We start from the raw sequence: 72,089 nt of genomic DNA on the forward strand, positions 1-72,089 counted from the left end.
TATATCTTACTTTATCAATTTACCTACTTTCAAATTTTAAAGGAACTGAATTTATCTTAGAATTAAAATGTTATTTAAATTACTTACTTTTAATTATAAATATAATTAATTCGATTATACTTTATAAAATAATTGTAAATATATCTTATTTTATCAGTTTATCCACTTGCAAATTTTAAAAGAGCTAGATTTATCTTAGGATTAAAATGTTATTTGATTTACTTACTTTTAATTATAAATATAATTAATTAAATTATAATTTATAAATTAATAAGATGATAGTTTAGTTTCTATATGTCTATTTTTCTTTAAGTAAGATTCTAAAAAAAACACTCCACTTAAAAAAGCAAGTTTTGTGATATTATTTTCAACTCAAAGAATATTATTTCTTGTAACCGATATATAAGATCTAAAAAAGGTATAATTTATGATTAAAAAATTATACTTTATATGTTTCACTTTTTCAATTTTTAATTCAGTTTTATAACATGACAGTAAGGATTAAGTTGGATTTCTTAAAATACTTAGGCATTAAGTTATATTTTAAAAGAACATCAATTTAATCTAATGTGTATTGAGACATTGATTGAATAATTAATGTTTAAGCAATTTTAAAATTATTAAAAGTAACATATTAATCCTTCATCAATTTTTTTATGATTGATATGAGCGTTTACCTATTTACTGGTCACAGTTTTTTTTAAGCGTCTCTTTTTTAGTAGTGGTCATAGCGCATAGGTTAAAGAATTAAAAAAGAATTTTTTTTAAAATTATGTTAAAAATGCATAAAAAAATAGGAAAAGATATATTTATGATATTTTTTTTGACAAAAAGTACCTTTAGCATTTGCCTTTTTTAAAATGTGTAGTATAAATAAACTGAGTTTATAACATTAAGCTGTTTGATTGGACCGTGTATTAGTTGCCTTGGCCAATTATGTTTGGAGAGTTCTTAATCTGATTAAGATTTTGAGTCATGGAAAATTTGATTTACTCTTATTTGAGTGTGAAACAATAGTTCAAAGTCTGATTATTTTTTCCATCTACTTATCAAATCAGATAATGAAAACTAGTACCCAAGGCATAGCCACAGCAAATACCTTGACCAAAAATGGAAATGATGCTTATGTAAAAAGGTGAAAAACCCAGTCTCTCAATTCTTATCTTAATTAAGAAGCTTGATGGTCCTTACAAGACTTCGTGTTGGATTATGAATATGAATGGGAATTATGAGTACTTCGTTCCACAAACACAATCACAAAGATCATAAACCAACATTCCTTGCATCCATACTACTTACTTTTAAGTACTTCCACATGTTGTACATAAACGAGATCAGAGAAGCTCATTGACAAACTCAAAAGGCTTGTTTGATTGAGTAACGAAGCTAGAATTATTTTACATTGCTTCGGACTCGGTTAAAAGTAAACATGAACAGAAAAAATTACCATTACATAACTTTGAGGACCCTTTCTTCCAACTCCTGTTTCTTATACTCAAACTCATCAGTTTCAGCCAATTGGTTTCTGTCAAGCCATTCTATGGTCTCCTCCACTGCCTTTGCAAGATTTGTCACTCTGTCTCTCATTTCATAAGTATAATTTTCAAGCAAGTTCTTGGCCCTCACTTTCTTCTTCACCTCTTCATCCTCTTCCTTATACCTCTCAGCATCTCTCACCATTCTTCTCATCTCTTGCGGGCTCAACCTTCCCTGCTTGTTGCTGATGGTGATCTTCTTTTTCAACCTCGTGCTTCTGTCTTCCGCGGTGACCTCCACAATGCCATCAACATCTACATCAAAACAAACATTGACATTTGGGACTCCTCTTGGCGCAGGACTGAACCCAGATAGCTCAAACTTCCCAAGAAGAGAATTTTCCTCTGTCTTAGCCCGCTCTCCCTCGTACACTTTGATCAACACACTTTTTTGATTATCAGAAGAGGTAGAGAAAGCGCTCTCCTTCTTGGTGGGGATCATGGTGTTCCTCGGAATCAACACTGACATGTCACCACCATCAGTCTCAATGCCAAGACTAAGTGGCATCACATCCAGTAACAACAGCTCCTCCACTTTCTTGTCTCCTTCCCCACTCAAAATCGCTGCTTGAACCGCAGCACCATATGCCACAGCCTCGTCGGGGTTGATGCTTTTGCAAAGCTCTTTCACTCTTCCATTCACACGGAACATGTCCTTTAGAAGTTGTTGAACCTTTGGAATCCTAGTAGACCCTCCTACGAGAACAAACTCATGCACTTGCCTTTTCTCAACCTTTGCCTCAACGAGACACTTCTCTACTGTCTCCATGCACTTCATGAACAAGTCCTTGTTCAATTCCTCGAACAACGCCCTCGTAACAGTTGCATTTAGATCAATCCCTCCACATAAAGAGTCAAGCTCAATAGTGGTTTGGGAACTCGAAGACAGTATCCTCTTAGCTTTCTCACATGCTGACCTTAACCTCCCCAAAGCTTTGGCATTTTCACTAATGTCCTTGTTATACTTCCTCTTAAACACACCCACCAGATGGTTCACCAATTTGTTATCAAAATCCACGCCACCCAGATGGGTATCTCCCACCGTGGCCTTCACCTTAAACATCCCTGCATCAATCGTCACCAATGAAACATCAAAAGTGCCACCACCAAGATCAAACACAAGCACGTTCTGTTCATCCTCTCTCCACACCCTCTTATCCAACCCGTAAGCAATAGCAGCTGCGGTTGGCTCGTTGATGATCCTCATCACGTTCAAACCAGCGATTTTCCCTGCATCCTTGGTGGCTTGTCTCTGTGAGTTGCTGAAGTAAGCAGGGACAGTGATAACAGCGTCCTTAACTTCATGACCCAAATAGGCTTCAGCGATCTCCTTCATTTTGGACAACACCATGGAGGATATCTCTTCGGCTGCAAGGTGTTTCTCTTCGCCTTTGTAAGTGACCGCAATCATGGGCTTGTCTCGTATTCCAGGGACAACCTTAAAAGGCCAAAACTTCATGTCTTGCTGAACGGATTTGTCAGAGAATCTCCGACCGATCAGACGTTTGGCGTCGAAAACGGTGTTGTGAGGATTGATGGTTCGGTTGATGGCAGCATCACCCAACAACCTTTGGGTGTCGGTGAAGGCAACATAAGAAGGGGTTGTGCGGTTGCCTTGGTCGTTTGGAATGATTTCAACGTGGTTGTGTTGCCATACTGCCACGCAGCTGTAGGTTGTGCCTAGGTCAATGCCTATGGCTTTGTGTCTGATGGTTGCCATGGCAGAGGCAGAGCTTAATGATTTAGGAGGGTTGAGAGTGGAAGGGAGAGACGAAGAAGAAGTAAGACAGTGCGAGTATTTGTAGCGATTGAAAAGAAACAGAGGGGTGAGAGATAATATTGAGGAAGGTGTGTGGAAAGAAGCGTGAAGAATATTGATTGGGGATGTTAAAGCATTGGAAAATGGAAGATCTGTGTTTTTCGAAGAAGGAAGTGGGAATGAAGCTCTGCTGTGTTGACTGACTTCTTATTGTTGGTTAATTGAAAAAGCAATACAGGGAAATGTAAATATTTAGCCATGAAAAAAAAAGAAAATTATCCACTTAATTCTCTTTATGTGTTTTATATTGTTATTTTTTAAAACTTTAATCATCAAATTTAATTTTTAATTAGTTAATAAAACCTAGTGATAATTTCATGAATAATAATATTTCGTTTATATTATTCATGAATAAAAATATTAAAGGGATGTAAGAAAATCGAAACGCTTATCAAATAGATCGTTAGAAACGAAAGGAAGATAACTATACAATCCGTACATTTGTACTTGCTTAAGTGTCATAATTAAAATAACTAAACCTTAATAAATTTAATTATAATTAATTAATACAAATTATATAAATATTTTAATAATGATTAAACAGTAAAAAAATTTAAAAATGTAAGATAATATATGTGTACTTGAGAGTTGACACGTATCACACATATATCAGATGATGTGATAAAGATTCTCCGGCCCCATCCAACTCCTTCTTTGCTAAGGAGTTCAATTATTGGGTACCTGATTTTAATATATGGTAAAAAAAACATTTTAAAAATAAAAAGTTAAAGATATATTTTAATTAAATTTAAAATATATCATAATTATTATATATTAAAGTCAAAGATAAGTATTAGGCTTAAAAATTAAAGGTTTCCCCAATGCATGTTATTGTTTTATGTTTATCTAATGTGCAGATGTAAGTAAGGTGCTTCTATTCACCACATATTTCTACGGCAATAGAAAGTATTAACCAGGTTGGGTATTTATATAGTTAGGTATCCTCCTAAAGAAAATTATGATTTTTTATTAAAATTATAATTTTGTCCTTGTGTAAAGTTTGCATAGTTATGTAATTAGAAGATAAAAAGAAACTCAGTATATTTTTTTAAACAAATTTACTAAATAATTTTATTACTTATATGTATATATATTATTCTGACATAATTATTAAATTGTATCAATTTATTTATTAAATAAAAATTTATTCTTAAATATATTAAGTTTATAAAGTAAAATTTAATTGACTGTTGACTGGATAATTTTATTTTAATAAATAATATATATTTTTAAGATATTGATAAAGATTTGTCAAAAAAATTTATACCTATTAAATTTATCTAAAATTTAATATACACATCAATTTATTGATATTGGATTATTTAATAATTAAATTAATAAAATTTAATATTTATAAATAAAGTATTAAAGTAAAATAATTTTAACTAAAATTACTTTTAAAATTGTAAGCGTGCAAAGAGTAAATTTTTTTTAAAGTTAATTAATGATTTTTATATTATTTACAACCTTAATTTTATTGCTCTTTATGAATCTAGGATTAATAAAGAGAAAGTTGACATGATAATTAAAAAATAATAATTTAGATGAGTTTGAGAAATTAGATGTCATTATTTTTCATGTAGAATTTGATGTCTTTAAAATTCTAATAGGATTAAAGTTTATATTCTTTTGAAAATCAAATTTATCATTCATTTAAAAGTATGTAAGTTTAGTTAAAAAGAGTGACCTTTGTTTATGATTAATGATAGTCCTCAAATTATTTTAGAAAAGTGGAGAAGGTATTGTTAACTTGACTTCTATTAAGAATTTACTGATTGTTGAAATCAACGTGGCATAAGAGAAATCTTAAGAAAAGAGTTAGTAGGATTGTACCTAAAGAGTTTTAAGGGCTCTCATTCTACAATAGTTATATAATTCATAATCTTTATTCTAAAACATGATCATGATATTTTGTGACTTAAAATTAGAAGTATAGTTTATTCTTATAGGTATGATAAACGTTTTAAAATCCTTGTTACTTAGTCAAGTGAGGAATTCTTGGTTGAATTCTAGCTTTTTGACAAAGAACATAGGCAAGTTTAGATCTAATATATTTTATTCAAATAGACATGCATTTAGTAATATTTTTAATAGAAAAATAAATTTTTAATAGAACTGAAGGTATTTCTTAAAAACTTACCTATGGTGACAATCCTTACTCGGATCTTGTGAGATCTATGTATAAATTATCAATAAATTATGGATAAGGAGGAAACTTTTTGATATAATGACTTTAGGTCTAAATAGAAAACCCTCTAATGGGAATACTAATGTTTTATATAAAGCTGCTATTTATCTTAGGTAGAATAATACAATTGAAGCCTTGAAGGATAAAAATGGTAAATGAGAATATGATCTTGCTAAAATTAAAGTAAGGAAAAAGTGCACTTTATCCCTAGATATATTTGGTCATGTGCAATTTACAACCTGATTTTTAAAAATTATGTAATGTGACACCATATACTTTTGAAACTATGCAAAGAAATCTTTTTATCATTCAGATGTTCAATTTATATGTTTCTTAGACAAAATATCCCCAAATTCCTAATCTCCCTTCTCTTTGTGGTGAAAAACATTTTTGGAGATATTTTTGTTCAAAAAATAGAGAAAATAGATGTCTGAATAATGAAAGAGTTTTTTTTGCACACTTTTGAAAGTATAGGGTGTCGCATTGCCACATTCAAAAGTTAATGTCTAAATTGCACGTTACTAAACATATAAAGGATAAAATAGATTTTTTTCTTTAAAGTAATTGCCTTGAATTATTTTAACAATTTGTATCATGTCGTAGTCCATACTTTCTGTCTAGATAACCATCATTTGTTTCTTCCTCTTAGGGATAGGGATATGTTATATTAGGATATGACCACATATAAAGTTAAAGTTGTATTATTCTGCATTAGTAACTTCAAATCTCTTAGGCTAATGGCCTTTATACCATTTTTTTCCCTAAAAATCAATGAATTTTTATCTTTTTTAAAAAAATTTGTTTAGGATATAATCATAAATTTTTTGTGTGTGAATGAAATAGTGATTATTCTTATTTTGAAGTCTAAAAATCTTGAAAAATTAACAATTTCATATCTAATTCCTTATGTAATATTAGCTACAAAATAATTACTAAAATTTTGGTCAATAGATTATTTAACATACTTAATTTTTAAAAATCATTGTAATTGTATCCCTAGTAGGAAGGTGATTGACAATACTATAATTTTTCAAGAATTGTTACATTCCTTTAATAAACAGAAGAGTAAAACTGATTAATGATTATATAATGTTGAAATTTGATCTGGAAAGGGCCTATAATAGGCTTAGATGAAAATTTATTAGTGATACTTTTCATAGAGTGTGTCTTACTACAAATTTTATTAATCTTATCCATCATTGTATTTCATCCTCCTCTATAAGTTTAAATTGACACAATAATATTACTAGCTCTTTTAGGCCTTCTAGAAGGATTAAGCATGAGGATTCCCTTTCTTTCTATATTTTTGTCATGTATATTAAGAGATTAAGTTATTTAATCAAGGATGAGATTCTAGTTAGGATTAGTGTTTTTTTTCTTGGTTCCAAGACCAAAAATCTCTCACTTATTTTTTTGCTTTGGATATTATATTAGTAGTTAAATTTTATTAATCTTATCCATCATTGTATTTCATCCTCCTCTATAAGTTTAAATTGACACAATAGTATTACTAGCTCTTTTAGGCCTTCTAGAAGGATTAAGCATGAGGATTCCCTTTCTTTCTATATTTTTGTCATGTATATTAAGAGATTAAGTTATTTAATCAAGGATGAGATTCTAGTTAGGATTAGTGTTTTTTTTCTTGGTTCCAAGACCAAAAATCTCTCACTTATTTTTTTGCTTTGGATATTATATTAGTAGTTAAATTTTATTAATCTTATCCATCATTGTATTTCATCCTCCTCTATAAGTTTAAATTGACACAATAGTATTACTAGCTCTTTTAGGCCTTCTAGAAGGATTAAGCATGAGGATTCCCTTTCTTTCTATATTTTTGTCATGTATATTAAGAGATTAAGTTATTTAATCAAGGATGAGATTCTAGTTAGGATTAGTGTTTTTTTTCTTGGTTCCAAGACCAAAAATCTCTCACTTATTTTTTTGCTTTGGATATTATATTAGTAGTTAAATTTTATTAATCTTATCCATCATTGTATTTCATCCTCCTCTATAAGTTTAAATTGACACAATAGTATTACTAGCTCTTTTAGGCCTTCTAGAAGGATTAAGCATGAGGATTCCCTTTCTTTCTATATTTTTGTCATGTGTATTAAGAGATTAAGTTATTTAATCAAGGATGAGATTCTAGTTAGGATTAGTGCTTTTTTCCTTGGTTCCAAGACCAAAAATCTCTCACTTATTTTTTTGCTTTGGATATTATATTAGTAGTTAAATTTGATCTATAACAAGTTGATCTAATTAAAATAATTTTTACATGAATTATGTTTGGCCTTTGAACAAATGGTTAATAAAGACAAATATTCTTTTTTTTTTAAGAGTACAAATTGTTGCCTTGTTAATTCTACTTGTGATTCCTTAAGTATATAATCTTCTCAGTATTTTGGTAATTATCTAGAGATCCTAATTAAGCATCATAAGCCTTCTAGGTAAAAATTTTCTTTTCTCATTGATGAGACTATAAAAAAAATTGATCTCTTTGGGAAATAAATTCATTATCTTTAGTTAGTAGGGTTAATCTTACTCAATTTTGTATTATGAATATTTGCAATTATCTGATGCAAACCTATTTGATCCTTTTTTTAGTTTGTAATATAATTAATAATATTTGTAAGCAGTTTATTTGGAGTCTCTTAGAGCTAAGAAATATCATCTTATAGCATAATAGAAAAATTATAAACCTAAGTCAAATGGGGGATTGAGGTTCAGAGATCTTCATAATCTTAATATGACTAACATATATGATGAAACTAGGTTAAATACTAATTACCTTTCAAATGACTTGTAAACTCAAGTTCTTAGAACAAAATATAAGTTCAAAATTAGCTAGAGTCGTATGGCTAGAAAGGTCTAGTTTCAATTTGTTTTGTTTTGTTTTTCTCTAGGGTTGAGTTGATTCATAGGGAATGGATTAACTATAAAATTTTTAGTTGATACTTGAATTTGAAATATTGAAAATCTTTATAATTTGTTTGTACAGTCTGTTTTGATAGTATAAGAGTATGCATTTGGCTCTTTTTACAACCAACAATGGCAAGAACTAGAAAAAAAATTAAAGGACATGCTTTCTAGGAAGATTTGTAATATTATTGTTAAAATTAATCCTCCTTTTAGTTCTTGTAGTCATGAATTTATTTTATGAAATTTATCTAAAAATTATATATATTTTTTTATTGAATTGGCTTATTATTTAATTGTTAACCCTATAGTTATTTAATCCCCCTTACTGATATTTTTAATATAGTTTGGAAATGAAAAGACCTTCCAAAAATTAACTTGTTTCTTTGAAATTTTTTTGTTGTAGTAAATTGTTAACTAATTATAAGAGATATAAGGGAAGAATAATTAATTATGATATATGTCCCAAGTATGGTGATGCTCTTGAAACTGTTACTCATGTTTTGAGAGATTATTTTTACACTAGTAATATTTGGGATCACTTTATTTTGCTTAATTGATGAGTTTTTTTTTTTCAATTCTAGTCTTTCATATTAGTTGTCCTATAATTTACATAACTAATATCAAAATAATTTTCTTAGTTGTAATAGACTATTTGCTTATTTAATAAATTTTATTTGATGTTAAGTATTTTGGAGTCCTAATTCATGGGTGATTTTAGATTTCCATCTAAGATTGCTAAAAATTCAATGCAAGTCAAATTGTTTCCTCTTAAGTTTTAGTCAACTCAAGCTAAATGTGGATTATTTCTATTCCTATACTAGTAGAGTTGTAACTTGTGGAGGGCTGTTGTTTGTGAGCAAGTGTACATGTTAAAAAATAATAAAGGTTTCTAAAATTAAGTTTTCAAGATTATTGTTTTATAAGAATTGTTTTCAATTACTATAATTTTTTAATTTAGTTATTTGAGCTTAAAGGATGCAAAGTTAAATAAAAGCAAGAATTCAACTGTAAAATCAATTATAAAATATAAAATAAGTAACACAATGCATGTCTTGATTGAATTTATAGGAGAGAAACTTAGAGCATATGGATTTTTTCATTCAATCTTTTATGTTATTTTTCTGTTTAACTTTAAATCTAATTTTCTTGTGATTACTAATCATTCATATAAATACTATCAATATCCAATGGTCATGTAATATTAATATTCTTTTTTCTAAAGTAACATCTATAATGGTCATGCAATATATTAATTCAAAAAAGAATAAAGCTCCTATGAACTTGTTAATTTAATAACGATTAAAAAAGAATGATTGATTTGATCCACCTAATCGTTTGTCTCATTTTATCCTATAGATCTATTAATTAATCAAGGTACAATTGTCTGACGATATAATTAATTAAGATTATATTACGAGTGGTTAATTCACAACATACAATTATGCGCAATAAAATAAATACTAATCACAAACAGAAATCAAACTTAGATTCAAACGTCAAAATTCTATAAACTCATGAATAAGAATTTTCATAGCCTTAGCTATAGACTTAATTATTCATACTAAAGGAAAGAATTAAAACAATTATAAACAAAGTCATAAAGAAAAACAAACTAGATTATCCGTAAAGATTGAGGATGATAAGAGTTCTTAATCTTCAAGTATGATCGCTTGAAACTTCAAATTCCACTAAGAATATACCAAAGACCCAATGAGAAAAGATGTGCGAAGGATAAGATAAAAATGTGTATTCAAAAGTATCAAAGACGGGATGCAAAAATTTGATCCTCCTGCTGCCCACTAGGTCTTTTTTTAATAGGGTTTGAAAATCCTAGAAATGGTTGATAATTGGACTTGCCCCAGGTAAGTATAGTCGCGCCAGATGGTATACACGACCGTGCATAAGTAAAAATGCTGGTCATTATGCACAACTACGCTTAGTGTCCTAGCACGAGTGTAATTTATCCATATTGGTATGATTTTCTTGAGTTTGTGCATAAAACTTCCATGAGTTTGTTATATCATCAATCATTTTCAACTATAGCAAATAACAAGGTAGTTAATGTAAAAATCCATTCAAATGAAAATAAATACATATAAATATGCTGGAAAAATGTGTTAAAATTTGCTCTCTAACGATCAAGGCTAATTTATTCCTAATTTTATAAGTAGGCTTGCTCCTTGCTTTTCTTTGAGGGCCAAAGTATAAAGGATTTATTTGAGAGTCAAATTGGTTTTACAAAATAGTATTTGTAATATTTAGATTGAAATTAATTATAAGAATGCTTTTTCTTTAGTTCTAAATATGCATGATTGTTTTATCCTCTTTTTCTTTTGATTAACTCTATTAATGATATTCTAATATTAATTTAGTTTGAGAAATTTGCTCACATATGTGGAAAGTAAATCAATATGCTAATAAGTTAATTAGAGTACACGTCAATAATTTTATGCCATATATTATTTTAGATTAAACTTTTATTTTCTTGTAGTCTTATTTGAGTTTAAATTTTTTTGACATTTGAATTCTTAGAACTTTGAATTAGTTTTGTTATTTTTTTTTCTTTTAAGTCTTGCTGATTAAAAAAAAAATTCAACATTTTATTAAATTAATAATAAAAATATTTAAATAAAAAGTGATAGTAGATTAATAAATTTAGCAAAAGACACTCTCTAAACTTATACTTAAATGTAAGTTAGAATTATATTTTGTTTAATTTTTTTTATCTGTCCCATTTTAAGCTATTTTTTATTTATTTTTATCATTTTAATATTTTAACACCATTAATTATGATTTTTCAGTTATAATCTAATAAAAATAGAGAAAAATAATAGTATATGAGATATCAAATTAATAAATGACATTAGAAAATTACAAATAATTTTAGTATAAACTAATAGATTAATCATTTTTTACTTCGTGAAATATAACTTTAAAAAAAGTTAAAAAATTTAAAGAATTATATTTTTTGAAAATTATTTAATACATGTAATTTATCTTTTATGATTAATTTAATAATTATCTATTTTAATCAATCAATTCTTACAATAGTATTAATTGGGATAACAGGTATTTACGGTTTGGTTCAATTTGATTTTAACTTAAAAAGTCATTTAAGCTGAACATAAAAAATAACAAATGACTCGGCATTTTGAATATAATATAAATATCAAATAAAATTAAATTAATATTTTGTTGTTTAGTTTAAAATTTTTTATTTTTATTTTAATATTATTTATTATTATATGACTTTTAATTTAATTTTAATTTTAAATTAAATAATAATTCAAAATTTGAAATGAGAGTGTTGAATTTTTTTTTAAAAAGTAAAAACATTATTTTTAGAAGGATAAAACTATAAAAAATGATAAATTATTGATAGAAAGAAAAGAAAAGAAATTCCATTAAAAAAAGGAGAGTTTAAATTAAATTAAACCGATGCATCAAATATTTTTATAGTGTAACGATAATATTGAGTAAATAAATAATTTTTATATAAAAATATAGTAAAAATATATAAATATATTATAAAGTATGTTCATTTAGTTCAGTTTTAATAATAAAAAGCAAAAGCAAAAGTCAAATCAAATTAATTTTTTTAATTTTTAATTTAATTAACTCTTAACTTTTTTGAAAAAAATTAATGGTTTAAAAATAATTTAGTTGAGTTTCATCGTCCCTATTGTTTAGGTTTTCTTTTGAAAATAAATTGTTTTGAAATAGGTTTTGCTTGGTTACTTCAATGGTATTTTTTATATAACAATATATTCTAAAAAAGAATGGACAATGTTTTAATTTAAGATAAAAAAAGTATAAAAGAGTATTCATAGAATATTTATATTTTCCTCATTTTTAAGAAAATGGTAAGAACTCGAGTTTTTAATTTGTCAATGGTGAATGGTTATTTTAAATTTTTGTTAATTTGGTTGAATGAAATCTACACTTTGACTTTTTTTTTTGTTAACATCTGGTACTAAATAGTTTAAAAGACTATTCTATATATACTTTTCTCACGTAAGATAATATTATCGTTAATATTATATTAAATATATATAATATATAATTAAAGTTAATGATTTGTCTTAGAACTTTTAGTTCTTTTAATCAAATATACGGACATCGTTATATATATATATATATATATATATTTTTTTTTCATAGATATATAATAACAAAATATATTTTAATATATTATATATAATAAATGATGTTTAGGTTATTCTAATACCAAAATAATTACAAACAAATAATTTTAAAAATAAAATTAACACAACATAGCATAAACACAAAAAAAAAAGTAACCCTCTATTTGATCATCCAATATTTTACATTTTATATTATTTTTAAAATATTTTAGTCATTAAATTAATCTTATAAAATTCTTTCTACTATTAATTTAATTCTAAAAGACTAATTAATAATAAAATTTTGAAAGGCTTGAGTAATGATGAAATTTTTTTTATAAGATTCATTTGATAGTAAAAAATAAAATAAGGAAGATAATAAATACATATAATTTGAAAGAACTAAATTCAGAGTTTATTTAGTTGAGAATCTTGGGAAAAGAAATGGAAATAAAAAGAGAAAGGTTGCTCCTGGTCTGAGGCTGAGGCATGTGGATGGAGAATGGTCCCTACAGATTGCTAAAAAACGCGCTTTCATTGAGACAATACATTATTATTGTTGTTGTTACAGTCAAACTGGAATAGCTTACCTTTTAGAACAAGAGAAAGAGAAAGAGAACAGCGTGGAAACTCTTCCATTCTCCAACCTTCCCTTCTTCCCTCTGTTACTTGTATTCTCTCTCAAATAACTGCACCTTCTAATATTCCCTCTAATCTGTTACATCTAACTAATGCTATCATTCATCCTTCACTGAACATGGCCATGGATAACCCAACTTCAACTACAACGTCTGATTCTCTATCTGCCACTCTTCGCAACTCTATCCAAGCTCTGGGTCGTGGCTTCGATGTCACATCAGATATTAGGCTTCTCTACTGCAAGGGTGCTCCTGGTTCAAGCCTTGTTCACCTCGATCACCACCATACCAAGGATCTTCTTCTCTCTCATGACCTTGTTATTCCCAATGTCTCTGTGGACATTGATTGGTCACCTGGAAAGAGTGAAATAGAGAAGACCCCTGTCTGTAGTTTCCACGAGGTGATTCTTTTCAATTTCATTCACCTCTTTTCTTTCTCGATTCTAATTTTTTGTTATGTGAGAATAAAGGTAAGGAATGAAAAGGCAACTAGGGTAGGATGGTTTTCCAATTTTATTTATTTAATTTTTTTTCAGTGTGTTTTTGTTGCTTTTATTTGTTTATATTTTTTTGGAACTGCATTGCCTAACTCGAGATAAGCATAGTTTTAGGTGATTGATTCTTTTGGGTCCCTAGTTTCCTGGAATAGGAATCGGGTAAGTCCAATGAATTCTTTTATGCGGCATTTTATGATGGGCTGGTGGCAATATAAAGTGCATTTATAAAGATACAAGTTAGTTTTGGTCAAGAAGAAAACTGTTAGGGAGTTGCTAAAAGAGCCCTTTGCATTAACTAGACCTTTCATTGGTACTTAAAAATTATGAACCATTTAGCTCAAGCTCTGAATGCATTTTTGAGAGTTGTATGTTTTCTGTGTCCAATAAGGCTTTTTATTTGATTTTGCGACTTCATAAAAAATCCAGTAAATCTTCTACTTCCTACGCTTCTGTTATTGTTACTATTTCTCTTTTTGCTTTTTTTTTTTCCAAATCAGTATATCTGCCCTAAAGGATGTAGAGATGCATTTAAAGATTATTGAGGGGTAGAATTAAATTATTTTTGAAGCATAAAAAACTTGAATTTAAATAGCTAATAAGCTAACACTGAGCACATGGATCAAATGACATCGATTATTCTAGCTTAACTTGTGGTTTTGAGTTTGAATCCCAATGAATTCATTTATATTAAATACAAAAAGAGAGATTTTCTATCTATAGTGGTCCAGCCTGGCTTGAACAAGATTGTCTCCTATGGAGGATATTTGTGGTCTAGAAAAAAAAAAACAGTTAATAAGCTGAATAAATGCTGCAAATTTTTTTAAAACATGGGGTGTCTGTATAATAAAGTAGTTGAGAAGTTGGAGATTGGATTGTTGTTATATAGTTGACAGATGCATTATTTTTTTTGGCTTGGGTTTTTCTTATACATGACAGAGACATATTCATCCCCTTGATCACCATACACGGTCGATTATGTAGTTTTGGTGACTGAATTTTTCAGATGGCAAAATATTTCAACGAGAGGTCAGGCATAACTGGACAAATTCCACTTGGAAGCTTCAATTCCATGTTCAATTTTACTGGCTGCTGGATGGTTGATGCAGCAGCCACCAAATCCCTTGCCATGATTGGATATTTCATTCCGCTTGTTGAAGTTAAATTAACCAAACTAAATTTGGTCTTGAATGATGAAGTAAAGCGTGCTGTTCCTTACTCTTGGGATCCAGCATCCTTGGCTAGGTAAACTATGTTTTTTGCTATGTTCTGTGAATAATATTTAATTGGTTCTTTCGGTAGAAAATGGTTTTGGCTTGATATGTATAAACATGTCTTAGATTTTATGCTATACACAAACTCACTCTACTTTTAAATTGATACATATCTAAGATTCCTATGCTTCAATTATGGTATTAAAATGAAGAAAAAAAAATTGTTGCCTGGAGTAAAGTTAGCAGTTTATGTTTTGGGAGTAATAGATACCCATTTACAAGTTTCTGGAAGACAAGAGGTTAAAAACCTGCATTGAAAATTTTGTTACTAAAATATTCTTGCATCTCTAGTTGGGGTGGATAACATTTATCTGTTAGCAAAATGTGCTGGGCTGGCCATCTCTCATGTTTTTTAAATAAAGTATGGGCTGTGTTTGAAAAATTTCAACCCAATTTAACTTTGATCCAGCCCAGCCAACACAAATTTTAGTTAGATGGATGCAGTCTAGCCCACCTTGAGCCAAGCTAGTCCCCTGGCCTGGTTTTTATTTATTCAATTTTTATAACAATTTATTTGAGTTGGACCTTAAGGATATGTTTGAGAGTTGAGTTTTGGATGGAAAGGGAAATGACAAATAATTTATTTTAAAATTTTAAAAGTTATACAATGTTTATAAAAAAGTATATAAAAGGTTAACAAATTAAGATTATGCTAATCTATTGTTTGACTTTTATTTCAAAAAATTCTGAAATTAGAGAATGTTAATTAGAAATAAAAATGTTGCCCTTCACTCCTTACTCCTCCAAAATCGAACTCTCAAATATATCTTAAGGTTTAGGTTTGGAGAGAAACTAACAAAACAAGGGTTAGAAGCTTGAATTTGGATTTAAAAAAATTGAAAATACAATTTTAATTTTATTTTATTTTTGATCCATAAAGATGTAAAAAATTATGTTGAATTTGGGCCTAAAAGTTAGTTCATAAGGCAATGATTGCTTTAGTCTTTATAAGCTTTTATTTAGCCATATTTATAGTCAATACACGACTTCAACAGGTTAAAATATTCATTTTTTTTAAGAAGTGAGCCCATGGGCTAGCCCATTTAGTCCACAACTTGCAAAGGGTTGGGTGTCATGACCTAAAGTTGGGCCTATGACTAGTGCACAAACTAAGTTCAAAAGAGAATACCAATTAGCTTGATTATCCTAAACACTCTCTTAGACCTTTAATTAGAAAAGTATATATTCGGAAAAATAAAAGTGGGGCCCAGGTCGGTAACAAATAACAACTGACTCTGATGTAATTGTTACAATTGATCTTACTAATTGAGAATAAACATGAGAAAGGGAGGAAAGTGGGGGCATTCAGTTAGACACTTGGGATTTGGTTAGGAGAGATCGGTCTCTCGAATTTCTGAAAGGTAATATTGTTGTAACCATTCTTTTCCTTCACGTTGTGAACCAAATTCCTAACTCATAGGTTCAACAGCAATAATACCTGATTCTTTTTTTATTTTGTTTTCTATTCTTCTTTCTTTTGTCTAGTTCTATCACACTCACAAAAGAATAATTAACTTCTCCAAACAAATTGCAAATTTAAGTCTATCAAAATTTTGATAGTGTCTTCTCTATAATTTCAACATTCCAAAATATGACAATTTGTCAAAACAGTTCTATAATTCACCAATAGCCAAAGATGCCAATTCTCCAAACAAACTCGTTGCATCCCATGCCTTTAGCTGGAATAATGCTAGCTCCACAACTTTAATCTTTGAAAAACACAATGCTTTCCAACGTGTTTTTAGTTTGTCAAGAAATTTTTGTCAATCTTCATTTGCATTGGATTTTGAAAAAGAAAGGAGAGGGAAAGGGGTTGAGCTTAAAAATTCTGCTAAAGTCACCTCAATACCTTCAACAGTAACACCTGTTTACTGCTCACTCTTTCAAACATCTTGCAAAGGTACATTGACATCCTACTGTGGTTGTTGTGCTGTAACAACTTGTTGGAGTTGTTGTTGTTGCATAGCTTGTTGTAATCCATGTATCTTAGTCTTAAGGTTAACAATTGTTGGGTCACCACATCACACTCTACCACCTCTGCATGAGTTGTTTTAGCCGCCAATCCATATCTACCATGGTTACAAGTTGCAACTACGACCCCCTCCACAACCCTTACAAGCAGGATTTTGAGCATGAGCATAAGACTCATTGGGGACAATAGGTACTCTAATCCAAGGTAATTTACCAAAGCATAACGAGGGAAATAGAGGAAGTAATGAAGCAGATGACAATTTTTGGTTAGATACTTTAAGACAAGCATAAGGTATTATTAATAGATTATTGCAAGTACCTTGTGCTTGGATACACAATTTACTAACAAGATTTTATCATCACTTTATTTTTGCAGCTATTAAGACGTACAAAATCTAAAAGAAAACAAAACACCAAAAATATAATTAACTTATCCAATCAAATGATAAATTTAAATCTACTGAAATTTTGGCAAAGTCTTTTCTATAATTCTAACATACCAAAATACACGTTATTAGAATCATTCTGTAATTCATCAACAGCCAAAGGAACACAAAATTTACATAAAATCAATACAAAAGTATCTATATTCTATCCAGAATAATAAATCCAACTCCCTAAAAGCTGCAGAACGTCTAAAGTGTAATAATAATAATAATAATAAACAAAAAAAGTCATAGCAACAATAATGACCTAGTAATAGAGAATTTTACTGGAATGATCCACAATTTCTGGTAACCTACAACTTTGTTATTGTATGATTTGAAAAAGGTAAATAAAAAGGTGATATGCACAAATTTAATGAGAACATAATAACTACAATGGATGAGAAAGAAAAACAATTTATGCATGAATGATATGTAATCATAGAATATGATTGTAATGCTCTAAAATAATAAAATGAGTTTAATTATAATTTCAAAATTTTGAACATTGAAAAGTTAAGGAACTTATTTAGCAAAGTAATAATTAATCCTTAAATCCATAGCTAGAATAATAAAATGTGTATAGATGAAAATGAAATAATAGGTTTTCAAAATATCATAAACAAAAGGCTTCTAAATTTGTATACAGGTTGCATATAGTAGAATTAAGGTCTGAGAAGCTCTATCTTGTTGGTAACCCTTTCCTCCTTAGATGACCTATCTCATAAAAGTAGTTCTGTCTAATGAGTAATCCTCTTCTCTCTTAGATCGTGAGATATAATAATATCTCATTTCAGACGGCTATATCTCGATGATAGCCCTCTTCATGTGTAACGAACAACTTTCTACTCCTTGGAATATAACAAAGTGTACCTAAATTGTTACCTTCAATAATATTCATGAGATTCTATTCTAATATAGATTTTTCAAAATATATACTTCATCAAAAATCATTCTCAAACATAAATAAATTTTATTTTCAATATTAGAAGCTTCAATGCATATGTTTTATAAATAAATTAATGCCATAAAAAAAATCAAAATAATTGTTCCTTTTTCACTTATCAAATAAACTTATGTGATTGAACAAAATTCATATCACAATAAGTTCTCATATAATCAAAAAATATATTCAAAGAATGTTTTCTCAAATAAATAATTATAGGTAAAAACAACAACAACCAAGTCTTACTGAGTGAGGTCGGCTATATAAATTACATGTCATTATTGAGTTTGGTTAAAACTAAATTTTTTGAAATACTTTTTATCAATAGATCTCTTTATATAACTTTCTCTAAATTTTTTCACAGTCTCCCGCTACTCCTTATTATCAAATTAAAAGTCATGTCATTCATTCTTTTCAATAGTGCCTTTAGTGATTTTCTTTGCATATGATCAAATCACATTAAACAATTTTCTATCATTTTTTCAACCAGAAATGTTACTCTAATATTGTCATGTATGCAATCATTTCTTATTATATTTTTTCTTGTGTGATTATTGATCTACTTTAACATTCTTATTTCTCCTACTCTTTTCTTATGTTGTTTCTTTAACATTAAATACTATATAAAATAGTTGGCTATATTATAGTACGATAAAATTTTCCTATCAGTGATAATTATAAAAATGAAATAATAATTTAAAAAAATATGTCATTACGGTACTTATTCATTCACAACAATGAATCTAGTGATCTTTGACCAATGAATCTGAACATCATCAAAATTTAAGAAAGCTTTGGAAAATTATTTGGATTTAGATTTATACTCAATTTTAAATATACGTTTCTCAAAAATAAAATATGCTAGGAACTAATTTTTATATACTCTTTAGTAGTGGACATTGCTTGGGAACCCAATTAAATTTTTTTTTTTTACACTGGGTGACACCCCCTATTCATAGCTCTAAAAATTTATCCAAAGCTATCTATATAGAAGAGAAAAATAAATGAGTTACAAAGATTTCTTCGGAATCTCAATGTGTGGCTTCAAGCAAAGGAATGAGAGCTCAAATGGAGAAATGAGAGAAAGAGGGAGAGACCAAGAATGAAGGAGAGATGGAAATGAAAGATAGACTCAGGGGAGGGGGTGGCTGTTGGTGAAAATGGAAGATGTGAAAGAGGGGGAGTGTGGTGCTCCCCTTTTTATTTTGTTGCCCTTGGTCTTTTTTTTTAAAGTTAACTATAACGGTGAGTTTCACTGGGGTAGTAAATTTGTAGGCTGTAATCAAATTGGCCAAATCCAGCCTAGCTCAAAAACATGTTGGTCCACAATGGACCAGCCCAAATGGGTCCAGCCAGCCTGAATTGACAGTATAGTTTTTATTGATTTACGCTTTGAGGCATTTATGGAAGTCTTGTGAAGCTAAAATTGATGTGTGATGTTAGAATCTAACATATCGTCTGATGATTTGTCCTAGACTGTATTTAAGTTACTAGTTGCAATTCCAAACACCAGATGGAGTTGCAATGGTATGACAACTGCATACTTCTACATAGGACATCTTATCATTCCATGTGTGAAATGTGATGCCTTCACCCGCATTATTTTATGCAGAAGATGATGAAATTTATTTTTGTTGTTGTATTATGACGGTAAAGATTGCACTAAGCATGGTAGTTACAGTCTAACTTAAGTTGATTTTTCCGAAAACTTATTCCCTTTCCCCTCAAAACTCCTAAAAGAAAGAAATTTATATTTTATTAGCTAGATGCGATGAACAAGGTCAAGTTCTAATTGGAAACTTTCGCCCTTTCTTTTTCTTCTTCTCAGTTTTATTGAGAATTATGGTACCCATATTGTTACATCTGCAACAGTTGGTGGAAGAGACGTAGTGTATATCAGGCAGCATCAATCATCTTCTTTGTCTGCCTCAGACATTGAGAACTATGTAAAGGACATTGGAGATGATAGATTTCTTGATGGAAAAAATGTGTTGGGTTCTGGTCCTTTAAAGTACAAGGAGAAGGTCAGTATTCAGAAATGTCTTTTCCCAATATTACTCAGTAAACAGATAACTTCTTGTGCTTCTGATTATTTATGCAACTTCCTTTATTTTATGCAAATAATTTTTGGCTTAGCCTTGTTCATTTGTTTTTTGCTACACTCTAACCCATTGAAAATGATTCAGTCACTTATTCAATACATAGAGACTAGAAATCTCAGTGGAATACCTTTTGTTTTGATGCTGCAGGATGTTACGGTAATTTTTAGAAGGAGAGGAGGGGATGATCTTGAGCAAAGTCATGCTAGATGGGTGGAAACTGTAAAATTGGCACCAGATATCATTAACATGAACTTTACTCCCATTGTTTCTCTTCTTGAAGGAGTGCCTGGTGTAAAGCATTTGGCACGTGCTATTGATCTATATCTGGAGTGTAAGTTCTAATCCAATTATTAATGCTGTGGAGTTAATTTTTATTATTTGTCACAATAATTATTTAAGGGCAATGACCTAAATGAGTCTTAGGAGTGATAAACTTTCTCAGAATATAAATTCCAAAATCAATCAAAATTTTGAAAACAGTTTGAGTCTGTGATTTATGATGAGACTGACTTAAGGATAAAATTTTAGTTGGATAAGCTAAATAAAATTAATATACTTCAAAACTCAACCAAACTAGAAAAGTAAAAGACAATAAATAAGATGAATAAAAGAAAATATTTTTAAAAGTTTGACAAATACTATATTTGATGGTGGTCTGCTTGCTAATAGATATTTATTAAAGCCATTCAAATTTATCTTTCTTGGAAAATTCTTTTACCCAAATCAACATACGCTCATGGTGGCAATTTTGTGATATTCACATGGATATACTGATTTGAATGAAAAGGAATTTGGGCAAAGTTGAAAGAAAAGGTAGTTACTTTCAAAACTACATTTGCCTTTACCACCCATACATTGTTACGGATTCTTACTTTTTGTAGTTAACTTTTTAACAAATTTTCTTAATCTAAATGGCATTAATCTACTCCGATTAGGTATTTATGTATCTGCAAGAAGAGTGCTTATCACCTACATAACTTTTTTGGTGGTTTCTTCTACGCTGGAGTCCCTGGGATTTGTAGGAGATTTGAAGTGTTATTTTCTAATGTTAGTTTACTTTTGTTAGTGCCTAGATGCTAGAGTCCCCATTGATGGTATAAATTTGAACATTTTTTTTTTTTGGGTTCAGTGAGCCCAGAATAACTGAAGGTGAGCCTTGGCACAATGGTAAGGTTGCTTGCCTTGTGACCGAAGGTTAGTGGTTATTCTGGAAACAGCCTCTCTGCTTGTGAGGTAAGGCTGCATATATTTAGCCTCCTCGGACCTCATGTCGGGGGAGCCTTGTGCACTAGAGATAACCCCTTTTAGTGAGTCAGAAAACTAGTTATGAAATTACCAAAATTTAAGGGGAATTGAGTGGGATGCTGACACGAGACATGATGATTTCTGGAGTAGTATGACAAATGTTAAGATTGCTTTATACAGTATATAATTTACTTCTCTGTTATATTAACCAGACAAACCACCTATCGAAGACCTACAGTATTTCTTGGATTTCCAAATAACTCGAGTTTGGGCACCAGAGCAGAACAATCTACAAAGAAAGGAGCCTGTCTGTCAGTCTCTTCAGTTCAGCTTGATGGGACCTAAGCTTTTTGTCAGTCCAGATCAGGTAAATCTTTACTAAATTCTACTTTATTGAACAGGGTATCAAATTATGTAAAAATAAGTGGACAATTCACAACACATAACATAGAATTGATGCTGAAACTGTCATTAAGTCTCTTATTTGATGGAACATTAACTAGCTTTCAATATGTTTCAGATAAATATCAATCAATTTACCGTAATGTAGACTGTAAAATGAAGCAAGGTAGCTAGTAAACTGTCATTTGCAAGGTTTATTCTGATTTCTATAAGAACTCTATCTATGTTGTTATCATTAAATAGCTGGTTCTAAGCTCAGATTAAAGATGAGGGTTGTCTAAGGTCATCAATAGCCAAAATTTTTTTTGTCCAATCTTTATGATAGATTACGATATTCATTTTGCAATAACGAACCAAAAGTTGCCTCTGACAGGACATTTTTTGTTTGGTAATTGCCTTACTCATGTCCATCCAGGTAGAGTTCAAAATTAACCCTTATGTGTCATAATTTAGTTATAACTTACAAAAATTTGTGGAGTTAACAATTCCACATTTATCTCGTGCTTGCTTGAGTTTTAAAAACTACATCATGTACTTTTCATATGTATATATGTAGTTAACTCTACAAGCATGTTTGAAATTTCTGCCGGAGCCAAGTACTTAACACCATGACTTGGTGTTGCAGGTAACAGTTGGACGCAAGCCTGTCACGGGACTAAGACTTAGCCTAGAAGGCAGCAAACAGAATCGACTTGCAATTCATTTGCAGCATTTAGTCTCCCTACCCAAAACCCTTCAACCTCACTGGGATGCACACATGGCTATTGGTGCTCCTAAGTGGCAAGGTCCTGAGGAGCAAGACAGCCGTTGGTTTGAACCAATCAAATGGAAGAACTTCTCCCATGTAAGCACTGCACCAATTGAATACACTGAAACTAGCATTGGGGACCTGTCTGGTGTTCACATTGTCACGGGTGCGCAGCTTGGTGTTTGGGACTTCGGTGCCAAAAATGTGCTACATCTCAAGCTCCTTTTCTCTAAGGTACCAGGATGTACGATAAGGCGATCAGTGTGGGATCATAACCCCTCCACTCCTGCTGCACAGAGACCAGATGGTGCTTCGTCATCATTGACAAGGAAAACCTCTGAAGATAAAAAGGAAGATAGTTCAATCCACATTGGAAAACTGGCAAAAATTGTGGACATGACAGAAATGTCCAAAGGTCCCCAAGATATTCCTGGTCATTGGTTGGTTACCGGGGCTAAGCTTGGAGTCGAAAAAGGGAAAATTGTACTGCGGATAAAGTACTCTTTGCTTAACTATTGATTGATATTCTTCTTCTTTTTTACTATTTTTTATTTGTTATTTTTTCCCCTTCACATTAGAAACAATAGTCAAGCATTCTTTGCACAGGGAATGAGTTTTTTGTGATGTAGATTTTGCTCATTAGTTATTCAGTTGATGGTCATGTAGTCGTTGATTATATTCTACAATTTTCAATCCATTTTTTTTATTTACTGGACAATGGACATAGTGACATTGTAGACGGACAAATAACGACCTTTTATTTTACACTACGCCTTTTCGTTTGAAGATAAAATCACATTATGGTGTTGATTGACAGGATAAAATAATTGGGTGATTGTTATGTTCCAAAATATTTCTGTTTAGGACGTGACATTTCAGATGGAACCTTAAATATAAAGATCGCAACTATATATCTCTAGCTAAATCAGCTGAATTTATTGAAGCTTTATTTTTCATTGCAATACAATAATATGGGGAAGTGAATATTAGTGTGTTTGGTTTTTCGTTAGAATATAATCTTTTATTTCAACGTTTTTTTTTTCATCTTTCATATTTCTTTTCTTGCAACGTATGCAACAGATTTTAGATGGGAAACTAATTGGCATTAGGAATATCAATCAATTGGACTCATCTTAGGTGCAATCAAATTATCCAAGCCACGATAGTAGAAGCAACAAGTGGGGCTCTGGTCCATGATAGCTCATATTTTGTTTTCACATTTATAGTCTTATTGCATTCTTTATATGTCTTTTCATTCGTTTATTTCTTCCATTTAATATGTTTTTGCATTTATCATGTTAATTAGGAATTTTCGTAAATACTATACTTTTGTTTATGTTTTCTATTATGACCTTTAGTTACTAATTTGGACATAACTTTTTTTGTAAATATTCTTTTTGGCTCATTCTTTTTGCATTATATTCCTTACTTCCAGGGCTTCAATTTGGACATATGGATCGTGCTATTTGGAGTCCAGAACTATTTTCTACGAATTTTAGAAGTTTAGACTTTTAGTTTGACTTTTGTATAACTTTTGTTTTGCGATTTTTGTTGTATTTATTTTCCGCCCAGCTTTGACCCGTTCGGTTTTACTCTTTTAGGACTACTATTCCAATAGAACCTCTGAATTTTTTACCCATTCTCTTCTTTTCTTGCAATTTTTTACTTCGAATTTGTATTGCTCTACATTTTACAATTGAAAGGCGATTAGTTTCTGCAAGTTTAAGACGTTTTCTTCCATGTTTCCTCTTCAATTACGTTGCCGGAGTTTAGATCGCATTTGTTCAAGACATTTTTTATGCTCCGAGTTTGTTTTTCTGATCTCACACTTTTGCGATTGCATAGAAAATATTGTTCGATTGAATTGTGCATTGTTCTTAATCGTATAATAAGCAATTGATTAATTATTTGTTGTGCGGAAGAGATTTAAACAATTCAGTTTTCATTCTTGGTTTTGGATTTGTGTGTTTTGGATCTCTATTTGAATTCTTAAATTGATCGTATTTGATTACTTGCATTACAATTTATGTTTGATTCCTTGCGTTTGATTTTCTGCAATTTAATCTTTTGCATTTAATCATAAAACTTCCCCAAACATAAACGTTTTCTGCATAATTGATATTGAAACAATGTGCATTTGCATCCTTGTGAGAGATGACCTAGGTTGCTCCCTAAACTACATGTTTTTGTGAGGAATATAGTTACTTTTGATACCTTAGCGACATGGTTATCAGTCCACCACCTGGAACAAATAATCAATCATGCAAGTTTAGAGCAATGAATGTCATTGTTTAATTTTTCAAGTATAGTATGTTGTGAAGAACACTTGATATGCTTGTATTAGTTAGCATCTTTTAGATTTTATGAAAAACGTAACAATAAAAATGCTCTTTTCTGTTACTCTTATAAGTTAATTAATTGGTTTGTTGTTCAGTAAATTTTTTGCTTCTCACTAAAAATTATTACATCTCAGAAATGTTCTCCAAAACTAGAAGTTTCGTTATACTAATGTTGTTTTGACAATAAAGTAGAGTTTTTGTGCAAGAGAAATTGAACTATCTAGTTGTATTTTTAAAAGTTTAATTAAGTGTCTTTTCTACAAAAGTGGTACAATTTAAACTTATTTTTTATAATTTTTTTATTAAAATATAATTGTTACTTTTCTATAGACTATTTTGTTTTTAGTCTTTAGTTTATGTATTTTAATAAACAATGTCAACTAAAAAGATTCAAAATAATAGTTTATAAAAAAGTAGAGACTATATTTTTAAAAAAATATAGGAACTAATCATTTAGTGAAATTACTTTTTAAATAAGTTATTATGTAATTTTTTGATTAAATAAGCATGTGCTTAAATGCATACAGAAAACCTTTTAATTTGATGTAATTGATTTTGGACTTAAATGTTTGAATGGGTAAATATAGAGAGAGAAAAAAAATAGAAATAAAAGATAATAGGACGAGAGGAAATGTATAAAGTTAACTTTTTAGATGAAGATGAATAAAAAAAAAAAAAAAAAGGAGAAATTTAGAGCAATCTACATTTTTAGAGTTCTCTCTTTTTAAAAACTAAAAATACATGCTTTTTTCCACACCCTCTCATGAAGACATTTTAAGGTGAGAAGAAAGGAAGACGTGCTTTTCTCAATATAGTACACATTAATATATAGTCATATATTTAAAACATTTACTATAAAAGTAAAAATAATTTTTTCATTTATTTTTTTCTTTTACTTATTTTTCTATCATATCATCAATTATATCTCTTATTTTCTCCCTCTTTCTTTTTATTTTCTGTCTTCAAAACTCAATCCACATCTTAGAAATGAGTGTCAACATAAAATTTTTCAAACTAAAATGTTTTTTAAACAATTTTTATGGACAACTTTTAATTATTTCCTTTATTTTTTTTTAAAATACATATACACAAAAGAGATAGGGAGTAAATAAAAAAAAAAATATTATATATAATATCAACTTTTAGTTATCCAATTAATTTGGATAAGAAAAAAGTCTCTTGATCAAGATTTTTTTTATTTCTTTATTTTTTTTTGTCTATCTAAATAATATATTTCTCTCTTATTTCTTTGTTTCCAAATTCTTTCTTTAGCCAAACCATGTGGGAGTAATTCTCTTGTTCACAAATACTAGTTCGTAAAATTCTAATTAGCCTAATACTTTCTAGAAAATCTTCCCTTTAACCTTCTGCATGACTTCACCCATCTCTCAGTTTTATCATGCAGAGCAAAAAAATGAACCCAAAGAAGACGGCGTTGCAATGAAGATGCATTTAATTAATATATATGGTTTGATACTTAGTTATGGGCATATGCCAAAGAAGCTGCAGATTGTTACCACAAAATTTTTTTAGAAATCATCTAAACAAAATTGTCATAACATTAACAATCAATAGGTTGTGCCAGTTATTACTTAACTCTAGTGGAGCATTTAAATAAAGATAAATGGTAAGTTTCGGAAATAGCCATGTAGCAGCAACCATGTTGATTCTTCGTTGAGAAATTAACTACAACCTGGAATCCTCATCTTCTTTAGTCGATCGGCGAATCTCGTGTAATGTATTTTACTATCAACCAAGAGCATCAGCATCGTATTCTGTCTAAATAAATCCGTTTATTAGCCAACAATTCAGAATCATCCATGACATTTTATATATATATATTAAGAGAGACAATATATTTCTATGATATTTTCTCACATGTGATTTTTTTTTTCTCTTTAGTTTTGTTCATCACGCCACCAATCATATCGCATATATTTCTTTCTTGTTTTCTTATTTTTTTTCCTATTTATAAAAAATTGTAAGAAACATATACAAATGGAATATAATTTCTCTCTCTTTTTTAATATTTTTTTTATAGTTAGACAAGACTTCTTGATAAGACTCCTACATTTTTTAGACCCATTCTCTTTTAATCATTGTAATTGTGCATATAATAATAAATAAATTATTAAAAATAGTTTCAAAAAGAATATATTGTTAACTTTTGCGCAACTAGTTATTTTTATATACATCAATAAAGTTTTTATTTTGTTTTATTTTTAGTAATAAAAACCGCTTAGTGGAATTGAATGTATATATAGACAGAGATTGGGTTTCCCTTCTGCCATAGTATTTTCGCCCGTTCTGCTCTTTCTTTTGAATTGGCTACTCAAAAGTGCTCTGCAGGGCCATGGTATTCGTTTCTCCTTTGTTTTTTCACGTATGTGCCACACCCCTTTCGACTTTCTTGCTACTAATTTTTTGTTTATGTCCATGCAGGAAAAATCTGAGGTTGATGGTGTGAAAGTGGAAGAAAAGTTTGAGCTGGTTGATAGAAATAAAGTGGATTGGAAAGGAAGACAAGCTCTTAAGTTCAAATATGGGGGAATGCTTGTGTCTGTGCTCATACTAGGTAATGATATTTATTAACTAAGATACGTGTCTTTTCCCTTGTTAGTAACAAAAAGTATGAACTTGAACAAAACTAAGAAAATTTATAGCCTAATTTGTATTATTTTCTCAATAAATATTTATGTGAAAAAATATATAATAAACTAAACTTTTTTGTAAGGTAGAATTAACTTATGCTCTTTTTAAAAATATTCTCAATTAATTTTTATAATTAAATTTTAATTTATAAGAAAATTTTGATTATTATTATTATTTTTGTTTATTTCATTTTATTACTCAAAATAAAGAAAATGAGCACTCCTTTCTCTTTTCATGGGAACTATAATCCAGGAATACCATACCCTTAAAGTTTCCAAAAAAAAGAGGTGAGAAATAAATTAAAAGAACATGCTTTTGACGATGAGTTACAATCATACACAGAAAGCATCATTTTAATTTCTCTAACGTGCTCCTGGATTTTGCTTGGGTTAGGATTCTCTTTGCAGATATTTTTTATGGTGAATGATGCATAGATTTTTATGTGGGTTTGGGTGCAGTTACGTTAGGTTTCGAGAATATGGCAACATTTTCACTAGCTGTGAACTCGGTGCCATACTTCACTGGGATAATGCATTATAATCTAGCAGATGCAGCTAACATGCTCACCAACTACATGGGAACGAGTTACATACTCTCCATTCCATTGGCCCTCCTTGCTGACACGTGGATTGGCAGATACACATCTGTTTTAATTGCTGGCTTCTTCGAGTTTGTGGTAAGCTCCAAAATTTCCCTTTTACTTATTGCATCTTCAATATTCCATAGAACTTGTTCACTTTATTGATAAAACTTAGCTCCTAAAGAATACAACAACACTTCAGAAACTCTCTAATCAGACCTAACTGCTTAAGTTCTAGCCTGTTTGTGATTCACCAAACGAAATTTTTTCAATACTATTTTTGTTTTCAATTAAAAAGTTCAGTCTTATACTTAATATTGTTCTTTTGAATTTACTTCTAACATGAAAAAAAATTGGCCTTTTACATGAAACTTTTTTACAAATGAATTTTGACCTCTTTGCTGATATTGTAACGATATTTGTTGTGATAATAAAGATTCACTGGGAAGTAGACAATTTAAAATCATAATTTATTTATTTATTTATATATTTTATAAGTTATTGTTAATCCTCTAACATAAAACTTTATTATTTTAATAGTATTAATGTATTGTCTGTAGGAACTGAATAAAAATGTTATCAAGTGTAGGAAATAAAATATAATTATTGTTTATATAGGAACCAAAATAAAGAATAAATTTAAATATTAATTAGCATAAAAATTAAATTCAACAAAGTGATAACAATAGCAAACTGCAATGACTATTTTGTAAATATTTTTTTATCTAAAGATTAAATTTTAGAATTTTTTTATACAGAAAATAAAACAAAAAAATAATAGTAAGTGTAGGGACTAAAATTTTAATTAAATATGTTTTTTCCTGAAACTAACCAAACACAGTTTTGATCAGAGTAAATGTTCTTGTTGGGCATTAAGGCACGATAGGAGATTTTTTTAGTTCGTGTTTGCCATTGCTTATTTTGGTTAAAAATCTCGTAAGAGAATCACCATACATAGTTCATACCATTGAATGAAAATAGAGAGAAAAGGAGAATAAAAAATGTTTTTTCCCCATCCTTTTTATAAGTAGTACCGTGAATAGATGCTATTATCGTGAAAACTGATAACAGACCTTTTTTGACTTGTTTGGGTGGAAAGATGCAATGCAGCTAACAACTTTAAATATGAATAGTTCTTACTATATATTATATATTCCACTTTCTTTTGCACCGCCAAACAGAACCAAACACCTTGGACTTCACATTTGGATAGGACGTAAATAACTAAAACGACGTTTAACACAAAAACAACATTAACAATTTACATTGATATGATCATAAAATCTAAACTTGTCCAAACTGTATTTTATTTTTTATTAAAACCAAAAACAACAAAAAAAAATAAAAAATGATTATATATACGATAACCCAGTTCGATATTCGTTTAGAATCAAAATAAATGCAGTCCAGCAAATGTGTTTATTATGATAAAAGCAAACAATAAAAATAAAATCTGACAAAAAAAGTCAAATAAGAAAAAGCTTAACTTTGTTTGGTGTGTGATGATTCTTTCCTCCTTTTTCACACGTTTCTCCACTCACTTGCATTCCTCTTGACCAATTCACATAAGCAGATTCGCGCATAAATGCTAACATGCAAACAGTGAACTGACTCATCGCATCTCCAACACATGTTCACATTCACATCCACCAAAAAGTGAAAAGCAGATAGAGAGTAGCATCTTCTCTGACCTCTCCTCAAACACACTATAGTAAGGGTGGATCCAACCACCAACGTTCTCTCATCACTCACTAACTATTCTTCTCTATTCATCACCTCTTCCTCATCACATCACCAATCTCGTCACTCACGCATACGTCCCTTTTGAACATTAGATCTATAAGCTCCATCCTCTTATGCTAAATAATTTTATTATTTCAATCTTTCAAAATTGATAGAGTCAATAATGTTTTATTTTTTAATTTAATTTTTATACACATATTCAAAAAATATATCTGAAGTTATAAAAGAAATATCTAAAAATCCCCTCAAGATGCGCAAAAAAAAAAAAAAAAACACATTAACATGTGCTAAAAAGTAACCATCTCCATCTAAAGAAGACTTACTACCAATCTCTTCACCTTGGTTCCTAGCCACCACGTTGAACCTTCCCGTCAGACTCGTATATAAATTTAGGGTCCTAATAACAAGTAACTTTTAAAAATTAATAAATAATCTTTTTATAAAATTATATTGATATGTATGAAAAATATATTACGATTGTATTAAAAAAACTAATAAAAAATGTTTTTAATTCTTTAATCAGCTTAAGATACTAATTAGTAAAATCATAAATTTAAAATGTTAAACCAAAATTTTGTATTGCCAAAAAATATTGAATTGTAAGTAATATATATCATGTTATTTATAAGTCTGATATACTGGCAAATTGATTTTTGAATGTCAGCTGCTTAACACGGATGCAGCACATCTAGTTAAATGAAAATGGGAGACTCAATTTTCTGTGAAAGAAATCCAACTTGAATATTATATCTAGCGTGCACTATTTGAAAACAAATTGATGAGACTGAATATATGAATAATGTTACAGGGACTAGCATTGCTTACAGCACAAGCACACTATCCTAGCCTTAAGCCACCAATTTGCAACGTGTATGATAGAACTGCAAAGTGCGAAACATTGAGTGGAGGGCAAGAAGCACTTCTATTCATTGGGTTATACTTGTTGGCATTTGGCGGTGCAGGAGTGAAAGCTGCATTGCCATCACATGGTGCAGATCAATTTGATGAAACAGACCCTAAAGAAGCAAAGCAAATGTCCACTTTCTTTAACACTCTTTTGCTTGCTGTTTGCATGGGTGGTGCTGTCAGCTTAACGTTCATTGTGTGGATACAAATCAACAAAGGATGGGATTGGGGGTTTGGTATTGGCACCATGGCTATATTTTTGGGTGTCGTAATATTTGCAGCTGGATTGCCGCTCTATAGAATTCGTGTTGCTCAAGGAACAAATGGTTTCGTTGAAATCATTCAGGTATACGCCTTTGTAATTGTAAACCTTGTTGTTTATATTTCTGCAGATAGAAACCGCAGGAAGTTCTATTGTTCAACTGAGGGGCAATTTGAGGAAGCTTTTGCACAAGTTCTTGTAGGAAAAATAAATAAAGAGATAAAATAAATAAAATTATTCTTATAAGTGAAAAATCAACTTGTGCTGCATGTGCTTCTGCATAAGTTTACTTAAAGTGAGTAGTTAAGTATTTTACCATTCATAGGCAAGTTTTCATGTGCTTACACAAATTACTGCCACCAATTCAATTCTTATCACTATGACATGGCATGTGATGTCCTATTATTACATTTTTTGGGAGAACAATTTAGGTGGATTGAGCTGTTTTTTTTTTTTTTTTAAATCTGGAAAAGCAAAAGGGAAGGTTTCAATTCAAATTTGAAATGAATAAAATAATTTGAAGTTTGAATTGAAGTAGGCAGGTTTTTTAGGACCATATTGCATTGACCAAGCTGTTTGTTTTAACTTTTGCTCATTCATTTTCCAGGTCTACGTTGCTGCAATCCGCAATAGAAATCTTCCCCTTCCTGAAGATCCATCAGAACTATACGAGATTGAACAAGACAAGGAAGCTGCTGAGGAAATAGAGTTTATACCTCATAGAGACATTTTCAGGTTTTATTCCACACATATATAGTTCTATCTTCTATGTCACTTGGTCATAACTCATAACTTAGTAGTAAAAATGATACAATATTGGTGTAGAAAGGTCTTACATCGAGCTTTGGTAAAATTAAAATGAACCTATGTTAACATTTTATGAAATATCACTCAAATTCCAAAATATTTGCTTGGTTCTAAACTGAAGTTCCCTTTCCACAGGTTCTTGGACAGAGCAGCCATCCAAAGAAAAGATGGTGTGCTACCTGAGAAACCAGAGGCTCCAAACCCATGGAAACTATGCAGGGTTACCCAGGTAGAAAATGCCAAAATCGTTCTCGGCATGGTCCCAATATTCTGCTGCACAATTATAATGACCCTTTGCCTAGCTCAGCTTCAAACCTTTTCAATCCAACAAGGCTACACTATGGACACAACCTTCACCAAGCATTTTCACATTACCCCAGCATCCCTCCCAATCATACCAATTATATTCTTAATCATCATTGTTCCAATCTATGATCGCATTTTTGTGCCTCTTATGCGCAAAATCAATGGCATTCCCACTGGAGTTACCCATTTGCAACGCATTGGAGTTGGTCTAGTACTCTCTTGCATATCCATGGCTGTGGCTTCAATTATAGAAGTGAAAAGGAAAAAAGTGGCCAGAGACAACAACATGCTTGATGCTGTGCCAATACTTATGCCACCATTGCCCATAAGCACATTTTGGCTTTCCTTTCAGTACTTCATATTTGGCATAGCTGACATGTTTACTTATGTGGGTCTGCTTCAGTTTTTCTATTCAGAGGCACCAAAAGGACTTAAATCTACATCAACCTGCTTCCTTTGGAGCTCTATGGCACTTGGGTATTTTCTAAGTACCATAATTGTGAAGAGTGTGAATGGTGCCACCAAACATATCACTAGAAGTGGGGGCTGGTTAGCGGGGAACAATATTAATAGAAACCATCTGAACCTGTTCTACTTGTTCCTTTCCATAGTGAGCTTGATCAACTTCTTTATCTATTTGTTCTTTTCAAAGAGGTACAAGTACAGGTCTCAAAGCCCTTCAGTCCCTGATGGAAATTCAAAGAAGTGAATATGGGGAAGAAAAAAACGAGGCTATAGCTAAAGTTGGTTTGTCTGACAAAATATAGAACTGGTCGTTCTTTTCTTCATAATTAATTTGGAGGGTATAGTCTCAAAGATATTCATAATCTGTATCTAAATAAATTCTTCCCCCAAGCTTTTGGGTGCAATTGATTTATGTTCTGTTTTTTTTTTTAATTTCACGGCTCACCCTGTTTATTTCTAATTTTTTGACATATTAACTTGGCATTGGTGACCATATCTTTTTCGATATGCATGAAAAAGAAGCTTCATGTTTTGGTATATGACACTTATTAACTGCAGTTTTGGCGAGAATTATGTCCAGCAGTACGTTTTTCTTAAACGAAACAAAATTTACTTAAGCTAATTTGATAAAAAAAAGTAATTTTAATTTAAGTTTAAAAAATTCACTTAAATCAAAGAATAATTTTCGTTTAAGCTAATAAAATTGCTTAAATAAAAATAAATTTTTTTGCTTAAACTATAAATAGAGGCAAAAAAACTAGAGGAAAAAAAAAGAGAGAAAGGAAGATTGAGAGAGATGAAAGCGAAAGTAAAGGATAGAGTGAGGAAGAGGAGATGAGAAAAGAGTAAGGAAGAAGAAGGGGCTGAGATGAAGAAGAAAGGGAGACTGCAGCCCGCAGTCCCGCGCGCAATGGTAAAAACAATCTTAACAAATATACCTTGCATTTTTTTCATGAACTAGATTAAAATATTACTTAATCAACAATAATTAATATTGTTTAACAACACTTAATTTTCAAATAAGAATTAAATACAAATTTAATTGACCTTATTGCTCAATTTTATTTTAATTTTATTAAAAGTAACACATGTTTAACTATCTTTTCCTAAAAAAAATACATATTTCGTCCTGATCAATAAAATAATGCAAACTCCTAAATTTAATTAACCTTTCAACGTCATTTTTCGAGAGAAAAAAAATACATAGTAAGATCCTCAATAAAAGCCCCTCTTTTATCCAACACTTCTGTGCTTCAGAGGACTCTTTTTGACGTAATCAGACGAAAACACTAATCAGTGATTAATTTAGGTAGTACATGCATAATTTTCAAATAAAATATTGAATTTCAATTTTATGCATATAAAAAATTACTAAGTTAATTAATATTTTATATTATAAATATTTTCGATTCGAATATTTCTTCTTACAAACATGCCCATATTTCTAAGAAAACAGAATTGTTTTAGCAAATCAAGTTTTGACAAAGACAGCTAAATGGATAAGGCCATAAGGGCATCTTGTATTGTTCAACATCCGCAGTTGTTTACAAGCTTCTACTCCTACCAAATGGCAACACAGCGCCGCTATATGCAGCCACGTAAGCATTCCATGCACCGCTACGTGGAACCAAAACCACACACCACGTTCACTTTCCCCCATCTTTTGTTGATATAGAGACCCAACACAGCAGAGGTGGCAGGGAACACTCAAATGGCTTCCACCGACAAGTCACCGGACCCAACGCCGGCGAATGGCGAGGAACAAACTCCGGGGAAGGGAATGGGAATTGGGCAGCACGTGATAGACAAGGGTGCAACGATGATGCAGTCCCTGGAACCCATCAACATGATGAGTCAGCACGTGTGCACCTTCGCTATCTATAGCCACGACATGTCTCGCCAGATTGAGACCCACCACTACTGCACCCACCTCACCGAAAGCTTGCTCCAATGCGCCGTCTATGATTCTGATGACTCCAATGCCCGTCTCCTCGGTCTTCTTCTTCTTCTTCTCTCTCGTTTTGTTTCAACTTTAATTCACAAAACTACTCATCAATCTTTTTTTTTTTTCAAATTTATTGCTTCTTAATGGCGTGTGATAGGTGTGGAGTACATTGTTCCTGATTATATCTTTGAAACACTGTCTCCCGAGGAGCAAAAGCTTTGGCATTCTCATGCTTATGAGGTTTTTCAATTTCTTCTTTGGTTGCTACCTTGCATGTTGCACTTGCACTGAATGCGTTGTGTTTCTCGTGAAATATAATTTTGGTTGTGATTTGGACGGTGCAGATCAAATCAGGTCTCTGGGTGAATCCTAGAGTTCCAGAGATAATTGGGATGTCAGAGCTCGAAAACCTTGCCAAAACATACGGCAAATTCTGGTGTACATGGCAGGTTGACAGAGGTAATTAGCATAAATATTTCTGATCTTTTCATCGAAAATTACTAGGATTTGCGCAGTTAATAACTTCTCATTGGAAATGCATGCAGGGGATAGGCTTCCTATGGGTGCACCTGCTCTGATGATGTCTCCACAAGCAGTGAGTGGTGGTGTGGTGAAGGCAGAGCTTGTGCATGAGAGGGATGCAAAGTACAATATTTCCTCAGAGAGTCTGAAAAGTTCAAGGATTGAGATTCCGGAGCCTGAGATGATCAACCCAATGGCTGACTACTGGAAGCAACATGGAAAAGGATTTGTCATTGACATTGAGGAGACTCTCATGAAATTGAGGGCACCGTTTCCTTGACCATTTAGCTGTTTCTCTTATTTTGAGTGCAATTAAAATAAATCGATTACAATTACAATTATATGCGTGCAATTAATACAGATTTAGGGGATAAGCTAAATAATTACGTCAAGTTTTTGGCTGTCACCTGTGTGTGACTTCAATAATGTGTTACATTTAAGTGCTTGTAATTAATGACATTTATGTTTCACTTGTAGGGAGTTAAGTCTTCCATCTATACAATGGACGAGTTCTGTTCATAGTATATAGAATGAATTTTATTTTGGGAAATGTTACCAACATCCTTTCGCTAAAATCTATAAAAAAAAATTACAAGAGTTTAGATGATTTTGACTTTTAATTTAATGATTTTTATTAATTAATATGTAAGAGTGTCTTTAAATATTGTATTAAAAAGAGTGATTTTAACATTTTTCTATTATTTTATATGTTGATTGACTCCACATGTGATGTCTGACAATGAAGAGGCTTCCTCGTTTCGGATTTCAAATTACCATAATCCAGCCGTTTAGTTTAAACGACGCGTCTATAAAGAGTTCAGCTTCATGAATAACTAAGAAAAAGAGTAAAAGTTAGGATATTCGAAGAACTTCTATAGTACAAAAGGACGAAAATGAGGTAAGAAGAGATAACTACTCTTTTGCGTATATATTTTTTTAGCTCATCTTAGTTTTTTGTTTACTTGGTTTTTTCTCCTCTTTACTATCTTTTCTAAAATTGTCTTTTCTGCTATTTTTTTTCTCTTTTTCTAAGAATTTTTTGCTGTCTTTTTTTATGCTTAAAGCTTACTTTAAGTACTGGATATGAGACAGTGCAGAATTTTTTTAAAATTTTTTTTTTTTTTTGTTAAAATAATCTTATTATTATTATTATTTTAATATATATATATATTAAAAAATATTTAAGAGCAACTAAAAAAAATTGGAATTCAGATATGGTATTTAATTTTATATTTTTTTTACAAATCCGATCCAAGCTAAATGGATGACTTTCTGTCTGAAAATCATGACCAAAAACACCGATCGAGACTATGTATGTAATTACTTATAATCATAACCAAGAAAACTACAGAATTATAATTTTTAAAATTTAAATTAAATTTACAATTAAAATATTAAATAATATTTTTAAAATAAATAAAAAATGAAACCCTCAAAAATGGTCTTTGGATAAGGAAGGAAGTGAAGCACAGCTAATATCCAACAAGTTGAACTGTATAGTTAGGAATCGGCCGACAACAAACATAGGAAGTCAATAACCGCGTAAATGGAAGTCAAGAACCGCGTAAATGATTGAAGTGTACGGTACCTTGTTATAATAATTAAAGAAATAAAATATAAGAGAAAAACACAATATCTTTTGAAGACATTGTTATTTTTTTATAAAAATCTTCTTAAATAAAATAAAATAACTAATTAGGTATAAAAAGAGTTTCTTAAGTGTTTTAATAATTTTAAGAATAAATTTAGAAAACGTATCAAAATTATTGATAATTTTATATTGTTAACTATTTTTTCAAGTGTTATAAAGTAGTTTAAATTATTATATTTTAGATTAAAAATAGTAAAAGAAACTCTGCATTTTAATTTACCAAATGAATATTTTAATTTCAAGAATTACTAATGGCATTTTTATTATTTTTATCTTATTATAATTAATTTTTATATATCTATGTAATAAAGTTTTACGTAAAATTAATATTTTATTTTTATAATTTTATTTTGCTTTTGATCCTTTAATTTTTTTTATTTTGATCTTCTAAAATTATTTTTTATTTTAATTGAATCCTTTAACTTTTTTATGTTATGTTGCTCCTCTAATTTTACCTTTTATTCTAATTATCCTTTAAAATGAAGTTAAAGGATCAAATTAAAAATAAAATAAAATAATAAAAAAATATTGGACTAGATCAAAATAAAAAATTTAAAAAAATTAAACTAACATAAAATAAAACTAAGGAACAAATTATTATTTTTCCTAATTTTTATATTTTTACATTATTTTTATTTTGAAGACTCATAAGTCTTTGACTTCACTCTTGATGTTTTCTATCTCGCTACCAAATAAATAGTAAATACTTACACTTATGAAATAACCATCTTCCTTATGACGTGTACTTATATTTTTATACTTTTTTTTTTATCATATCATAGATCGCATCTTTTATTTTTTGTTTTTTTTTTCCTCCATCCATTCTACGTTCCCTTTTAGGAGTATGAATATCTCATTATTCATATCAAATATCACCATCACTTAAATCACTTGCATATTTTAAAGCTTCATTATTTAAACTATTCAAATTAATATTATATGGAATATTATATATCATTTTTATTCCTTACTTTTTTTTACATACACATCTTAAAAATATATTCAAAATATAAAAGATGCCTAAAAATATTCATTTTGAATAATACATCAAACATTTTTTTTCTTATTTTAAGAATGCTAGCATAAAAAGACTCATGAGTTGACTGTTTGACTTAAGAAAGTGTTTAGTATTCAAAATCTTTTAACTTTTCTAGAAATGTTATTTAAAAAGTTTTTTTATTCATGTTTGATATAAGATATACAAAAATATTCTTAAGAATGTAAGATTTGAAAAACTTAAATTGTTAATAAATTGAAATTTTCATTTTCCTACCTTAATAGATGGGTATCCTCAACTTTCACAGAAATATGAAATTTTAGACAAAAATATATTCTTTATCCTACTTAAATTATTTTGCATTCTCTCTACTTCACTAATCTCTCTCATGCTCTTTCCTACATAGATGTTCTGCTTCTACACTTTGTTAAACATGTACTCTTATTTTTATTCATTTCCCTCTCTCAATTGTCATTATTTACCTACATTGCTATGCTCCTTCTTTTTCTTTATTTGTTTTTTGTTTTTTTGGTTTACTTGTTGCAATTATTTGCAAAGCTTTATATGGCTTATATTTAAGTTAAAACTATTTTTTTAAAAATAGTAACATTTCTAGATAAGTTTTTTTAATACCAAATATAAAAATGAAAAAAAATAAAAAAATTCTTAAAAAGTTATTTAGTAAACAAATATAGGTAACAAGTTACCTAATAAACACATTTATGGAAATCTCACTTAAGATTATTAAACACCTAGGTTCACATGTACAGCACTAGTTTATCTATATAAAAAGATCTCTAATACCACAACCTTAAACCAAGAAATTGAACACCATTTGATACCCTCTGGTTGGACAATGGCGAGCACAAAAATTTTGTTTGGATATTTTGTCATTCCTCCCCTCTTTCTTTTCGTACTAACCCCTTTTATTGTTGAGAGCCTTAATGGTGACACACTTTGTGTTGAGGAAGAAAGAGTAGCCCTCCTTAAAATAAAACAAGATCTTAAGGATCCAGGCAATTGTCTCTCGTCATGGGTTGGTAAAAGTTGTTGTAATTGGACGGGGATAGAATGTGACAATCAAACTAGTCATGTTCTAAAGCTCGATCTCAATCTCTGGCATATCTGCACCACAAACAGATATCCATTCACACGGCTAGGTGGTAAGATAAACCCTTCCTTGACATACTTGAAACATTTGAGTCACTTGGACTTAAGTAACAATAACTTCGAAGGAATCGTCATTCCAAATTTTATAGGTTCTCTCAATATGTTGCATTACCTTGACCTATCCCATGCAAATTTTTCTGGAATTGTCCCTACTCATCTTGGCAATTTGTCAAATTTGCATTATCTTGATATCTCTACTTCATTTGAACTACTTTGGGTTAGAGATGTTAGCTGGCTCTCTGCTCTCTCTTTGCTTCAATATCTTAACATGGATTTGGTTAACATTACTAGCACGTCCCATGAGTTGTTTGGAGCTGTGAACATGATGCCATCATTGTTAGAGCTACACTTGTCCTTTTGCAATCTTCGTACACTACCTTCATCTCTTCCATTTGGAAATATTACATCACTTTCTGTGCTTGATCTCTCTTCGAATCCGTTCAATTCCTCAATACCTTCTTGGTTGTTTAATATGAGTTCCCTCACAAACCTTGACTTGTTTTTTTCATCCCTAATAGCTCTTCCTCCTGTTCTTGGGAGAGTGAATCTCTACAAGCTTCAGAATCTAGATCTTTCATATAATAATATCACTGGTAATATAACTGAAATGTTGGAGGCCTTGTCTTATTGTAACAACCAAAGCCTACAGTTTTTAGATTTGAATTCCAATCATATAACTGGGAAATTGCCTTATTCTTTAGGTCAATTTAACAGTTTGATTAGGCTTGATCTGTCAGGGAATTCACTCACAGGTCCTATACCAACATCTATAGGAAACCTGTCAAATCTTGATTCTCTGAGCTTGAAAGGTAACATGATGAATGGGGAAATTCCAGAAGGTATTGGTCAACTAACCAAGTTGAATTCCCTAAATCTACTCTACAACAATTGGGAAGGTACAATGACAAATATTCATTTCCACAATCTTACAAGCCTAAGGTTTTTCTACATATCATCTAAAAATAACTCACTTGCTTTGAATGTGACACAAGACTGGGTTGCGCCTTTTCAGTATTTGACTTTTGTAGAAATCCATGATTGTCAAGTTGGCCCAACATTTCCTAACTGGCTCAGAAACCAAATGTACTTGAATAGGTTAATCCTCCAAAATGTTGGAATTTCTGGGAAGATACCCCATTGGATTTTCAACACGTCCTCCCAAATTTCGCAGCTGGATCTTTCTTACAACAAAATAAGTGGATACCTTCCCAAAGAAGTGAGCTTCTCAGCCTTATGGTCACCTTCGGTTGAGGTTGACCTTTCTTTCAACCAGTTGATGGGCTCAGTCCCACTTTGGTCAAGTGTGAATGCTCTCCATCTAAGGAACAACTTATTCTCTGGAATAGTACCTGCCAATATTGGCGAAGAGATGCCTAATTTGGAGTTCTTGGATCTTTCAAATAACTACTTGGGTGGGACCATTCCACTATCTATAAATAGGATTCAAAATTTGAGTGATCTTGATCTATCAAACAATTATTTGACAGGAGAAATTCCCATGTTTTGGATGGGTATGCAACGCTTACAAACCATTGATCTTTCCAGCAACAATTTCTCAGGTGAAATTCCAACTTCAATATGCTCATTGCCTTTACTTCGTATACTAGAAGTGAGCAACAATAATCTCTCTGCTGATCTGGCATCAACCTTTCAGAATTGTTCCAGTATGCAAACTCTTTCATTGGATAATAATAGGTTTGTGGGGTCTATGCCAAAAGAGATCACTAAAAACCTTCCTCGAATTGAAGAGTTACTGCTACGAGGCAACAAACTCACAGGAAGCATTCCTGAAGAGCTTTGTCATCTACCTTTTCTCCATTTATTGGATGTAGCAGAAAACAACCTATCAGGGTCTATACCGACATGCTTGGCTGATTTGCATGGTTTCAAACTGCCGCAAACTTTCTTTTTGAATTGGATGTATTCAATAGTCTTTCCTGGCTTCGTACTATACAAAAAGCATACAGAGTTGGTCCTAAAAGGAAGAAAATTTGAATACTGGAACCAAATGCTCGTGCATTCCAGCATCGATCTGTCTAACAATCATCTTTCTGGAGAGATACCTGAGAAGATAACAGAGCTAATTCATTTGGGTGTCCTTAACTTGTCATGGAATCACTTAACAGGGAACATACCCAACAACATTGGATCATTAACAGATTTAGAAAGTCTTGACCTTTCACACAACCACCTTTCGGGTCCTATCCCTCCAAGCATGGCTTCTATGACTTTCTTGAGCAATTTAAACTTGTCATACAACAACTTGTCTGGATCAATTCCAATTGCTAATCAGTTTGGAACCTTCCCTGATCCATCAATTTATGTAGGCAACCCAAATCTTTGTGGGCATCCGTTGCCAACTAATTGCTCATCATCATTGCCCAGAAATGAAGAGCAACAAGAAAAGCATGAAGATCATGACAGAACTGAAAGGTTGTGGTTATATGCAAGCACAGTTGTGGGATACATTACGGGCTTCTGGCTCGTGTGTGGCACCTTGGTGTTGAAGAGGTCTTGGAGACATGCATATTTCAACTTTATATTTGACATAAGAGATAAGCTTCTAGTTTTTATCGCCGTTAATTTGGCGCGTGCAAAGCACATATTTGAACTAGGAAGAAGTAACTGAGAATACAGACAGACATCATACTTGTTTCTTGTGTGTGTTGTATAACTTTGAAGTTGATCGTGATTATACTGTGTTGCTTGAACCTGTTCGCATTGTTCATACTGGTTTTTATCTTTTGGATTTTTGCTTGCCAAGCGGCATATATTTGTAGGAATGGTAATCTATTAAAAATATGATTATTTATTGTATGAAATAACTTAGATAATTTCATATTTATATGATATATTGGGTATAATTTAACCTTACAATTTGATTTTGGAAGGATATAGTGAGTGAAATGTCGCATTAATATGTTTAGTTGACAAATATAATAATATAAAATTAATACTTTGAAAATGTTTTATTTACATTAGTTCTACAAATTAAAAATTATTACGAAGCTATGTATGAAAAATGCACGCTATGTTCAGGCCACACGTTATCAACCAGCTCCACGCATTCATGAACATTATTCAATTTCGCCCCCCGAATAGGCAGCAATTTCGGGCAAAACAACAAAGGCTAAGCTCATCCATAAATTTTTATTGAATGCAGGAGAAATTTTTATCAAAAAGTGACGAGTAAGACATATAAATAAATTTTGATATAATATCCAACTTAAAATATTAAAACTATTAGGTTATAAGTTTTTATCACTTAATATTGCTCAACTTTTTATTCTTATTCCATATGAAAATAATCTACTGATATTTATTACCTCAATACTTTACTACTTTCCATTAAATAATTAAAAACATAAAAGTATATTGAAAAATGAACATTCCTCAATTTCTCAATATGCTCTACGAATGAGTTGTTTGTCTGAAAAAACTTACATAGATAATTTATAAAAATAATTTGTTTTTTTTATAATTTTTAAAATGTATTTCAATAAGTTTATTAATTTAGATTATCACTTCTTAATTTTTAATATATAACGCTAGCTATTTTCTTATGCACCAATGCAACTATCCCTGTTTGTACAAAATCTTATATTCTTAATATATTTAATCAATACTCTCAATTCAAGATTATTTATAAAAATTATAGCGTTTAATTATGGGATAAAAATGAAAATGAAAATGTGATGAATAAGTTCTGTTTTCTTCAGTAAGTAGTATTAAGAAGTAATCGTTTATTTACCGTTCTCGTTGTTAAAAAATGAACTAATTTTAATTTTAGTTTTGATAATTTTTTATCTTAAAAATTTATAAAAATACATGTTTTCAGTCTTTATTATCACTTCTACAGTTCTCTTCCATTAAACGGCGAGATGAAAACACATATCGACATGTTATATATATTACCTAATTATGTTACATCATTGATCACTTTATGGATCAAAATTAATAATTAAAACTAAACACATGTATTTTACCAATATTAAAATTAAATTAACTAAATTTTTAGGAAAGGAAAATATATTTAATTAAAAACTAATTCACAAAAAAAAATTAATATCTTTCTTTGTGTTTTTTTCTTTTTTTACCAAACATGCTTAAGAAATTAACAAAGACAAGATAAACAAAAAAATTAAAGATAATTCACTTTCATAGAATTGTTAATATTATTACAGATTTTTTTGGAACCCATTAGCATAAAGGGTTTGAAGATGGTAAATGGAAATGAGAAAGAGATGATTCCTCATGCATATGGTTTATGCGGATTCTCATAGCGGGCAGGACCACGTTTAGGTCCTAAAGTTCCAAAAGATGGACTCAAACGATTTTGGTTTGGTGGAGTAATGGGCTCAGCTGGTGGCGGCGTGGGCTGAACTGGTGGCAGGGGCACAGCCCGAAATGATACTGCATTAGTCGGAGGAGTTATGGACTCAGCCGGAGGAGTTACGGGCTCGGGGATTGTAGCAAAAGCAGAGCCTAGAAGAATACCCACAAGTACCACTTTCAAAACTGTTTCACCAACTTTTGCCATTGTTGTTTTTGATGTTCAGACTTCAGACTCTGTGACCCTTATATAAGACTTCAAAAACCAATTAGGAGGTAATGCTAATTGTTAATTGTAATAACTTCTCTTATAAAATTTAATAAATTTTACTTTTTTAATTTTTAATAAATTTTAAAAATATGTTGACAGTATTTCTATGAAAAAGTATCCTAAACGTACAATTATAAATTATTTTGTAAGTTCGTTAAAAGAAATTGCTGACAATATGTGGTGTCATGGATTATTTTGTACGCTTGTGATCATAAAAGTTGCAGACAGTGTTTATTGATCTTCAATCTTGGAATAAATACTCACAAATTGAGCAAAAATCTCTCATGTAAGCACAAATGTCCATCTTCGCTGCATATAGAAGTGCCTGTGCCATGCACAGCGCCACGCATGGATGAAGACGATCCAAAATCTAGGCAAAAGGTCAAAGCTTAGCTTAGCTCACCCATATACCTTCATTTCACATTGCGCATTTTCATAACCTGCCCCTGAATTTGTGCACTTTCATCAGGGCTAAGTTCCAAACCCAGTCTTGATCCCCAGGTTGCTTCCAATTCCATTCAATAAAGCCTTTACCTGCTTCGCTAACTTCCACCAAGTAATATAACTCATTACTGTGTTATATGCCTTTTTCTTACATTTTATTTTTTAAAATTCATTCCTTATTTTAATCTTGAATTTTTTTTAATAATTTAGCTTTCGGGATTTAAAAAATATCACTTCAATTTAATTATATTTAATATAAATATAAAAATAAAAATATTTATCATTTAACATAATATTTTGTAATTTTTAAAATAAAAAATCATGAAATATATCCTTTTTTTTATTTTAAAATTTAATGTAGGTTTTATACTACTATTACAACAACGGAAATTTTATTAGTTTTGAGAAAATAGGCATCATTCAGTGAATATGCCATTTTAATTCTAACGGCCTGTTAAAGTTTGTCCAGTAAAACCAACTTTAAAAAATAAGAATTATTAGTTAAAAGGTGTCAAAATGGCACAACTCAATTTAATTAAGTTGATTCACGGTGAACGTTAACTGTGAATTAATTTAACCAGCCTAAATGAGTTAGAAAATTCCTAATTCAGCTTCAACTCACTAAATTAGTAAGTTGACTCACGGGTTATGTTACTAAATTTTAAAAAATAAAAACATAAATATTAAAATAGAGATTAAAAACAAAACAAAAAAACCTATTTGATTTGCATAAATGTCATAATATTTCAAGGTTTTGAGTAAATAAAAAAATAATATTAATAACAAATCAATAATTAAAATTAACATATTAGGTGAGACGAGTAAAGTAAAGTACATAAATAAATTCATATGCCTTGTGAATAAACTTTTTAACAACTTAGTTTACCCAAAATCTATCACAGACCAAGTTAGCTTACGGGTTATAACATTTAATTAAATTATAAGTTTTTGTTAGATAATTTAATCATAAATTAACCAATCATAGGCAAAATTTTAACTTGATTTAAAAATATATAATACCTTATTCATATATATCAAAATTAATGTAATATATAATATTGAAATTTATTATAAACAAAGTGACTCATGTGCTTTGAAAAAAAACACTAATGTGTAATGAAAAACGTCGTCTCTTAGATTCTATGAAAGCAACAATCAAAATAAGAAAAGATAATGTGAATATAAATGGTAGAACCTCATAAGTGAAAGGCTTAGGATTTGATTATCCATAACATTGAGGGAGTTGAAGTCTCCTTTTTAAGATTTTTCAAATTTAAAATTCTTGTATATTAAAAATTCATACATTTTTTTACTTATTTCACCAACCTTTTTATGATTTAACTTATTTTAATAAAGTTGCATTATTACAATTTAATAAATTTAAGACAAACTTAAACAGTTCAAAAAATAAAATAATTTAATTAAAAAAATGTTGTTTTTTTTAATCTTAAATTTTTTTACACGTTACACTGTAACGTAAAACTTACATTGAAAGACATCAAGTGTGTATTCTAGTCTATGATACCCTTTCAATATAAGTCAGACACTGTTATTACATTCTAATTTGTTCATATTTTAATATTGAGATTTAAATTTCAAATCTTGATTTCTCTCTCTTTTAAATTAAATTGAAATTAAAATTTTTTTTTCTTTTTTTTTTAAAAGTTTGAAAAGAAAATTTAAATTTTTTCTTTCTCTTTGAATAAATTTTAAGATTTAAAAAATTTAAACTTGAATTTAAACTTTTATAAAAATAAGAGTAAAACTAAAATTTAATTTTTAAATTAAAATTATAATAATGTAAAGGTAAAATTAAAATTGACATGAAAAGAAATTCAAATTTTAATTGTAAAATTTAATTAAAATAAAAGATTTGAAATTTTAACACTAAAAAGTAACATAAATGTGTCAAAATACAATATATAGCAAAATAAAAAGATATCACATCACAACATGACATTGTTTCACATTTTGTGTAACGCGTTTTGTATCTAAACAACACATAAATAGTATACCCATTAGTGTGATATTTTAATTTTAACGTATGATTTTTTTTATTAATATTATTTAAACACGGTTGAATTCATCTACTTTTGATAATTTATTTCTAAAAAAAATATTTGAATAAATAGTTTTTAAAATGGTCTAATTGTAATTAAAAAAAACATAGTATTAACATGAAAACATTCTATCAAAACTAATTCACAAAATTATTTATCTTTCATTTAATATTAAACGAAACTTACCTAAGAAATTTGCAAAGTAATAAAGAAGATAATTTAGAAATACATGATTAGTTGTTTATTATTGCATATTTTGACAATAACATGATAAAAGGTTTGATAATTGGAAATCAGCATTGAGCAGGACATCATGAAGGTGGTGGAGGTGGAATCTCGTAATGGGGAGGACCGAAACTAGGTCCCGAATGAAATGATCGAAAAGGTGAACTCAAACGATGTGGGGCCGGGGGTGGTGGTGAAGCCTCGTAGCGTGGAGGGCCACGATATGGTCCTGAATATAAAGACCCAAAGGTTTGAGTTTTTGGAGGGTGAGAAGATCCTGATGGAGGAGGCAGGGGTTTCGAGTTGGCATGCTCTGCATCTGCATCAGAATCAAAGGCAGAGCTTAGAACAATCATACACAAAAGTGCCACTTTCAAAGCTATCTCACTCAATTTTGCCATTGATTCTTGTTTTGGAATTCAGACCTTATGACCCTTATATGACAATCCTAACCCAGTTAGAAGCAAATGCTATTTTAATTTTCCGACCTTATCTATACTCCTACTTTTTATGAATTTTTAATTATTAAATAAAAAATCTTTTTTATTTTTAAATAACAAATATATTATTTATTATTAATTTTAAGATTTTTCTAACTTATACAACATTGATCAGGATAAAAAATCATATAAGATAAGCTTTGGTAAAAAAAATTGTAATAAATAATAATATCCATGCATTAAATAACATTAAATTCAACTTTTGACCATTTTTAATGTTGTTTAAGTTTAAAAAATCTATAATTTTATTATTCTTGTTTAAGGACGTACCACAAGAACTAAAGAATACATTTCACTATCTTATTTTTATTAAAAGTATTATAAATATTTTTATTATATTTATTTTATTTTATTTATTATTTTTATTTTAAAAAAATTTATGCAACAAATAAAAAGAATTAATGATAAGAATTGTAAAATAATTTAAATAGTCAAACTAATAGTTCAATTCTATTAATTGCAGATACAATAGTCAAACTAATGAAAAAATATCATTAAAAAATTAAATTAAAACCAAGTAAAATATATTTGAACAAACTATAATTACATATCTTGTGCGCTAAGCACGTTTTATTAGAAATTCTATATATATGATTTAAATTTAAAATATTTCAAACTAATATTTTAAGCAAGTTAATTTTGAAAATATGTTTTTATTTGAAAATAATAAATAAATATAAATAGAAAACTGAATGTTAATTTAAGTCTTATTAAAAGTTATCATTTCTATTTAACAACCATTCCCTTAAATATGTTATATATGCATTAAAAGTATTAGTTAATAGTCCATAATATATGGACTTTCTATCTTAATTTTAATATTTAATTAATTATTATTTAAATAAAAATATTATATGTATTTAAGAAACAATTTAATGTGACATCGTATTATTTATTTTAATAATTTAAATTTAAGATTTAATATTAAATAAATTTTGTGAATAATCACAAAGATTTAAATATTAAATACTTGGTGTATAAAAATTACATGTAATAAGTATTATATGGCATAAATAGTAAAGTAATGCATCTTTTATATTTGAAAAAGAATAGCTAAAGCCCAAAATTACATACAGTACTGCTAGAAAAATCAGCTAACAATTAACAAAGCTACTAATTAAACAGCTTAGTTAGAAGAAAAAGGAATCGAAGTAAATTATTGAATTCCAATTCTAATAGGGTGGCCCAACTTAGCCAAATTATCAACCACTCTATTTATGTCTCTTGACACTTGAAATTGCAATGCACAAACTAGTTACAGTGGGCCATCTATTACCTATGCATTTATAAATGCTCATAAAATAGTAACATCTAAAGATGTTTGCTACTATAATCATAAATTTTAAAAAATATTATATATTCTTTTTAAATTAATAATTATAATTCTTTTAATATCTTAAAAATTATAAGATATTTACGTTTTTTATATCTTCTTACTTTAAAATAGACCGTAGAAATTACCATATTAAATGGTGTAGTTTCTAACCTTTTGCATGAGTATCGTGCGGTAGCATTAGAGGTTGTTGATCATGTCTAGACCGTGCAACAACATTGCACCCTGTGGACTTCCACAAGCAGGCGGTAGTGAAAAGTATTATCTCTACTTTATTTATTTGAAAAAGAAAAATATAATTAGAGGTAAAATAATATTAATTATTATTTTTATTATATTTTAATTGTGTAAATTTTTAAATGTGATAAATTAAATATAAGTAAAAACTAAATGTAATAATGTTTATAAATATAAAACTTAAATAAAAAATAGTTTTATAAAAATGAAAATGTGATATATTTTGAGAAATAAAAATACCTCTAAGTTAAAATTTATTTATTTTCTCATTATTTTTTTTCAAAAAGATGTTAACTTTTATACTACTTTTGGTTTTATTTATAAAAAATAAATATCCAATTCACTAAATTTAATAAAAACTGGTTATATGTAAAATTTATATTTTATTTTAAAAATATTTGTAGAACTTAATAGTCAAAATTGATATGATACGTATTATATATAACTAAGTATTTTATAATTAATGAATTTTAAAAAATTTATTTGATATTTTTTACAAGATTAAAGGTAATATTCGTACATTAAAGACCATGATCTCAGCCGAACGAGTATCTTAATTGCTTCTCTTAAATTAGTAAATGTCATTAGTCTAACTGTTCCTTTTTTTTTTTCCCCTCTATGCGGTGCGTTTTGTCTCTTTGCCCTCAATTTTAGTTTTGATAATAATCCAATTTAATGAGCATAGACATTGTTAATTCTCAAATTCAAGATTTTTCACTCTCACTTGAATGAATCTGTGTAGAGTTTCGTGTCTCTTAGGGGAGAGAGTGCATTCTCGAACAAAGGATGATTCAGAGATTGTTTAATTTAAACGCTATTTTAATGTACATTTTTTGACATTCAATAAAAAAACTAAGAGCAAAGATTTAGAATTTATGGGGAGGAAGAAATAAAGCAATTATTCATGAATGATTCTTAAAAAGGAAAATGCAATATAGAATATATGAGAGTATTACATCATAGTTTGGCCTCTTGTGTTTGGCACGACAGGAGTGCAACTACAAAAACAAAAGTGATGGTAGCAAACTGAATGGCATTGTGTGGCTGTGCCAAAACAGTAGGCAACGCAATTGCTGTTATTTGTGCAACTTTCGAAGGGTCCCTTAAAGTTTGGTGCAACTTTGGAAACTGGAAGACCTGCGTACAAAACAGTAAGCGGTGTCAATTATTCAGAAAATAAAACGTGGTTTTTACTACTAAGTTTCGCACTTAGATTGAGATTTTACCTTGGCAAGTGGTTGCAGCAAGAAGCACAAGCAAGAAAGCTAGCATGAAGGAAGATTTCTCCATATCTATTTTACAGAATGGTGCGGAAACTCTCTCTCTCTCTCTCTATATATATATATATATATATATATATATACACCCAAGCATGTTTGTATCTTTATTTTAAAAATACAAATTAATTCTCAATTTTGATTATTATTTTTTCAATCTTTACTCTCTCTTTAATGATAAAACATACTATTAATTCAATTATCATAATAGATAAATATTTTATTTATTATAATATTTCTATATTGAATAATATTAGAAAACATTTACTTATAATATAGTAATTAATTAATTATATATAATATCAAATAAAGTATTTTATTAAAGTAAGGGACAAAGTTTATAGCAGCTTTTATTGATATAAAAAGTCAGACATATGATAAATATAATATAGTGAATGGATATAACATTTAAATATTTTGTTAACATTTAAGATAATTTTTTAATTATATTAATTGTATATTATGCTTCATAGATGTAACAATAAAATTTAATTGTACATTTGAATTTTATTATTTTAAAATAGGTTTAAATGTGTTATGACTGTTTAATTGTTTTTAAAATTTATTACTGTTCAAATCTAATAATGATTTGGTAAATTAAATTATTGTTTTATTTTAAAAACAAAAACAAAACAAAAATTAATCCCATTAATAATGTATGATAAAAAAAACATGTTAAAGTCTTCTAAAATATATTTATGAATAATATTTCTTTTAGTAAATACTTTGATTATAATTTTAGTTAATAAAATTTTAAACATTTTTTGTCAAAATAATATTAATCATTTACTTGCAGCAACTTTATTGATGTTAAGTAGAACGAAAATGAGTAACAAAATTCTTTCTCTAAATATTTAAAAGTTGTATTCGGTAAAATTCACCGTATATTAAAGTGAAATAATCCCTACTAGTTGATCCCACTTTTAATGGTCTTTAAATATTTATTTTAATAGTAACAATTTAAATAATTAATCTAGTTAATTAAAATATTTTATTTTAATTTGTTTTTGAATCACATCATCTTTAGCTAACAAAAATTGATAAGCTAAAGAAAAGAATAATCTCATTAACAATTTATGACAAAAATATATTAAAGTATTTTAAAACATATTTACAAATAATATTCATTTGAGTACATATTTTGATTATAAGAATATACTTTTAGTTGATAACATATTCTATATTCTAATAAATGACAACAAAATTGTTTTATTTAAATAAAGTAAATGTCAACACAATAAATAATTTTTTAAAAATAGTAAACACAAACCATGATAAAAAGATAACAATGGTTTATGGAATTGTGTCTCTTGAGTAGCATTAGATGTCTAGAAAATTGATGTATATTCCAACAGAGAGAAATACATCCAAGAGTTAGCGTAATTGGTAAAATCCCAAGTGGGCAGAAAAGATAGAGTTTATAGGAGAGAAGAGAGAGAGAAGAAGGGGATGCTCTGAACCATGGTCTACAAAATTTGACATAAATCAATTATTGGAATTCAAGAAACGATATATGGGAGTTACATCTTAGTTTGGGCACTTGCTTTTGGCATCACAGAATTACAGCCACAAAAACAATGTTTATAGAGGCACACTGGACGAGTGCAAGGTGGGGTGGAACAGTATTTGGCGCACTCGCTTTTATCTGTGCAAGATCCAATTGGTCCTTTGAAGTCTATGGAGACACTTGCTGCTGCAAAACACCAATATGTTGTTTCAATTACTCTAAATAAAATGTGTTTTATAGATACATATTATAATCAGATCTCATATCTTACCATCACATGCTGTTCCCACAAGCAGCACAAGCAAAAAAGCTAGCATGAAACGAGATTTCTCCATAACTTTTCTACACGATTCTCAGGAATCAGTCTTCAAATTTGTATTTCTATGGATGTCTACCTTCGCTTTCTTACCTATTCTCGCACTATATTATATATAAAAATTTTACATCCATCGCTATAAAGTATTCATGGAAATAATTGATTTGTTATAAATTGTATTTAATAAAAATTTATTCAAATTGATTACATATAAAATTAGAAAATTTTATAATCAATATTAAAAATAGAAAAATATTATTTACCTTAATTATTTTTATTTAAATAAATTTAATAATTAGTTCCGTATATTTATTTTGGTCTAAGCCACTTTTATTTAAATTGAAAAAGACAATTATACTTTGCAAAACTCTCCCTCAAAATATTTATTAGTTTAATATATTTACAAATAAAAATATGTATTAAAATTAATGTGTATATATATATATATATATAATAAAATAATTAATACAAATTAATTGTATTTGATTAATATTATATTATATGTATTTATAACAAAATTATCTTTATTAAAATTTAAAATATTTAAAATTACATATATAATATTGGTAACATAAACATCACAACACAAGAAAAATAATATTAAATAAAATATCGTTGCCATGAATGCCTATGCTGTCATTTATCAGACGATCTTAAAACGGAAACAATAATTTGACTATAAATTACATTTAATAAAATATTATTTCATATAAAAGTAAAAAATAAAATCCTACCTCTACCATGATTTAGGTGTTTTATGTAAGTTAATTATTTGTAATTATTACTTTTAAATTATATTTAAAGAAAGTTTATAAAACTGATTGTGTATAAAAATTTTATAAGAATGGATATATAACATTAAAAACGAAAATAATTGTTTTACTATGAATTATATTTAATAAAAATTTATTCAAATTGATTATATATGAAAGTAAAAAAAATTTCATTGAATGTTAAAAACGAGAAAAATAATTATTTGCCTTAATTATCTTTATTTGAATAATTTTATTAATTAATTTAATATATTTATTAATAAATATACATTAAAATTAAAATATATATTCAAATAAAAAAATTAGTACACACATAAAATTATTATTTTTAAATCATTATACTATTTTTTTTATATTAGCATAATTTACATCTTGAGTTGACATATGTCACACAATGAATCTGTTGATTTGGTAACAACAAAATAGTAAGAAATTTTTTAGAAATGAAACCGTTGTAAAAATTAAAATTATTTAATAAAATAAAATGTTTAATATATTTTAGAAATATTTATTTTCTATTTTAATTGTTTAAAATCTGTAATTAGAGTAATAAAAAATTATTAGTATATTATTAATTAATTAATTATAATTAAATAAACTTAATTTTCTTGGTTTAAATGATTTTATTAATTTATTTAAATGATTAATAAAAATATATATTAAAAATTAAAATATATTTGAATAAAAAATACATAAACTTACAAAATTATTATTTTGTATATTATTAAATTATTTTTAATGTATATTAACATAATTACACAAATAATACAATTATTAATTGATCAGATAAATATTTAAACAAATAAATTATAATATAAAAAATATAACTTTTATTATATTATTAAATAATATTTTTTATATAACTTTTAAAAACTTATTTAAAGTTCTCTTTATCGTCTGACTTTATTTTTCTATTTTATAATTATATTAATTCTAAAAATTTATTTAAATGAAAAATGTACATATATTTAAATTCATGATTCCTTGACTTTCTCATGAGAACTTTTCTATTCAAGTTAGAAACTCTTGGATCTCTTTTTATTTTTGGATTGATAATATGTCTAGATTTAAGCATAACATTTTTGATTGAAACAAGAATATTTTTGGTAATATTTTTAACAGGAAAAAGTGGATTATTAATAGAATTAATGATATTTATGGTAAGCTGGTCTCTGATGATAACCCTTTCCTAACAAAATTAATGAGTTTCCTTTGGAAGGATTATCAGGCTATCCTGAACTAGGAAAAGTCTTTTTGATTTCATCACTATAGGTCTAGTTGGTTAAATTTGAGAAATAAGAATACTAAGTTCTTTCATAGAGCTGCTGTCTCAAGAAGACATAAAAACTTAATTGAAGTTTCAAAAAATGACCAAGATGATTAGGAATATGATCCTGCTAAAATTATAAATATTGCTTTTAGTTATTTTAAGAATATTTATTCTGACCTTCATACTGGTATATCCTTCCCTCCCCTTGATCAGGAGGTTAGGGATAAATTATCCTCCCCTGTTACTATGAAAGAAGTCTAGACTTTTTCGTTTAGCATAGGCAATTTTAAATCTCCTGGCCCTGATGGTCTCCATGCCCTCTTCTTTAAAGCTCAATGGAGTTTTCTAGGCCCTTTTATCTTTAACTTTGTCTTAGATGTGTTCCACAACCCTTCTACAATTGCTCATGTAAATGAAACCTGTATAACCTTTATTCCTAAATCTGAAAACCCTGAATATATTAAAAATTTTAGGCCTATATCTTTATGTAACGTTAGCTATAAAATTATAACTAACTAATTGCCAACAGACTTGGGGAATATCTATCTCTCTTAATTTCTCCTAATCAAACTAATTTTATTCTTGGTCAGCAAGGCATAAATAATTCATTAATTCTGCAAGAATTGGTTCATTCTTTAAAAGGTAAAACTGGGTATATGGTTATTAAACTAGACTTGAAAAAAGCCTATGATAACATTAGATGGAGCTTTATAATTGATACTCTTAATCTTGATAGTATAAACTCTGATATTGTGCAATTGATCTATCATAGTATTTATTTGTCCTCTTTATGCTTAAATATAAATAATATGTTATCTTAACCATTCTATCCCTCTAGAGGTATTCGTCAAGGGGACCCTTTATTCCCTTATCTATTTGTTTTGTGTATTGAGAGATTAGCTGACTTAATTAGGAATAAAATATCTGCTGAAGAGTGGACTCCTTTTCCTTTAGTCGTAATGGTCCTTATAATAATTTAAAAAATTAGCAACAATTTTCTTTTCTTATAGATAAAATTTAGAAAAAATTGTCTCTCTGGAAAATGAACTCTCTTTCTTTAGCTGGTCGAGTGACTTTAACTCAATCTTGCTTAAGGAGTATTCCCTTATATGTAATGCAATATGTTCTGATCCCTATTTTAGTCTGCAAAGAAATTGATAAACTTTGTAGGCAAATTATTTAGGGTTCACTAGGAGGGAGGAAATGTCATCTTATAGCTTGGAAGGAAATTTGTAAACCTAAATTTGAAGAAGGTCTTGGCTTTAAGAATCTTCATACTTTAAATATCTCTTATATTATGAAGTTATGTTGGAGGTTGACTTCCCCACGTAGTGATTTGTTAGCTCAAGTGATGAGTCAAAAATTTAATTTTACTCTTGGAAAATTCCCTTGTAGTAGGAGTACTCATAAAAGTTCTCATGTTTGGAATAACATTGTCTCTGTTTGGCCTAACTTTTTTCTTGGCTTAGGTTGGAAAGATGATTGGTGTCTCCAAGTTTCTAATTTATCTACCGCTGCCTTACTCCCTGTTTCTAACTTTGATCTTGATTTTCCAGTTGCTATTTTTTCTAATAAGAAGGGTTGGGATTGGGACAAATTAAATCTTGTTCTTCCCCCCAAATTTGTCAATATATATCCCAAATTATTTCTCCTGCTCAGTCTAGGGGTCCTGACTCTGTGTTTTGAAAATTAACAACTAATGGAGTTTTCCCAATAAAATCTGCTTTCCATTTGTGTGTTAAGGCTGATCAAAGTCCTAGACATAACTATGATATTTTTAAATCTGTTTGGAAATGGCAAGGGCCCCCCAAAATTATGCTCTTCTTTTGGAAATTGGCCCATGGTAAATTGCTTACTAACGAGGAAAGGTATTATAAGCATATGACTGATTCTCCCTTATGTTCTAGGTGTAGAGAAGCTCCTGAATCCATCATGCATGTGCTTAAAGACTGCTTTTTTGCTAAGCAAGTTTGGGAGCATTTTATTTTTCCTCACCAATGGGTCCAATTTCATAGCTTGGGAATTACAAACTGGTTGCTTCTGAATTTAACTAATTTTAGGATTAGCAAATTTTTTGACTGGGCTAATCTATTTGGTACAGTTATTTGGCATTTATGGAAAGATAGAAAATCATTTATTTTCCAATCTCTTTCTTCTTCTCCTAGTTAGATCATTTATAAATTTTTGTGTGATTTTGATTTTTGGTTGAATTGTCACAGGGGAGTGATCAAGCCTCCGGCCAGAGTTGCTAAGGACCATGTGCGTGTTAAATTGATTCCTCTCCCTCCTGGCTAGTTGAAGTTCAACGTGGATGGGGCTGTTTCTTTACATTTTGATGATGTTATTTGTGGAGGGGTGATTTGTGACAGTAGTGGCAAATTCATATCTAGTTTTTGCAGCAAATTAAATAGATGTATCCCTCTTGTTACTAAGCTTTGGGGTCTATTTTTGGGCCTTCAATTAACTTTGAAAGATATTCACTCTATATGGGTGGAAAGTGATTCTAAAGAAGCCTTTGTCTTTAATTTTGCATGTTCAACATCTAATTTGATTGATTAATAACATTAGGGATCTTATCAAGCCAATTAGATTCATTAGATTTGCCCATATTTTTAAGGAAGCTAACTCTTGTGCCAATAAATTAGTCAAACTAGGCCTTGAAGATTCTCTACCTTTGTCTTGTTTTGATATTGCTCCTCCAGTGTTGGTTCCTTTTCTTTATTCAGATGCCTGTGAGAGTTAGATTGGTAGGGCCTTTCACTAGTTTGTTTTGTTTTTTAGACTTTTAGCATTGTTGTTTATAAAAAAAAAAAAAGGTAAATAATTATTTTACTATGAATTATATTTAATAAAAATTTATTCAAATTGATTATATATAAAAGTAAAAAATAAATAAATCATTGAACGTTAAAAACGAGAAAAATAATTATTTGCCTTAATTATCTTTATTTGAATAATTTTATTAATTAATTTAATATATTTATTAATAAATGTACATTAAAATCAAAATATATTCAAATAAAAAATTAATACACACATAAAATTATTATTTTTAAATCATTATACTATTTTTTCATATTAGCATAATTTACATCTTGAGTTGAGATATGTCACACAATGAAACTGTTCATTTGATAAAAAAAAAATAGTAAGAAATTTTTTAGAAATGAAACAGTTGTAAAAATTAAAATTATCTAATAAAATAAAATGTTTAATATATTTTAGAAATATTTATTTTCTATTTTAATTGTTTTCTATTTTAATTTTTAAAAATCTGTAATTAGTGTAATAAAAAAATTATTAGTATATTATTAATTAATTAATTAAAATTAAATAAACTTAATTATCTTGATTTAAATAATTTTATTAATTTATTTAAATAATTAATAAAAATATATATTAAAAATTAAAATATATTTGAATAAAAAATACATAAACTTACAAAATTGTTATTTTGTATATTATTAAATTATTTTTAATGTACATTAACATAATTACATAAATCAATACAATTATCAATTGATCCGGTAAATATTTAAACAAATAAATTATAATATAAAAAATATAACTTTTATTATATTATTAAATAATATTTTTTATATAACTTTTAAAAACTTATCAAAAGTTCTCTTTATCATCTGACCTTGTTTTTTTATTTTATAATTATATTAATTCTAAAAATTTATTTAAATGAGAAATGTACATATATTTTTTATGTTAATATTTTTTTATTTTAGTAAATTTTATTTAAATATTTTTTAATTTATTAAATAGAAAGGTAATTAATAGGAATACAAGACACCTACTAAACTAATTAGAAGGATGAATGTTCAAATAATTACTAATAACCTAAATTAAAGAAAAATCAATATATTTTGAAAAAAAAAAAGACTTATTAGCATTAATCAACATAAATCATTTAAAACTTTATTAATAATTAATTATGTCTTTATCTGTTATTTTATTTTATTTGGCTAGTTCAACAACTAAATTTACTAAATGCTTTCAATTTAATAACCTAACGTTTCAGCTTTTATCATTTAATTTTCAGTTTTCAACACGAAAACTAAATATGAATAATCAAATTAAAGTAAACGTTAACCCATATCTGTTCAAACGCAATCTAAACTCGCAATTAGTTGAACTGGACGTGTGAATCGTGGTCTACAAAAATTTAAGCGTGCTCCATGATTCAAAGGAAATAAAGCAATTGTTCGAATCCATTATCCTCAAAGGTAAATACACTAGAAACACAGAGTGACATCTTAACTAGTTTCGCCATTTGTTTTTGGCATCACAGAACCACAGCGACAAAAACCAACTTTAAGGAAGCATATTGGGCAATGGCGTGAGCGGATCTGACACGTTTATGATTGCAAAGGGGAAGAAAACGATCCGTTGAAACTTTCGAAACTGGAACACCTCCTCCGTACAAAACACCATTATCTTACCATGACATGCCGTTAACGTTCCGCAAGAAGCACCAGCAAAAAAGCTAGCATGAAGGAAGATTTCTCCATAACTTTTCTACACAATTCTCAGGAATCAATCTTTAACTTTATATAGATAGCCACCCTTTTGTTTCTGTGCTCGATCGAGCTCGTATTCTACTCGTTTATATTAGAAAGGATGGCGTGTGCTTAAACCGAAATGTATCTATTATCATAAAATCTTCGTACGTTTGTTTGCGATTCAAACTTGTATTAGAAAGTATGTTGTTTGAATTTTTTTAACTTTTTAATAATTTTTATTATTATTTTAGAGAGCATGCATTATATGAAAAGATATATAAGAAATAAAAAAAAAATACTTATTATTAAGTGTTGTCCTTTCTTTTTTATTCTCAAATTAAGGATGATTTAGTATCCGAATTGAATGACAAAAACAGTTTCTATCCTCAAAATTAAAGAGCAGTCTAGTGTTTGGTTTGTTTCCTTTTGTTTTAAGTTGTCTTTTTGCTGATCTCAATTTCAGTTTCGAGAACTGGGCAACTTAACTAGTTTAGGCCTTATATTTGGTAAATGCTAATCGATAATTTGAAGATACTAGTATTGTAATACATCTACGTATGTTTTACTTTAGAATAAATATACGTATAATTCAATAATTAAATAATAAAAATTTATTTTTTTTGTGAATAATGATATATATTATTTTAAATAATGATATTTTAAAATTTTAATTTAATTTAATAATTATAAAAATATGTATCAAAATAATAAAGATTTAATAAAATTAAATATTTTTAAAATATAATTTATTTAAAATAATATTTTTATCATAAATGATAAAAACACCTTGTAATTAAATGTCAATAATCATATATATTAATAATCACCATAATTTTAAGAGATAAGACTCTTAAAGTAAATTTTAATTAAAAAATAATATAATTTTATAAATATAAAAATAAGTATTTATAAAAAATAAATTTATATAAAGTAATAGAAAAAACATAAGGATAGTAATGGAGAGAAAAGTTACATTATTTAGTTCATAAGAGCAGGATGAATATATTATTATATATTTCAAATGATTAAATATTCACATTAAATGAATAATGTTAAAGTATAGGTAAATGTATATCTGTTTAAACGTGAATCTAAACTGGGCATTAGGAGTGTGAATGATGGTCTGCAAAATTTAAGCAGCTCTATAAATCAATGGAAATAAAGCAAATATTGGACTCCATTATTATTTATTCTTAAGGTTAAACATACAAGAAACAGTATCTGATTCTGAGAGTTACATCTTAGTTTGGCCACTTGTTTTTGGCATCACAGATCTACAGCGACAAAAGCAAATTGTAAGGATGCATACTCCGTCGCAATTTACCGGACAGAATCCAGCGCAATCTCTTGTATGGCTGCAAGCTCGGAAATGTAATTTCGAAACTGGAACACCTGCTGCGTACACAACACCATGCTGTTTCAATTACTCTAAATAAAATGTGTTCTTTTATATATAGAATCAGATCTTACCATGACATGCCGTTCCAGCAAGAAGCACAAGCAAGAAAGCTAGCATGAAAGAAGATTTCTCCATAACTCTTGAGAGAATTCTCAGGAATCAATCTTAAATCTTATATGAATGCCCACCCTTCAGTTTCTGTGGTTAACTTACTCGCTCACCTCATATTCTTTTCATTTATATGTGCTTTTTTCGGTGCCTTTCTATAACCTAATCGTCGTGGTCTTGTCTTTTTTACTGCACAGGTGTCTTAAATAATTAGGATATGTTTAGGAGTTATATTTAAAAGAGTCAAAGGCAGGGATTAAAGGGCGTTAGTTTTTTTTTTTTTTAATTCTTCCATTTTGAGGTTTTTTATCTCTCATATTTTTTTTATGATTAAGATTTTTATTTTTTAAAAAATATTAGTTTTTTAAATAAGAATTTTTTTAAAAAATTATAAAAATATTAATTTTAAAACAGAAAAAAATATTTATTTTTTATTTTTAAAAAATAAAAAAATATAAATAAAAAGTATAAAAAACAATAATATCATTTATATAATTAAATCTCTCATCATCCTCTACTCTCATTATTAAACATTCAAACAAAAAAAGAATTTAATCTTCTTTCCCCTCCCTTTCTTTTCCCTTCAAACTCTTTCTCTTTTATATCCTCTAAACTTTCAAACAATGTTTTAATGTAGTTAACTATTTTTAGAATGTTTGTATTATTTTATATTTAGGACTTTTAAGTCTAAATATTGCAACATGGTTCCAAACTATTTATTTTATTTTAAAAAAATTCATATTTTAAAAATAAATATATTTTAAATTTTTAATGAAACATTTTATATTATAAACCTAATCCTCGTTTTAGTAAGTCATTTTCCCTTTCATATCTAATTCCTCGGTACAAGTATCTTCTCATTTATAAATATTTTATAAAAAACATTTATTACTTTTATAACATTTTATATTCGGGAATAATCTTAGGATAAACTAATAAGTGTTTAAATAATTAATTGTTTTTTAATTCAATTGATAAATATTCAAAACATATTTATTAATAAAAGAAAATTAAATGTATCGTTTAATAAATACTTCACCCGTTCATGCGTTGGTTCTTCCTTTTTCATTTTTCACTCGAAAGTGTTGTCTTTTCTTCTATCAATGTTACGTGAGAGTGTAATGCAACTTGATGGACATTGACTTTTTTTATTCTCAAATTAAGGATGATTTAGTATCGGCCGAATTGAATGACCCCAACAGTTTCTATCCTCAAAATTAAAGAACAGTATAGTGTTTTGTTTGTTTCCTTTTGATTTAAGTTCTGTCTTCTTCCTGATCTCAATTTCAGTTTCGAGAAATGCTAATCGGTAATTTAAAGATATTATTAGTTAAAATTTAAAAAATACTTTTAATAAGCTTCATCCAATCTTTGTTGCTCTTCAAAGGCACAAGAAAAATCTGAGAGTGGAATGCAAATGGACCAAGTCTAATCGAATTGTAAAATCTAAGCAACTCCATAAATAATAGAAATAAATTAAATCCTTTGTTTTATACTCCGTTCCATTATCAGACGAAAGTTTCTTCTTCAAATCTACAAAACCGCAAGCAATTTCAATTATGAAAAAAAAAAGAGTTTATTATACTTAGGATGAGAAATTAGCACAAGCAAGAATGAAAACTATTTTTAATGAGTTGTGTAGAGTCAATCTGAATATTTTGATGTATACATACTTAGCCTTAAAGGAACTGTCACGCGTCTCATTCGATCGAGCTCATATATTTTAAGAAATTATATTAGAAATGTCCTGAATGCTTCAAAATTAAATCTTTCCTAACTAAATTGCAACAGTGTATATTATTATATTTAAGCTAGGTCAACGCTAATATGTTATGTACGTCAATTTTATCATGGATCAGTCAATATATCTAGAATAGAATTTATGAACATTGACTATTTTTAATGTTATTTAAATCGAGAAAAAAAGTCATTTAACTAATTTTCAATAATATTGACCGAATTTTGTTAATATTACTTTATTATGATTGCTTAAAAAGGAAATACATTTATTATGGTGGAATCCTGATATTTTGCTTAATTTTTTTATGCATTGAAATACGTAAATTAATTAAGTATTTATTTAATAAGTTGGTATTATACAAATATTTAGGAGATAAATTTATTCATAAAATAACTCAAAAATGATTTATTAAATTTAATACTCTAAAATAAATTATAAGATTCATAAGTTTATTCGGACACAGAGATCGTTAAAGTAAATTTTGCTTTGATTGTGTGTGTCTTAAAATGTGTGAAATACGTGGATAATTTATATTATATCCGTGATGAAAATTCAGAATGTTCACTGTGATAGAAATGCAAAGATGAAATATCCTATTTGCTTCAGCACACTGTCAAAATGGACGAGAGACTTTACTTTTATTTTGACTTAGAGGTGATCGACTCTCAGGCAACTAGTTAATTATTAGTCAACTTTTGTCATTTTTAGTCAACACTTCAACAATATTTTTATTATTATTATTTTTTGTTGTTTTGCATTTTTTTCTCTTAAAAAAATTACCAACCCAGAACTAATTAAGACACCCGTTTTTATATTTTTACTAAAAAATATTAAAATAATAACAAATAAATGAAAAAAATAAAAATTAAAAATATGTAAAACGAATGTTTTAATTAGTTCGTTGTTAGTAATTGAATATTTTTTAATCACTGACACATTTCAACGAAGATTGTGCTGAAGAGTTTAGTTTCAAGTTTTTTTAATTAAGTTCAAATCAACGAACTCCTAAATTGATTCATCACTCTGTAAGCACATACACTGCTTTAGGAAAAAAGACTATACCAGCAGATACACACAAAATGATTATGGAATAATGAAAATTAGTTCTGCCATAAACGTTTGATACTGTTACATTAGAAAAAAAAAGATATTTATTGCAACAAATATATATATATATATATATATTAGTAAAAAGTTGTTGATTAATGAAAAGCTACTGTAATTATAATTTTTAAATTAATTATTACAAAAGTTAATTGTTTTTATTAATGTGCCAATCTATAATTGGATGACAGGATGGTAAATAGTGAATTATAATTAAATAATGAATTTTATGTATACCCGCTTAGAGTATGTGCTTTTTTTTCTTCTTTTTTCTGTAAAAGCGAACAAACAAATATGATTGTAACAATGACAGCAGAAGAATGGTACGATGACAGCACGAGAAGTTCAACAAACAAGATAATTATTATTTTGCGCTATGCTTTATTCAACATTAATCTACTTGATTACAACAGTTGTCATATTATGTATGAACTTGTGTAGAATCACAATTGCAAAGGCAATATCCATCAAGACACAGCGCAGGGCAACGTGGGCGATATGCACAAGATTTAGTGCAATCCTTGTTGGTCTTGCATTGATCGCCTCTTACTGCAAGAGCTTGTTGCGTTAAACCTGAAATTAAAATAATACAAGAGGACCAAAAAAAATCTCAAAGCAAAATACATTGAATATCGAAATATATATTGGCTTATAGATTTTGATTAGAAGGTATATATAAATTTGTAAGAAAGGTGCATAGAAAAGAAGGAAGGAAAATACCAGATGCTACCAGAAAGAAGAGCACAAAGATGGCCAAATGGTGAAGTGAAGCATTCGCCATTCTTTCTCAATGTTATATGTATTCTCTAATTCGGACCTGGGGACGCTCATGCTGTGCAACAAATTTATAGTTGCACTTATTTTCAATTTTCACCCACAAAAGTCAAAATACTAAACCACCGTTTCGTTTTTATATTTTACTGTCATATTTTAAAAAAAATAAAATATACTCTTTTCAATACACTATTAAATATATTTTTATTATTATTTCATTTTTATAAAAAAATAAAGTAAAAATCTTAAAAAGAATTCATTTACAAAGAATATTTTTATTTTTTAAAAATTAGACCAGTCATGAATACTATATTTAAGAACGTATTAAAAAATTATATTTTAACATTCTTTACAGCTTAGGTTCATTTGTTTGCTTAAAGACTAAACAGCAAGTTAAATTAATAATATTTTGCATATATAAGTAATAATGATATTATTAAATATCAGTTATTATTTATGATATTAAATATAAAATAATATATTTGTCATAAAGTATGTCTTTTGAATAATCTATTAAATTAAACTTTAGTAATAAAATCAAATTTATTTTTGCTTTATTCCTTAACAAAAGTCTACTACCACCTCACGATTTTTTTAAATGTGTTTAAAGATATATATTAAATATATCCTATTTAGTATTTTAAATAATTATAAAAAATATTATTAAATATTTTAAAATTTATAAAATTATTTATATTTTGAATAAAATTATTTTTTAAATTTCTTAATGTATGTATTTAAATATATTAAAAAATATGTTTTTTTAACATGAGGGTCATTGCGTTTCGGTGCTTGAGTGAGTTATTGCTTCAGTTATTTCTTCTTTCCTCCACCACGTCACTGCATTTAATTGTCGTTCAAATTTTAATATTTAATACTATTTAATATTTTTTATAAATATAAAATTGATTAAATTATTAATTTAAAAATATTTATAACACAAATTAATTTTATAAAATTTATAAATAATTCATATATTATTTTATTTTAAACTATAATATATTTTCAAAATATAAATATGTATCGTATTTTTAAATATAAAAATGGTATTAATAGTTTAATGATTAAATTAATTAATTTACATTTTATAAAAAAGTATTAAACAGTAGAAATATTGAAATTTAACGTCTTATTAAATAATATAAGCATTGAAATTTAACGAATAAAAGGATCTAATTTTTTTTTCATTTGCTTTCAATTTCCACATGTTGTACCCTTAATTTCGGCTTCGAGCTTTTTGAAAGTAATCTAACTCAAAGAACGTAGCTTATTTTAATATTTCTTTCTTCCTTTTTTTTTTTTTTAACCCTTTACTGTTTTTACTTTATCTGTTTTTATTTTGTATGATAAAAAATTGTTTAAATTTTTATATTATTATTTTTTATCATAAAATTATAATATTTTAAGCTTTAATAAATTAGTTATGATAAATAGTTTTTCTTACAATTAGTCTAAAGTAATATAATGAATGAAATAAGGAGATAGGAAAAAATAATTTAACAAAGTCTGTGCTTTCCGTAGTATAAGTGTTGATGTAAATTTATTGACATACACTTTAGAAAGATATTTTTTTTCTAATACTTTAGAAAGTATTTATTATTAATTTAAAGATTATGTAATAATTTATATATTGTATAATTCATTTTTTAAAATAAATTAACAAGAAAACTAATAAAAGTAAAAGAAACATGTTTTAGAAAGAAACGACTCTACGTACATGTATTTTTCGAACACAACAAATAAGTGAATGTTTAAAAATATGTTAAAAATTTAATAATTATGATTAAAAAAATTCAACTATTAATATTGAAATATACATAAATTCAACTCAAATTTGCTTAACAGAACGATTTGGTATGCTATTATAAGAAGTTTTGATATGATTTTGTTAGATATCTTGGATTAAAACTATTTTTTATGTTGTAACTGCTGTTAATTAATTTAAAATACTGAACTATTAAGAATATGATTTTATCTGTACTGTATCATACTGAGATATATGTCTTGCTTTATTATAGAGTCGAGTTACACGTTTAGGTGGGTAGACGTGTAACGATAGAGCATGTTGTGCTGTCTGGATTTAGATACCAGAATGAGTCACTTCCAGACCAGTTCAGTTTCTTCTGGAATACTTAGGCTATGAAATCAGTTAGAAACTATTTTCATGCTGTGAATTAAATAGGCTAGGAATGCATGAGACTGTTGCTTTGAGTAATATTTTGTTTTATATATGTGATTTTTCTTTTGTAAGTTCACTCTTACATTTCTGTCTATGCTATTGTGTAAGTGTACTGCGATGTACGGTGGTACGTGAGTAAATGTAGTAGATATTGCATTTACTTCACAAGCTAAAGGGTCATTGGAAAAGTGTTAGAAAGTTAGAGTTGAGTAATTTTGCGATAAAGTTCTTTTCTTTATATTTTAAGACCTCATATAGAGAAAGTTATGTAGTATAATTTTTATGTATTTTGAGTATTACAAACTAAATATAATATTATGTTATTCTGTTGGATATTGTTGTAAAGAACTTTGTTTATTTTGAATGAAAAATAAATTTTATACTTATATTCTTCATTATTTATTTATCTTAAATAAGTAAGTAGTATAGAAATAATGTTCTCAGTTTCTTATAAAAAAAAATCGTGACAAAAACGTGTGGTTTTGATTCACTAAGAAAGTTTTATTTTGCAAGGTAGAATTTACGTTCAGATCAAAATTCAATCTCCACCTGCAGCGGGAACATGTTTCAAGTAATGGATTCTTCTAAAACCTTGTTTATTTTTTGTTTTTTTAGGAGTGTTGAATGTGTGGGTAGAAGGTTAAAGTTGAAACTTTAAACGGTGTGAGAATGAAAACGAGTAAGGTAGGTAGTAGACATATGTGTATATTACATATTTTTAATGTTTTTATAATATGTTAAAATTTAGGGATAATTTGAATGTCACATATTTACATTTATAGGTATAGGATTTAATTTTATAAGACTCTACGGGGTTAAGTTTTTCAATGAATCCAACGTGATTTATAGAAAGAAATATGTTAATGTCGTGCATAACTTAGAGATTGAAAGATAATTTGATGTGTCAATCTATTACGAGAGATTTGAAGTATAAAAGGGAATAACGTGGAATAATGATGTTATGGAAATGGTTAGTTATATTTTAAAGAATAATTATAAAATGTACTTATATGTAAAGCACAAAGTTTTATAACTAAATTTAATATTTGAATTGATGAATGGGATGATCAAATTACCTAAATCACATAAAGTAGACACACGAAAGGATCAGGATAGCAATATAGCTGAAGGAGCTATTCAGACATCGGAAAAAAAAAAAACTAAAGGATGATAAATTGATAGTATGAATTTTCATAATATTTAGGGAGATTTTTAAAATTATATTTTAAGAAAAAAATTGTTTTAAATGATTAGTTAAACAGAAGCCTTTTTAATTTTATCATTTAGAGCATTTAAATTATGACAAATTAATGACCTTAAATTTTCATAAATTAATATAAAAAATTGAAATCGGTTTTAAATATATTTTTATGTTTTAGAGGCATTAATTTAAACGTGGAACACTTAAATTATAATTAGTTAGTGATTCTACGTTATCATGCCAAGTTTTTATATTTTTAATTTTAATTAAAATTGACCGAATCAGAATTTTTAAGTCAGCTATATATATATATATGAATGACTTTTGAATTTCTATTGTATTTAAGGATACATAGGATAAATGTTCATCTATCAATTTTTTCTTCATAATTTCATTTTCTTTTATTTTATTAAGTTTTATCTCATTTAATTTTTTGAGTAAAAAAATATTTAAAATTTATTAATAACTGTCACAGTTAAATTAGGTTACTCACTTTAGGATAAATATATTGGGAATAGAGTTCTCAAAAAGCTTAAGATCCAGCTCTATCCTTAACTCACTTGGATTAGGAAAAAAAAATCAATAAATTAAAAGTTTTATGAGCTAATAAGTTTCCAAAATTTCATATTTTAATATATATTATTTTTAAATATTATATATAAAGAAAATAATTTGATACTTTTATATACTATTAAATAAAAATTATATTTACAATTTTTATTTAAATTAAAACTATATTTATCATTCAAGCAAAACTCGTTTAAATTGGTTTTTTATTAATTTTTTTTATTCTTTTACATTATTATTTCTTACTTATTATTTTTAGATATAGAAAATTGTTTTGAATATTATTTAGTATCAACACATGCATCTTAATAAAATTATTTTTTTATCAATTATTATAATTAAATAAATTATTTTTATTAAATTATATATATTATAAATACTAAAGTTATTGAAGGAGATAGTAATTTTTTTAAAAATAATACTAAATTTATTATAACAATTAATTGGTAAAATTAATTTTTAATAGTAAATAAAGGCATTAACAAAAAACAATTTAATTTTATTTTTTAAAGTAATAAATAATTGAACATAAAAATAAAATTTAACGTGAAATGAAAGGGATATACTTATCATATCTATTTTTTTTATCATTTAAATGTAAATATGTAACTAAACAAATTCTTTTAATTGTTTAAATTTAATATTATTATTTTTTATCATAAAATAAGTTTTAATAAATTAGTTATGATAAATAGTTTTCCTTACAATTAGTCTAAAGTAATATAGTGAATGAAATAAGGAGATAGGAAAAAATAATTTAACAAAGTCTGTGCTTTCCGTAGTATATGTGTTTATGTAAATTTATTGACATACACTTTAGAAAGATATTTTTTTTTCTAATACTTTAGAAAGATATTTATTATTAATTTAAAGTTTATGTAATAATTTATATATTTTATAATTAATTTTTTAAAAGAAATTAACAAGAAAACTAATAAAAGTTAAAGAAACATGTTTTAGAAAGAAACGACTCTACGTACATGTATTTTTCGAACACAACAAATAAGTGAATGTTTAAAAATATGTTAAAAATTTAATAATTATGATTAAAAAATTCAACTATTAATATTGAAATATACATAAATTTATACATAATTTAATTAAGTTATAAACTTTTTATCGTCATAAACTTTAAGATTAATTTTAAATATTTAAAATAATATTTTCTTAAAAAATTAGATTTATATGTTTAAAATTAATATAATATTAATATTTTTATTAATTAATAATAATATATTTTCAATGTATTTGATTTACTTTTTGGATGTAATGATACTGTACAGAATAATGAAAAGTAAAGAAAAAAATAAATTTAAAAATTTATATCAATAACAAATGCATATCTTTTTTTTGCTTAAAATAACAAATACATATCTAAACGGAGATTGATATTTAATTAAGATTTTGGAATGATAGATAAATTTTGAGTATAATTTTGGACAGTCTTTATGCTAGGATAAGTCTATAATGACCACATATTTTCGATTAATCTATTTAAGGTCTAATTATTATTTTTTAATTAGTATAGGGAATTTATTAAAGCCTTTTTGATAGCTCTAATTAGGGATGCAATGAAATAAACTTGTCACTATCTTTTAACACATAAATAAATTCATAAAATTTCATTTTTTATAAATATTAAATTTTATCAAATCAATTATTGAATTAAGGTTAAATTATAAAAAATTATATAACTCAAAAACTAAGTAACACTTTTTCAAATAATTGTATTTTAATGTGTAATGTATTTTTTATTTAAGCAATAGCATGACAGCAGAAGAACTATCATCATGAAAGGATGAGAAAGTTCAAAATACCAAATTAGTTTTTGATTATTCTTTCTTCAACATGCACCTTTGCAGTATCACAATTGCAAAGGCAAAGTCCACCCAGACACAGCACAGGGCAATGTGGGCGATGAGCGCAATATTTGACACAATCCCTGTTGAAATTGCATTGATCGTCTTTTGCAAAAGCTTGATGCGTTAAACCTGAAAATAAAAAAAACACAAAAGGCCCAGAAAATGAATCTTGAAGGGAAATGCTTTTTTTTTTTTTTTTTAAATAATTCAAAACTGTAATTAATATCATCAAGCATTAATTAATGTGTATGAATGTTGAAGACAATGTGCTTGATTACAGCGAAAATAAGCATACTCAAAATTGTATGAAGCAGGAATGAGAAAAATACCAGAGGCAACCAGAAAGAGGAACACCAAGAAGGCCACTTGATGAAGTGAAGCATTTGCCATTCTCTCTCACGATTTTTGTTGCAGCTAATTTGCTCTCAAATAGGGACTTCTGTACCTAAGTTTTCTTCCTCCTCTCTCACTGGGATATGTAGGAAGCCATGCTCTGCGCCATATTTATAGTCGCGGTTTTTTATTTTTTATTTTATGACAAAATCGCGAAAAAAAAAAATTTAAAAATTAGGAAACATGTTCGGATTAGTTATTATTATTATTATTATTATTATTATTGTGTTTATCAAATTTAAAAATTTTTTTTATAGATATAATTTAATATTTATAAATTTAAAAATAAGTTACTAAACAAATTTAATGTATTTCTTAGTAGCGGACATCGTTATAATAGTTGACATAATTAATATATTTCTTAAGATGTTTACGTTATCTTAAAACATATATTAAGAAATAAAAAGAGAAAATACGTTAGAAAAATTTAATGTTATGTTATTAAATAGATCATATATATCCATTCATTAAATTTGATAAATAGATTAAGTTTATTTGAGATAAAATTTCACCAAAATTCATTCATTAAAGAGTCTTACTTGAAAGTCTATTGACTTGATCTGTATGTAGGTAAAGTTTGTCCCCAATAACAAAGTTTTTTTTAAAATAATATTTATTTTTTTACTATTCAAAGAGGTTTAACAGTGAAAACCAATTAAAAAAAAAACTTTTAGTCCTCAGCCCCAAAGGTATTAAGACACAAAAAAGAAAGCAAAGAGAAAAGAGCTTCATCAAAATATTACAGAGATAGAGATTTATTTAAACTTAATTTTGCTAAGTTTTTAACATAGTGATTAGCCTCCTTACAAACATGACTAGTCTTGATAAATTTGACACATTTTAATATATTTCTAATAGCCTTAAGCACTCTCAGTAAAAGGTAAAAATGAGACTGAACCTTTAAAAGTAAAAAGGTATATAAAATGAAAAAATCAAAAATTAATTACTATTAATTAAGATGAAAATATTTTTTATAAATAATTTTAAATCAGAAACAATTATTTATTATTATTATTATTATTATATACATTTTTTTACTTTGACAAGGTTAAATTCTTAAATAATTTATTCACTACAGAAAGATTCCATTTATTATCAAATAAAAATTATCAAGTATCGAGACAACCTTTATTAATATCAACTTTGTCTAATAAACAAATTTATTAGTATAGATTTTATAAGTTTATGCTAATAACTAATTAATTATTCTAAATTTAATATATGATAATATATATTAATATTTTTACTAAAAAAATTATTGATATATATAATATATCATATTATTATAGTATAAACGCATAATGTCTATACCAACACTTAAATTTTGTAAGAAAAAACTTATATTAACAAAGACTAGTCTAATACTAGAGAGTTAGTAAATGACATTCTTTAACAGTGAATGCCGCACAAAACATGCTGCAAACTAAGCCTCCGTTACTCATCTTTCAGTAAAATAAAATCCAAGCATATTAAAATTGCATCACTTCTATAGTAAACTCCAAAAAATTGTTGCATCTACTCTTGCACCGTTTTCTTCAGCCACCTCACCATATTTTGTTGCTAATGCTATGCATGAGTTATTGCTTCGGTTATTAATTTTCTTTTTAATTTCAGTTTCGTGCCTTTTAAGAGTAATCTAATTAACTTAAAGAACACATACTATTTTACTCTCAAATATAAGGATCATTGAATATCTGGATTTAATGAGTTCAAACGGCATTGCAGTTATATTAAAAATCTAGAAATTCTTAAGTTATTTTTAGGATAAAGTTTAATTGAATATTTGAATAAGACATTACTCCGTATAATATTTATTTATTTTTATCAATTTATTATTATATTCATTCTCATACTTACATTTTCAAAATTACATATTTAATTTCTGTCAAAAGAGGTATCAACTTTAGTGTTTATCTCTATGTTTTATTATATATTGATAAAATTATAGTATTTAACTATTTTTCATAATATTTTTTTAAAATTTATCATATTATTATTTTTAAGAACATGTTTTATTATTTTTCATGATTGTATAAGTATACTTTTTAAAAAATAGTTTAAATTTATTATTGTATATTGTTGCAGGTTTTGAATACTCTAAAATTTTTTCAACCTATAAGTAAGTATACATGTCAATTGTTATAAAAAAAATATTTTACATCCTTTCAATATTATTTCTATAGAAATTATGCTTACAAAAACTTACTGCTAATATCCTTGAATGTTAAGTGAATTTAAAAAATTTTGAATTAAAAATAAGAATTAAAATAATTTGACAAATCAAAGAAAATAAAACCCAGAAAAATTACAAAGTATATTTATTTGAATGAAAGTTTAAGACTTTAATTTTTTTAGTGTGATTACCTGTATCCTAATTCAATTTTAATTAATTATATTACTATAATTACTAATAATTTAATTATTTATTATTATTACTTAATTATCATAATAACACTCTCTTATATAAGTAATACTTTAATGGTCATAGATAATAACAAATAAATAAAAATATTAACATGCATAAAATTTA

The 72,089-nt window shown here is 27.8% G+C and overlaps 5 protein-coding genes across 5 annotated transcripts; 4 read left to right on the forward strand and 1 right to left on the reverse strand.

Moving 5' to 3' along the window:
* Positions 1-1,136: 1,136 nt before the first annotated feature.
* On the reverse strand, positions 1,137-3,469 carry LOC113853194 (heat shock 70 kDa protein-like). The gene has a single exon (XM_027483694.1). It carries the CDS (start codon positions 3,253-3,255, stop codon positions 1,450-1,452), a length of 1,806 nt encoding a protein of 601 aa, XP_027339495.1. The 5' UTR covers positions 3,256-3,469; the 3' UTR covers positions 1,137-1,449.
* Positions 3,470-13,130: 9,661 nt separating this feature from the next.
* Positions 13,131-23,677, forward strand: LOC113846504 (MACPF domain-containing protein CAD1). Its single transcript, XM_027474866.1, has 6 exons — positions 13,131-13,624; positions 14,724-14,962; positions 20,162-20,357; positions 20,583-20,766; positions 21,893-22,047; positions 22,708-23,677. Exons 1-6 carry the CDS (start codon positions 13,343-13,345, stop codon positions 23,347-23,349), a joined length of 1,698 nt encoding a protein of 565 aa, XP_027330667.1. The 5' UTR covers positions 13,131-13,342; the 3' UTR covers positions 23,350-23,677.
* A 3,845-nt stretch (positions 23,678-27,522) lies between these two features.
* Positions 27,523-33,134, forward strand: LOC113852119 (protein NRT1/ PTR FAMILY 4.5-like). Its single transcript, XM_027482370.1, has 6 exons — positions 27,523-27,552; positions 27,612-27,744; positions 28,280-28,497; positions 30,953-31,396; positions 31,920-32,047; positions 32,255-33,134. Exons 1-6 carry the CDS (start codon positions 27,523-27,525, stop codon positions 33,132-33,134), a joined length of 1,833 nt encoding a protein of 610 aa, XP_027338171.1.
* A 1,467-nt stretch (positions 33,135-34,601) lies between these two features.
* Positions 34,602-35,637, forward strand: LOC113853181 (oil body-associated protein 2C-like). The gene is made up of 4 exons (XM_027483678.1): positions 34,602-34,884; positions 34,993-35,075; positions 35,180-35,294; positions 35,381-35,637. The coding sequence occupies exons 1-4, from the start codon at positions 34,602-34,604 to the stop codon at positions 35,635-35,637; spliced, it is 738 nt and encodes a 245-aa protein (XP_027339479.1).
* A 3,187-nt stretch (positions 35,638-38,824) lies between these two features.
* On the forward strand, positions 38,825-42,065 carry LOC113853114 (receptor-like protein EIX2). Its single transcript, XM_027483568.1, has one exon. It carries the CDS (start codon positions 38,862-38,864, stop codon positions 41,802-41,804), a length of 2,943 nt encoding a protein of 980 aa, XP_027339369.1. The 5' UTR covers positions 38,825-38,861; the 3' UTR covers positions 41,805-42,065.
* The last annotated feature ends 30,024 nt before the right edge of the window (positions 42,066-72,089 follow it).

Source organism: Abrus precatorius, unplaced genomic scaffold (genome assembly GCF_003935025.1).
Source record: "Abrus precatorius isolate BTA unplaced genomic scaffold, Abrus_2018 Scaffold10, whole genome shotgun sequence".
Lineage (NCBI taxonomy): Eukaryota > Viridiplantae > Streptophyta > Magnoliopsida > Fabales > Fabaceae > Abrus > Abrus precatorius.

What these genes read in the sequence shown, in the direction of transcription:
- LOC113853194 (XM_027483694.1), bottom strand. Translation starts at nt 3,255, where the DNA reads ATGGCAACCATCAGACACAAAGCCATAGGCATTGACCTAGGCACAACC.
- LOC113846504 (XM_027474866.1), top strand. Translation starts at nt 13,343, where the DNA reads ATGGCCATGGATAACCCAACTTCAACTACAACGTCTGATTCTCTATCT. An exon ending in CTTTAAAGTACAAGGAGAAG is followed by an intron (nt 20,358 to 20,582) that starts GTCAGTATTCAG and finishes TTGATGCTGCAG; the next exon opens with GATGTTACGGTAATTTTTAG. An exon ending in TTTTTGTCAGTCCAGATCAG is followed by an intron (nt 22,048 to 22,707) that starts GTAAATCTTTAC and finishes TTGGTGTTGCAG; the next exon opens with GTAACAGTTGGACGCAAGCC.
- LOC113852119 (XM_027482370.1), top strand. Translation starts at nt 27,523, where the DNA reads ATGGTATTCGTTTCTCCTTTGTTTTTTCAC. An exon ending in TTTCTCCTTTGTTTTTTCAC is followed by an intron (nt 27,553 to 27,611) that starts GTATGTGCCACA and finishes ATGTCCATGCAG; the next exon opens with GAAAAATCTGAGGTTGATGG. An exon ending in GTTTCGTTGAAATCATTCAG is followed by an intron (nt 31,397 to 31,919) that starts GTATACGCCTTT and finishes TTCATTTTCCAG; the next exon opens with GTCTACGTTGCTGCAATCCG.
- LOC113853181 (XM_027483678.1), top strand. Translation starts at nt 34,602, where the DNA reads ATGGCTTCCACCGACAAGTCACCGGACCCAACGCCGGCGAATGGCGAG. An exon ending in CTCCAATGCCCGTCTCCTCG is followed by an intron (nt 34,885 to 34,992) that starts GTCTTCTTCTTC and finishes GGCGTGTGATAG; the next exon opens with GTGTGGAGTACATTGTTCCT. An exon ending in TACATGGCAGGTTGACAGAG is followed by an intron (nt 35,295 to 35,380) that starts GTAATTAGCATA and finishes AAATGCATGCAG; the next exon opens with GGGATAGGCTTCCTATGGGT.
- LOC113853114 (XM_027483568.1), top strand. Translation starts at nt 38,862, where the DNA reads ATGGCGAGCACAAAAATTTTGTTTGGATATTTTGTCATTCCTCCCCTC.